We start from the raw sequence: 67,560 nt of genomic DNA on the forward strand, positions 1-67,560 counted from the left end.
CTTCAAATTGAAACATAATTCACCCACCCACCCACCTACCCCAAACATCAGTCATTTTTTATTGCCCATTTTGCTTCCGTCTCTGCGCTGCTGCTTCTTTTCTTCCCCAATCTGCACCACCCATCAAGACATCATTGAAGATCCCAGCCCAACATCTCAAAACATAGCCTGAAGATTAACGCCACTCATGCCCTCTACCTCTTCCAGCGGCTATTTTTGACAAGTTTTCTTTCTTTCTCGTTTTTTTTTCTTCTTTCTCCACCATCTTACTCAGATCTGTAATTGATTTCTCAAAAACCGGTTTCTAGCCGGTTTCCGGGTTAACGGTTCGACCGGCCAAAAAACCGGATTTTATCATTTAACCCGGTTTTTTGCATTTTTCGGTTTTGTAGTGTTAACCGGACCGGACAAGGCAGCGGTTCGCGGTTGAACCGGTCGAACTGGCCGGTCCGGTCCGGGTTTCAAAACAAACCGTTTTATGATAGAAAGAAAAAAATTGTTGATATGTTTGTAATCACGCTTGAGATGAATATAAATTTCTTCTATAGTAATTGATTCTTGATATCTCTTATCAACTGCAAGTGTTTTGTTCACTTTTCAATAACATTTTGAATATCAAATGAATCTATGACTTGTTTTTATTTACTTACCATTTTATATCGTTTCAAATACTACTAACTTTTATAATTATATAATTAATTATTAGAGCATTAAACAATAATTAAGTAATTAAATACCAACAACTATTTACTTAATATGATATTTTTAAAATGGTACTTTTATTTCAACAACAATTGGAGACATATGAAGATGAAACATCATAATAGTAATTAGATAATTAAAACCAAGGCTCAAATTCGCACAATACAAGGCATCATTCCGATTGAGTATCTATCAGACTATCACAGTTCCGGGGAAACCATATCGATCCCTCATCACCAGTACTGCATTCAGATCTTCCTATTTACATGATCTCACCCCTTGTTCTACCGAATACAAAATTATCAAAATGTAAAAAAAAATTCAGAGAAGAAGTCGAAGGAAATAATAGAAGCTACAAAATTTTCAACACCATTGGGGGAAATATATTTTATTCGTCAAGTCAACTGGCGGTAGATGATTCCTTTGACTTATCGGTGACAGTTTCTTTATCTGTATTATCCGTCTCTGTGGTGGTCTGAGTTTGAGTAGGTTGTGTCTGAGTAGGTGCTTGCACATCTGACACGATACCAAGAACCACTAGTGTAGACCTGGAGAAAGAAATTTGAAATCATTTAACTTTTTAAACACGAAAATAATATCTGCCTAACGACCGGTAATAATTTTTTATACCTTGGAAGCGAAGATCTTATGTGTGGTTGGCTTGCGTGGGCAACTAAAGGAGCCCTCAGAGCTTGTGTTCTATTTAATGCATTTTCAAGCTGTGTTGTAGGTAACTGAAACATTACAACAGAAGTTTCAATTACAATAAACTCTAAAAGTAGAATGTTGAAAAGATCCTACGATAAGATATTTACTAGCGAGATTAAAAGAACATTGGGATTCATAAAATAACATTTAAAAATTGACTGCAATGCGAGAAACGCACCTGAAGCAGAACACCAAAAGACTGTGGCTTTGTCAAAAGAGCACACTTCATGAATCCCACCCACAGCTTCGGATTTTTCCATATCTGCATTTCATACATATCACATAAAGTATTATTTTAACCAGCAGAAGCAAGCATTAGCAAGCTATGGTGATGAAGGAATACCTGCTTGCTTACGAGGCGATTAAGAATCTCCATTATGAATTCCACCTGAAAAAAGATCATCTAGAAATTCAGAAGTTCGTGTAGATAAACCTCCTCCCTAGAGAGGAGATCAAAACAAATAATCATCCAACACAAATAAAACTCTACTACATATATCCATGCCGAGAAAATAATCATCTAAAAATTGAAGGCACTATATCATTCAGTTTTGGGATAGGTCACATATGACTTACCAAGGAAGGAAAAGCACCAATGGCTTGCAATACTGTGCGCATAAAAAGCAAGGGAAGAGGAATTTGCTCAACCTGCACAACTATTCAGTTTTAGTGTAAATGAAGACATTAAACTCGGGATTGGGGTATTACAGGTCAATAAAGGTTTTGTCCTACCAATTGATTCAAGACCTTGGCCAGAACTTGCTGAGTAAATATATGTTGCTGTTCAAAACAAGCATTACAAGCATCTGTCACCTGCTCAAAGATGATTTTTTCAGTGAAAAAGTAAATCCAAAATAATTAAGTAATATAGGAATTATAATTATACCTTTTTCAAGGGAATTCCGTCTCTGTCAGGATCAATCCCATGGATAGCAATTAATGCTTCGGCTGGAGTGAGCACTGGAGTAGAATGGTTCAATCCCTGTGTAATAAGATTGTGAAAAAATGTTGGGTGGCAAAATATGAAATATGAGCATTATGATCAACTTAGTGAATTTTTTTCAGTTTTTCTCTTCTTTTTTTTCCAGTGACTCGTTTATATACATGCCTGACTTCTGCCTGAGATATACATACCCATTCAAGAATAACATACCTGAAGGACACGCGAAAGCACAACTTGAAACTTATCCGATGGTGCATTCACAAGATGTGGGAAAACAAGTAAAACCTGGCAAGCAGAAGAAAGTAGGTTTTAGTGAGGAAGGGTAAATAAAGAGGATCAATGCATATATCGAAAGCAAAAACTAAGAGGTCAAAAACCCCTAGAAGTACCACGTCACTTATAATTTTATGTTATTACTACACAAACAATTTATTGATGGTTTTTAGGTGCTTTTAAAATATATGCACAAAGATGAAAAAAAAGAAGATATTATCCACTGAATCATGTGAGGAAGCGTAGCTCTCTTGAAAGTGTTGTTCTTAAATGAGGTACAGTTAGTCACTCGCAACAACATTCTGATTTGACATGGAGACATCGTTGATTAATACTGCAAAATGAATTCCGGAAACCCAAAGAACTTTTTATTGCAAAAAAAAGAAAGGGAACACTGCATGCCATGGCACAACTCAATCATATAGAAGATTATCAGTAACAGACGATTCATAATCAAAATATAAGAAAAAAAGTGTACCAGTAGCAGTCACATTAAAAATGTCAAATGGGAAAGATAAACAAGAAAAAAATTGATAAGAATGTTTTTTACCTCGTCTTTTGGCAGGAATGGTAAAATTGGAATCAGAATATCTACATCCTGTAAAAAGAGAGGTATAGAAAATTAGAGTTCAGAAAAATTTAGAAAGGGAATAGTTACACCCAAAATGAAAAGAGGATCGCCCATGTATGCAGAGACAGTGAACAGAGAAAAGAAAGGATCCACAGTTACCTTTAGCTTTATATTGTATAACCTCTTAATGGTAGATACCAACTCTGGAGAAGGAACTGTTCCATCTGTCAGTGTTTGCACAACCTATAGTTCATAAGCAACCATGAGTAAGCGGTACGGACAAATACTTCGCCACATACCAAACTTCAGACGAAAATATAGAAAGCAAAACCTGAATTATAAGCTCTTCACTTCCAGCAGGTGGATTGGATACAACATCAAGGAGATCACGGGATGAGCCAATAGTTCGAACAAGTAGTGGGATTTGACGATGAACTGTCTGCACCATGATTAAGTGTGTCAAGAACAGTCTAATAATAGCAAGACTCAAAACATATATACGGATCTTCATTGGCAGTAAGGTTTGATTGAATTAAACCTGCTTTGCCATCTTGGATGTATCTTTATAAACATCAAAGATTTGCCGGAGAAGAGAGTGTTTCTGTTAATCAAACTTGATATCATTAGGTCGGAAAGTGTAACATGGCAACACATATTTAAATTTCAATCCCGGAAAGCAACAGAAATATCACTGACGCTTTATCATACCTTTGTACACAATGCAAAATACAGAGACATGCAACGTTGCACCTCAGCTACCGTAGAAGATGGAATACTTTCAGATGCTGAAAGCTGATGAGTATCAACTGAGATCTCTTTAATTGCAGAACTCGCTGGTTGATTTTCACTTGAAGGATTCTCATCCTAAATAAATGAATTTTGAAAAACAATTAAGAGGTGGTGATTCACAAACCGGAGTATTAAAAAGCATAACGCAGTGAAAATCTAAAATACATTGAATAATAACAACTCAGTATAGAGTACAACACCAAACGTGACTTTCTAAAACCCCATGTGATTGATATAAGCTTCTCCCTTCCCCTTCTGTTTTTCTGTTCTCCTGGGGAAGGAGAGAATTACTTTCAATAGTTAAGAACTAATAATGCTCTTTTTTTTACTTTATTACGCTTTATAATGGTAAAGTAACTTAACTTAAGATATATCCACCTGAAACCACAGATCAGAGATAATTAATGTGACCAGTGGCCGGGCGAGCCACCCTTTAACCGGGGTGGACTCCAGCCTACTCTCGATATGATTTTTAAACTATATTATATCATATTTATTAATTTAGTCCACCCAATTTATATTATTAAGCACACCCCATCATAATTTTTTTGACAAAATAAAATTTTAAAAGAGACAATTGTACTTTGTAAGTAGTTACATGGTTAATTGTACGAAATTGTAGAACTTTAAAGAGTTTAATGTATGCTAGTTTATTAAATGATCTAGCTATCTACTTATTTAGGATCTTTTTTGTTAATATTTTTTTTATTCGGGCCCACCCTGATATGATATCCTGTATCCGTTACTGAATGTGACAGTTGTCCTTTTATTCTTCTTCCGCTATTTGTTTGACACCTATAATTTCAAGTTGGAATACAAGTAGTTTAATTTTTCCCAGATGTAGATTCTTATCCCACATTGCATATTTGGACACTTGAACCAGGTAACCTTGTAAGAGAATTTGATATTGATATGAGATTCACTTTTGGGTCTGTTACCTTCTGTACCTCAGCAAGGGTTCCATCACCCTCCTTTGTCAGTGTAATTTGATCATCACCTACAACTGATAGCAACATTTCTTTGGCAAAGTCTTCAATTTTTTCTGATATGAATGATAAAGGATAAAGCTTATTCGCCACCTAGAATTTCAAAAAAAATATAAGTATGAATTAAAATGTTTTCTTGTGGATAAATGTAATAATGAAATGAAAGTTGTGCATGAATACCAAACGTATTGCCTTCATCCGCACTTCTTCCGAGTGATGAACTGCACTCTATTGAGAAATCAAATACATAGAAGTCAGATAAACCTAAATGGAAGGAAAACTAAACACAACAGAAGACAGAGCGATACGATTAGACTTCAGAATCACAGTCAGTAGATCAATACAAATATTTTAGTTAAAATCAATGAAAAAAGTGGAGGTGAAATTACAATTCACCGACTATGAATCTGAACAGGACAAAATTATTACTATGTCAATTACCATACTCTCACTTATAATGTACACATCAAAAAATAATTAAAAAATCAACCTATAAGACTTTGCAAGCATACAAAACAAGAATAACGTTAACATTTTTCATTCATACATAGTCCCTAAAACTGCAAACTCACATGCCATAAATTTGAAATTTGTTCTAAGGAAGGGTCCCATTCTCGAAGTTTCAAACTCCATTGTTGATATTTAGAAGTTGAAATATCTGTGTGATTATAAAGAGGCAATAGGTAATGATATCCATCTTTTTCTCGTCACATGGTCGACAGCATGAATGTAGAAGGTATACATATATATATATATATAAAGATGTAAAATAGAGACAAGAATACACTAAAAAAATTCAGTATACGGATTGAAACCTTTAGAGCGATTTTGAGACAAGCATCTCGAATTGGAGGTCTTAGCAACATTAGGCTCCACACAGTACTCAGCCCCTGGGTTACTCGATCTCCACCATGCAATTCCTTATCATCATTATCACTGCTACCAGGACAACATAAGGATTCTAACATTGCAAATAAAGATTTTGGCAGATACGGAACTTCACCGAGCAATCTACTCAAAGATTTGTCCGAGGCTGGAAAAGAATCTCTCAGTGTTTCTGCCTGTATTGCCAAAAGAATAAATGGAAAAATGAAAATATATAACAATATATTCAAGAGGAACAAATTGAAGACTAGGAACATGTATGCGCACCACTTGGAGAAGAAAAGTTTCATATACAGATGTAGCAGTTGTTGAGATGAAAAAGTCACGGTCCTCTTCCGCCTCCCCAAATAGCCGGTATAAGACACGCAAGGTTAACTCATGCCCCTGAAGACATACATTAATCAGCCACATTATAAGAAATCGTGAGTATTTAAAAGTTCATCTCACTCAGACATGGATTTGAGGAACAGAACACGCAGAAAGTAAAATGAAGAGGAAGGTTGTACAAAAAGACATGATCAAGAAAATAAATTCTGAAAGGAATACCATTAAGTGCATAAGCCCAGATTATTAACATCTCATTTGACATATATCCAAAACATTGTTTATTTATTTATTTTTAGATAATAAAATAATTCGCTGCAAGGACTTAATTTAGTCGACAAGTCGACCAAATCAAATTAACTAAATTTTCAGTTAGTCCCAGTGATTTTTTTAATTTAGTTTACCAAGTTTTTTGAATAGTAGGCTAAACAAAAATATTAGTCGACTAAACATTTAAGAGAGAAAATATGATTAACAAATAAACTTGGTAGCCTATATCTAATTGCCCCTTAAAAATTAGTCGTACATAAGCTGCAACCGACTCATTCATGTATTTTAAGATCGCTGGAATGTTCAACTCACCTAGAGGCAGTCATATTCATATTTATAATAAAATATTATCCTAAGATACAGTAATAGAAGCATATCTAGCTTATTATTTATGGGTTGATAGTGCCAGATGTTAAGTCAACAAGTTTACCACAAATGATGACAGTTCAACTCAAAAATATAAATTAACAGGAACTGAAACTTCCACCTAGTACACCCAAAAAAGAGAAGAAGAAAAAAAGGTATAACTATTTACCTCATGATTAACATAGTCCGACAATATATGTGCTTTCAGTAACTTCCATGGATCAAGCTCCGACGGAAACTGCATCAGATAAACCCATCATAACAGATTTAGTCTAACATCACTAAAAAAATACTGGCTCACATACGTCAGTGTGTTACCTCCATTCCTGAATGGGCAAGAATAGAAAAGCGGGTTTGAGACCCTCCAGCGACAGTGACATGCTTATATGCCTCAACAATGCGTACGAAAGCTAGTTCTTGTAACTGATCCTTTTGATCATCAGCAAGGTGGATAACTGGGGCAGATATCTTCGGCAGAACCAACTGTGGTAACAACCGAACAGACGTTGCAGTTGAGGAATTCATGTTTGTGTCTGTGCTTGCTGCTTTTGGGCTAAGTTCCTCAGATCTATCTGTAGACAATGATTGAGCTAGTTCTATAGGTGTCCTATCTAATTCTAGGGATGTACTATCTAATTCTAGGGGTGTACTATCTACTTCTAGGGGTGTATTATCTAATTCTAGGGGTGTCCTATCCGGATTAATAAAATCTTCTTCATTGGCATCATCTAAATCAGTCAAACCCTTGGAAGAAACAGCTAGATTTTCAGGCAATCCATCATCCTGAGTGGACAAAGCAAGTCCAGGTATTTCATCTTCCACACTCTTCATATCATTGACTTCAGATGTAATTGCTGTAAAATCAGTCTCCATTGCAGAAGGTATATCATCGGGAGTAACAGACTCACTAATAGACAATGTTGCTTGTTGACTTGCATAATTCAAATCATCATATGCAACATTACTATCAGCCAAAGTTACACGTGGTTCCTCTTCTTCAGTTTGCTGCAATTCGAATAAAATTGCATCAATTAAACCAATGGAAGTGTCAAATTAAAGGTAAAATAAAAGTTGCTATAGTAACAAATAAATTAACAAGTGGATGTTCATGTTTAAATATATTATTAAAATAATAATAAAATACATGCCTCAGGCTCAGTGGATACTGAATGATGAGGGTCTTCTGTTCCAACTGGAGAAGAGTTAGGTTGTGCGAGAATGTCTGTCAGCAGCAAAGACAAATGGTTGATGTGACTTTCACTTGCAACAGTATCAGGATGAGGAACACCTGTATTGCCCAGTGGCTCTTCATTCATTTCAGATTTAGGGATTTTTGGAGGAAGATTCCGTAAATTAGCCATAACTACTTCAGCTAACAAATCAGCTGATATGCTTGAGACGAGAATCTCCAAAGAAGCAGCAGCTTTCTCCCCCTGAGCAGCCAATGCACCAAACATAGCAACAAGCTGCTGCACAGGTCCACTATCTGCATCTGGTCTAGACGGTGTTTGTGCCTCTGTAATTTCTTTTTTTGTTCCCTCTGAGTTGTCAGGAGTTGATCTAGCACGTTTTCCTGACATGTCATCTTCAGTAAACTCTGATGCGTCTAGCTCTACACCTCTTTTCCTACCAACATTATTATGTTCGTTCACAAATGCTATAGAAGGTTTTTCATCCTGTAAGAAGTTTGTGGAGTCATTTGCAAACGTTTATTTTGTTAAATGGATGTCACTGAAAATAATCATCTGAAAGATAGTAGTACCTCATGAACTTGAGCCACGTGCGAATCACCTGTCCACTCTGCTCTCCCATTGTTATCAGATATTTCTAAGGCAGCATGTTCCGTTGGTTTTCCAACTTTAATTTCTTTCAGTGCACCAACTAGACGATCCCGCCACTGGAAAGTAACAAATCCAGATAAACTATAGTGCCAAAATCATTGTGTAAATTCAAATATCTAAGCGATTAAAGGATCAAAAATCATACTGATTATCAGAATAACAAGGAATAAAGATATTTTTCCATCTGAGCGACATGTCTTTACTTTTTGCACTCCAAACTAAGCGAATTTAAGGAATGTATACCCAATTTTAAAGGAAAATTATCAGATCATGTTAAGGTCATGAAACTTCACCCTCCCAACTCACTCAGTTTTCCACTACAACTTCAAAATATTCCGCAAAGGCAATGCCTGAATGGTATTGGATGGGGAGAGCAGTAATAGGTCGAGGGTTCAATTCCCTTTGGGTTTGGTATTGTAAGCCATTTATAAGGCCAATTTTTTTTCTTAAAAAAAACCTTCAAAATGTTGAAAACACAATGAGATCCTGAATCACGCCATATAAATTTTATAATCAGATTATCAAAAAAAAATTAAGTTTGAATAGAGGACTGATGACTACAATTAGCAGGAATGAAAACGCAAAACAGTAATCATGAGGCTGTGATATCATATCATAGAAGCCAAAATGGTTGCGGAGAAAGCACATGGTCTGACCGGAAAAAAGTGAAGGTTGTAAATGATAGAAAACAATATACCGGTGCAGCACCAGGGTGCGTACAATTCAAACAAGACTCAAAAGCATTCTTCAGAGCATGATTCACCCCAGCAAGATGCATGCCTTTGCTAGCAGAGCTTGAAGGATCCAAGCCAAGTAAAACAGGCAGTATACGACCATAAAAGGCTGGCCTCTTCCTTGCTACTTCCGAAAGACTAAAGAAATAGGAAAGCAAACTTATTAGAGAGTGAGGGAGAGGGACTTGGTGCTTTTGTGAGTGTTGATTGAGAAAATATATACCATTTAATTAGTACAATGATCACCAAGTAACTATGTGATTTCAAAGATGGGAATCTCAGCTGATCTAGCAGTAGACCCAAATTTTGGCTTGCTTCAGCAGACAAATCTCTGACATTGAGTATGGGATGCCCACCACGAAGCCATGAGATATTGAATTCCTCAAACTCCCCTGCGGGAATTTAAATAGCTCAAACTTATATATACGCTTACCGAAAGTACCGAATGACGTAAATATCATGTATGTGTGGTTATGCATGTAAGCTTAATCCACGTTATACTCAGGGCCTGCTTTTCAAAGATATAGAATCCCACGGATAATAATGAAACAAATTTACCTTCAGAAATTTGATCAGCAGGTGGTTCCTGAGAGGCATTAGGATCAGGAGTATAAAGTAGCAGAACAGATTCCACGAATTTCAATGCAGGCAACCTTCTCCCTTCACTTCCCACCTTAATGCGTGTTTATTAGTCAAAAAAATGTTCCTCAACAATGCATATTTCATGTTCAAGTGACACTTACTTTAAATGCCATCGAATATATTTCATCTCTAAACTTTAGCACTGATAGCCACGATGATCTCTGTGATTCGTTGAATCCGCTCGAGTACAACCCCTGGTAAGAATTTAAACATTATATAGCCGAATAGAGACCTCCTTGCAGTGACATACAGAAAATTTGGTAAATATTAAATTAAAGAAGGGGGTCAATAAGAAATAGCCAATCCAACTATGGATGAGAAAACAAATTCTTCAATTAACATCACAATGGCTTTCCTCTTTGTGATTTAAAAGAGGGTCGCCACATTCTCAATAACATTTTAACAAATTGGACCCGATTCCTTGATATTCAGTAGAATGCAAGTAAACATATGCAAATAAGAAATTTCCCTAATCAATAAGTGATATAAAAGGTGCAGTAAGAAAAGAGGGAAAATAACAAAGAAAGACATTTCCCGAATCAACAATTAGAAACCTGATTAAAACCATACCGTCAAGAGTTCATTAATAAGCAAGAACCTAAATGAACAAGACGACCTTATCCAGAAGAATTCAAAAATCATATGATTTAATAGGTACTAAGTCTCCATACTATCATACTCCAACAATGTTGATGTCACACCAAAATAAAATTACACAAAATTTTGTTTTAGTTATTTAAAAACCTTAACCAACCTGGATGGTGACTTTAACTAGAGAACTGCGAAATATATCAATCCCGCATGTGATAGCCTGTCGAGCAACAGCTGGGGTATCGTCTTTCAAAACATCAACCAGTGCCGGTATTATTTCAGGTAACAACTCCAAGTGCTTTAAACCAATTTCACCAATCATCCTATATCAATGGAGACCATAATCAAGTTTAAATTAATACCTTTACTACACTTCATCGTTAAAAAAAAAATCACTTCAGTGCGTAAAGAAAGCATCTGAGAACTTGGACATTATTACATAAACCCCCAAAATTAGGTAATATAGATGTAACCGAATAAAATTTCTAACTATGGCCCGCCAAACTGACGCAAATACACACAGAAATTTTGCTACATAATCATCCCTACTCACTCAGCTCATTCAGCATAGTTGCGTAAAGAATTCCCAACTCTATATTTTAATGTCGAACAAGGAAGAAAATGAAGCATTCTTCGTTGTAGTGTTGCCACATCTTACCACACAGTATTCACGCACAGACAATTGACATATTAAACGCGCATTTACATGATCCTTGGGTTGTCAGAAAAAGCTTACCGAGTAACAGATTTTCGGACGGGGCTTAAACGGTCAGATAGGAGGTCAATAATAGGGGAGAGGAACTCCACCAGCAACACAGAATCCACGGCGGCGAGATCATCACCAAGCCGCCGCAACTGGTCGAGCTTCTGACCAATGTCGGTACCTCCGTACTTTATTGAGTTGATTCTGCTCGCGATTTTCTCTCGAGATATCCCCGCCATCATTCCCACCATCGTCTCGGTTGGTTAAAATACACAATAAATCAAAGAAACCCTAAGTTTTCTAGAATGACACTATAGCATCAGAATTGAACAGTAACTAAATAAATAAATTGAAGGGTTTTTTCGAGTTGATAAGTCATAAGAGTGTGGAAATGAAATTCGCTTCGCCGGATTCTCCTCTCCGGCAAGGCGGGATTGTAAATTGAAGTACATTGCGCTCCGATTTTCAGGATTTTACCCCAAAACGATTTCTTCATGAACGGGCCGAATATCCCCGTAGGCTCAATACTTTTTAAATTGGATATAGTTTTGTTTTCAAGATTTATGGGCTCTGGCCCAACGGGTGGGTAATTGTGTAGCAATTAGGGGTGGAAATTGATGAAAATTCCCGATTTTGTCGATTTTTTTCCCCCAATTTTTTCAAACGGAATTGGAATACAAATTGGATTCCAATTTTCTATCAGATTTTAATTTCGAAAAAAATTGTCAAAGATTTTCGACAGTTTTTATTTTCTTTTGTATTATGCTCTTGAAGACCTTTTTTCTTTTTTCTTTTTTTTTTTTTTTTATCTTTTATCTTTTAAGCCTTGAAAAGCTTTCAGTGATATATATTTACAGTTAATTTTGACCAAGTATTTGAAATTTAGTTGTTGCAACTGGTAAATGACATTACATTATTTTAAAAAATTATATATTTATTAATATTGATCTGAAATAAACTTCCTAAAAGTTAGTTAAATAACAATAATCAACTTCACAAAGTTTCCCAAGAGATAAAAGAATTAAAGTAAAACCAAATTTAATTTTCAATTATTTCAAAAATGATATTCCAACTGATGCTTTCCCTTTCACATACGTGGAAAACACCAAAGGCCCATTTCCAGCAGTGAAGAGGGAGCCAAAGATAAGGAGAGAGTGTTGGTTTGAAGGGACAAGGAAAAAAAAGACCATGGCAATTCAACTGAAACACCACCACACATCAACCTTAAACAAACACCTCCAGCCACCATTCTCTGCCGCCCCTCAGCCGCGCTCAGCCTCTCTGAGAGTGCATGCAGTCTTAGGCGGCAGAGCTCAGGAGCTAATAAAATCCGGTGCTGTCACCCCCATACCACCGAAATATGCAGCCTCACAAATCCAGTCACAGGGGTACACATTGCTTGACATCAGGCCAGAGTGGGAGAGAGAGAAGGCACGTGTCTCGGGTTCACTTCACGTGCCACTTTTCATCGAGGATAAGGATATGAGCCCCATCACATTGTTGAAAAAATGGGTTCATTTCGGGTACATTGGTTTGTGGACCGGACAGTATTTCACTATGATAAATCCTGATTTTCTTGAACAAGTGGGGAATGTGGTTCCTGGTAAAGATTCTAAGCTGCTCGTGGCTTGCGGAGAGGGACTAAGGTAATAAAATGCGATTAATTTAAATATGAACAGTTTCTTTTCTGGCAGAAGATAATTGAGATAATTGTTTTACGGTCAAATGTAAATGAAGGTCTTCGATGGCTGTTGCGAAGTTATACAAAGGGGGGTATAAGAAGTTGGGGTGGTTAGCCGGAGGGTTTAATCGATCCACGGAAGATGATTTCGAAAGAGTTGAAGGACCTGAGAAATTGCAGTATGCTGCAATTGGAGGTGCATCGTACTACTTCCTTAAGTTGCTTCTTATATTACAAGCTGTGGGAAAGAAAACTTGATCCCGTGAAAGCAACAAACATTTGTATTTTGGTGTGAAGTTATTCGATACATTGCACATATGACAATGCTTTCAGAATGAATATGTCAATTTTTATTCACATTTTCTTTTTCGTAGAAGTTCGAATTCTACATTATCCAGGTAATAGAGCAACACGTATTTTCAAGTAAATTGAATACCTGGCTGAAATGTTTACCTAAGCATTGGGCTTCTGTGCTGCTCAAACTGTGTATATCCTTTTCACCTTTCTCGTCCTTTGACGGCAAATAGGGCAAACTGCGGAACTCTTCCGTATCCTGCAAAAGCTCGAGTCAGATTATTACACATGATTTAAGTTTTGAACTATTGTTGACTCCCAGACAACTAGTTTTCCATTTGTGAAGGTAAACAGAATTTATCGATCATCGTAGTTTTTTTTCATAACGTATAGACAGCAAATGAAACATAAAATTGCCTGAACAAGATAGTTGACAAGATCAATATCATAGTTTTGTTTACCCACCATATATAAGCTTCGAGAGATTCCAAAAGGTTATTGTAGTTAGTCTACAATCATGCAAAGGGCAAATTTGTATGAACTTACTATCATGAAAAATGCTTGTTCAATGTTAGATGTCTATTTACACGTCACTCGAATCCTAATGAGAGTAGGTTTGTCGAATAGACAATGCAGGTGATATCGAGCAAAATTTGATTTACGATAAACACTCACCCAAATTAGAAGCTACTTCGAACCATTTCCTTTTATTCTATGAAGTTCACGAAGTGAAACTTTTTCCAGACTTCCAGTACCACAATTTATGAGCTAAGGTATCACTTAAATTTTTCATAGCCATTTCTGGTGTGGTATATAGATTTTACAGTATATATAATATATATGCATAAATGGAGCAAGATATACATTTCAAATTCTTTAAACTGACTCTCCAGTCATTTAATACTTAAGAAATTTCAATTGCAACTGTAACAGACGATGTTTGCTAAAACTGGGAGAGATAGAGTTTTTACCTTGTCGCACATTGAAAGCAAGCCACACTGTGTCCGCATGGAAGGAAAAAACAGTCCTTGGGAGCAGTAAAGCAAATTGCACAATGACGATGCCTATGTTCGTCATCATCTGAGATAGAGGCAGAGGAATCCCCATCTTCGTGTGAAAGCAAAGTGTTTCTCTCGGGTTCAATTTCTCCAAGCGGATCTCTTCGTCGAAGATGATTTGAAAAGTAATTCATGAGTAGCAGAAGAGAAGTTATTCCACCTGTAGATAAAACAATTTAATAAAATTACAGATATCTGATATAGTACATGATCTTATTTCTAGTGAGTTCCACAGATAATGTACCTGTGCCAATCAAATATGTAACCCATCGACGTCCATACCAAAGTTCAAAATACCAATCACCGCTGACCATACCCTACAGAATTTAGAGAACGATGAAACAGAATGCTGACTGTTTATCAATACATCTCACCCCAATACCATCTTGGAAATCATAAATGAATGATATGTTTCTGATAAAAGCTTTGGCATGGAATTCTTTCTATTCCACATCTTCACTACCCTCATTAAGTACTTAAGTATTAACTCGATCAAACTGTGAAACACACTACCCAAAGAACTAGTAGTACCTTTCCGGAGCATTGTTAATGAAACAGAAGCTTCACCGTAGGCTAGGACTTGAGCTGCTTTTAATGGTTCATTGGTTATACTTTTGTTTGATGTTTGAAGGGGATCATAGGAATAATTCTCGCTTCCAGTCCCTTATTTTTTGCCTTAACACTTATGGATTATGCTTTTATTGAAGTATTGCAATTTGCACTCATAGCCTCTCAAGTAGACTTTTCGTGGAAAAATAGTACCTCACCAAATAAAGAACTTACAGGCGAGCGGGCAGGAGAAGTAAGAACAGCTGCATTTCCACCCTTAAGAAACAGTTGGAAAGTACAATTGCCTTCTGCAGGGGCACATTTGTAATATGATTCTGTTGTATTGTGAAGGAAGGCCTTTATCGTGGTATTCAAATTCACCTGTTTCACAAATCAAATATGAGAAAATAATGCATACACTATTGAGCCATCAACAATTGTAAAATGATTAGTGATGCACTAAGTCTAGAAGGGATGAGTTGATTTCCAATAGATGGTTAAGCAAAGAAGCTTGCCCCAGCAAATTCAGCATTCAAGTTACCAACTGCAATGTAGTAGGTAGAAGATTCAGACACATCCTTCTGTATTGAGCCATTTCCTGCAAACAACAAACTAAGTGAGCTACAGTAAAGGAAGTAGAAAATAACATTTTCCCGATTTTTCATCTAACCATGAATTAGATTCCATGACATTGAGAAGTGTATACTTGGCTGTGATGGATCCTTAAGCCACTCAGCAAGACCTGCACTCCCTGCAAGCATTTAGACGTCTCAGGTGGCAAACATTGGCCCATGACGAAATCAATTTTAATCTAGCATATGAAATGACAATGATGAGAAAAGATCTCCAATAGTTGGAGTTATCTTGCTTATTCATAGCAATACGAAGCTGGAGCTAAATCATCTTGAATAACGCAAGGAATCTAGCAAGCTCAATTTTACTTCAGAACATATGGCAGTAGCTACTAGCTAGACAGATGCTGCCCTAAATTTCAACAGAAGGCAAGAAACAAGCAGCATGTGACACTGTGAGGACAATTATGTTTCGAGAATCATTACGATGGTTAGAGTAAAACTATATTACATTATCAGAGCAGTTACATAATTTTATGCAGTTATGAATATTATAGATGTAGGCAGCATATAATGTTCAAATCTTGCACGTGTTCATAACTATATAGCGCCACCTATCGATAATCTATCCACAGCCATGGGAATTTTGTCTGCGCCTCCTTAGGACATGCATCCCTTCATTTTCTCTCACAATGCCAAAAAATGTATATACGAAGTGGCGGCGAATTCAAAATGAACTCGAGCATGAGAAACTAAAATTTACCTTTCACAATTACAAGAACAAGAGATAATGAACTTAGGGATCCCACGCTGTAAGATATGTTTATTTCAGATCCTTTGTTCAAATAGTAAAGCCATTCCTGTAATAAGGAAGTCAAAATGGTGAATTACACTAGCATTTACTGCGTCGAAATCAAAACATATAACTACCTATCAAGAAACATAACATGATATTTAAGATCAAGTACTTCAGTGCAAAATCACTGTGATGATTTATGAAACTCGCCTTGTGAGTACCGGCAGGGAGAGTGATCTTATGAGTCTCGGACCATGTCATAGTAACATCGAGAGGTGGACTTTTATGAAATCCATACAGCATTGAGCCTTTGGCGGCATTGAGTGCTACCACCTGGTATAAGCTATGATTAACTTAGAACACAATTTTCAACATTGTTAATGGAAGTGCAGAAGGCACAGAGACCTACAGAAACGACTGGTAGAATTTAAGTAAACTAAGCTTGGTAGCAATGTCACAATACCTTTACAGATTCTACGAGTAAATGGCTGGGATTTATCAAAACTGAGGCACTAGGTCCGAGCCGCAGAGCCTCAGGTGCAAAAATCGAAAATGCCACAACCATAGCTACTGAAATCAGAAATGGCCAAATAGAGCACTAGTTATGCAAAACCATATACACCCCCAATTATGCCATAGTCATGGACAGTATAATTGTGAGGCGTAGAGAGATATAGAAGTTTTATAGTCTCTTTTAGCATCATCCATGAATATTATGGCTGAACCAGTTCTTCTATCTCGATTCAATTTATTTTATATTTTGAAATTTTAGAATTACATCAAAGAGTTTTAACCAAGCTCTGCCTTCTTCTGCTTCTGCATATTCAAATTGCATAAAACTCAGTTCATATGAATACTATTATTTCCCAAACTTTGACATCGATCAAAGTTCACAAAACGATTCAATCTCTACGGTTTCATTTCCTGCTACTACATGGAGGAGTAAACTGGCAATGCTCCAGTTTCCATTGCTCGACTCAAATATCTTAGAATAAAATATTTTAGCATTCAACTTGCAGATGAGTGTTAGAATCACAACCAAATCATAACGGAATTGACTATAGGGATAGCAGAACATTAAATTCGTTCTCACGTGTCTCAAGTATAGTACGACTGTAAAATCAGGAAGAAATTAAAGTGCATTTCACCCCCAAATGGCCGAATGTTGTTCATCTATGTCTTCAATTAACTTCATAATTTAAAAAAATTCCAACAAACCATGAAAAAATGCATAAGAACTTCAACACACATACCGAAAATCGAGAACGCGGTTGAAGATACGAGGCAGGACTTAGCATCGTTTCCGATCACCGACGAGCCCTCGTTATTCACCACGTAACCTTCATTATCCATCCCCGCGAAACGCTCCCGTTCAGAAGAGCTGTGCGGAGACTCCGGCGACCTCTCCGGAAACGGCAACGGCGGAGACTCTTCAGAATTCTCCCACGCCGCCGACGCAGAAGCAGCACCGGAGCTTTCTCCTCCGGCCGGTAACTGCTCCACCTGATCCATTCTATTAAAGGAAACGATGAAAAGTTTGAGAGGGAAAAAATGATAACAGACGAGAAATACGAAAATCTAAATACAGATTGAAGGAATTCAACGAGTTGGTTATTTATACCTCCGGTGAGAATCTGAATTGAAGTAGCCATAAGAGATTTCAGATTTGAATAATGCGTATTTAAATTTCTTTTAGTCATACTCAAAAAGAAAATTAAAAAATAAAAAAAATGTTATTATTTTAATCGGGTGTAGAAAGCTGTTGAATTTTGGGATATGATTAGGCCCAAACTTAATTAGAACGTTAGATACACATATTTGGGCTGTAACGATCCAAAGTTAAAATAGAAAATTGCTACCCCAATTTAATTTTCTATTTTATAACATCAATTATTCTAAAATAATAAATTAGGATTGATTAACTAAATAATTGATTTTTTTTTAATTAATTTAATAACTTCTCAAATTGGTCCACAATTTCTAATGGAAATTAGTTTCTTATCATGTTTTCCATATTCCCTAATTAAGTTATCAAAAGGAATTGTAAATTAATATTGACAAATAAATATAATCTTAAAAACCAAACAATGCATACATATGATAAAGTACATTATGGACTTTGTTTGAAGTGTTAAACTATAACTTTCAAAAGTAATTTACTTAAATTATTGCAATCTTAATTGCCAAATCAAAGATTAAAAATAGATTCACAGTAAATAATCTACACTAATTAATGGAGGAGTTATGTTCATCTTAGGGTAATTTATTTTCCTTTTACAATTTTGTTTATGGGCCCTTTTTTTTTTACCTCTTTTGCAGCTTCATAAATAACCAGTGGGGCAAAGTTGACACAGTTCTCTCTCTCTCCTCGCCTCTCTCTCTCTCTCTCTCACGTCTGTTCACTGAAAATCAGAACGAGCAACGATGGCCCAATGCTGATGCCCATCCTCACAGCACCGCCGCGTCTCCGCCGTACATCTCCGCTGAAAGCAATTTCCATGACGACGGCTCCGGTGGGGCTGGATTTTCCGTCCTACATCCGCAAAGCGGGGGTTTGGCTGCTCTGCCTGGTGCTGCTCACGGCGGTTGTTTTATCATGCTTTCTCCTCCACGGAGCTGCCGTCTCCGGAATCACACGTGCAACTCACGTGTTTCCCGTCCTCGCTGATATAGGTTCCTTTTCCTCGGTCCGTTGCCATCTCAAATTTAAATGTTTACTTCTCTCTCTAAATTTTGCCCTTCTCATTTATTTAGCCTATTTTTTCTTCATCTCATTTAATTGATTTTGAACGGAGAAGTTACTAGAAGCTTTTGTGCAATGAACGATTTTGATTTATAAAAAAAAATTGCTGTGCTTCTTCACGTTTTACATGATGTAAAGAGATAAGTACAACAAGTTCACATTCATTTAATTTTCGTAAAGGTATTATAAGGATTATAATTTGTAAACATGAAGTGGGGAAATGAGTAGAGACAACATTATAGGCAAAATTTGTATTTCGTAAAAGTAATGTTGTTTTACGAATTCGAAATATTTTCACGAATTTATTTGCTTGATGTGGATTTTGTAATTCTACAATTCAGGGTTCAATATTATGGCTATTGCTGTTATTTTATTGAAAATGAGTCGAGAAACTAAAATATCTCCGCAAAGTGCGAACTCATGGTCATTCCTTTCCTATTGATTTTCTAGACTATATTAGAGTGGGATTACTAATTTGTGCTATATATATATTGGTCGGTTTTGCTTGTAACCTAAGACTCGATTTCTTTCAAGTTTTTTTCATCTTTGATGCAGCAGATGTCCAATTAAGTTAGAGGGATTTGCGCTTGTTGTGCCAAGAAATGATTGATCGCGATCAACTAATTCAGTAGTCTCGTATCTTATTACAGTTTTGCAGTTTTACTGACTCTTGGTTGTTTTAATTTAATATGGCTTGTGATATTGTCCACATGAGATTCTTTGACGTAGTTTACTTTAGATCATGAAATTACCCTAATGATCGTAAAATTACTGCACTTCTTAATTGTATCATAGTTGCTGTAGGATAACGAGGAGTACAGTCTTGAAAGAGTTCTGAAGGATGCTTCTATGCAAGATAATTCAGTGATCTTAACAACCCTAAATGAAGCTTGGGCAGCTCCGAATTCAGTATTTGATCTCTTTCTTGAGAGTTTCAGAATTGGAGAGCGGACCCGCCATTTGCTGAACCATCTGGTGGTTGTTGCTTTAGATCGAAAGGCGTTTTCTCGTTGTTTGGCTGCACATTCCCATTGTTTTGCACTTGTCACTGAAGGAGTTGATTTTTCAAGCGAGGCTTATTTTATGACCCCCGACTACTTAAAGATGATGTGGAGAAGAATTGATTTCCTACGCTCTGTTCTTGAAATGGGGTACAACTTCGTTTTCACGGTACTCTCTTCATCTCTTTATCTCTCGGCACTCACAAGTATTTATCATATATATTTTGTATCTAAAGCAACAACCACCAGATAGTTCAGCAGATGATTTAGTATTTAACATTTCGGGAATCTCGCGTTACATTTATCCTTCACTTTCTGATTTTTAGGATGCGGATATTATGTGGTTCAGAGATCCTTTTCCTCACTTCCATCCAGATGCCGACTTCCAGATAGCGTGTGATCATTTCTCTGGTATATCTGATGATATAGAAAATAAACCTAATGGAGGATTCAATTTTGTAAGATCAAATAATCGTTCTATAGAGTTTTACAAGTTCTGGTATTCCTCACATGAGACATACCCCGGTTTACATGATCAAGATGTTCTCAATAGAATTAAGAACGATTCCTTCATCACAGAAGTGGGGCTCAAACTTAGATTCTTGGATACTAATTACTTCGGTGGATTTTGTGAACCTAGTGAAGATCTTAACCGAGTTTGTACAATGCATGCAAACTGTTGCTTCGGCTTGCAAAGTAAGCTTCATGACCTCAGAATCTTGCTTGAAGATTGGAAGAAGTTTCTGTCCTCGCCACCAAATTCAATAGCCTCTGGTTGGAGAGTTCCGCAAAATTGCAGGTAAAAAAATATGCCTCTGTAAGCTGTTCCTATCTGATTACATGTGATTTGTGTATACCTGACTATTGGTCTGATTACTTCATATATCATATTTTCTCTCAATTTTTTTGTTTGCAGTCTTGACTCTCTTCAAATGGATTTGCAACTACCGGAGCCTACAACGACAGATAAATTATGAATGGAGAAATATCGAAAAATTGACGACCACCTCCTCTCCACCAAATAACAGTTAGGTAAATTCTGACAATTTGGGCTATATGTGTAAATCAATTTATGGTATATTTTAGGGAAAACTGAGCTTTATGTGGCATTCGTAGAAAGGATGCTATATATGAAACTGATTAGAAAAGGGTGTTTGTATTTTTTTTCCTGAGCACATCTGTAGTTCATATATCAGTTTTTGGAAGTGGGAAAAGGTGATGCAATACTCTGTTTGGGGTGAGATATCATTTTGAAGGATTTGTTGCTGTGGTTTTGTGACTTGTGAGTGGTGATGCAGTGGCTTTTAAGCTGCACATGGTCTGGTACTGAATATTTGCCAGACGAAAATCGAAAGGGCTGTGCAATAATTTTCTTGAATGCCGAGCTCTCTATTTTCTCTTCGAGATGTTGCAGGGAACTACTTAAGGTAATTTGGCTGAACTTGTAAGTTTCGAAAAGCAGCTTATAAGTTACCCATAAAAAAAACATCTTATAAGTTGTTTAATAGCTTATAATCTCTTAAATATTTGCCAAACGAAAATCGAAAAGCTTTGGAATAAGTTTCTTGAAGCTAGAGTTCTATGTTTCCCTTTCTAATGCATGCAAAGAAAATGTGCAAACTCCATAAGCTTGAATTGAAATGTTGCACTGCAGACATTACTTATTAGAGGGTGGGTGGCTAAGCTTATAGCTTCTTTAGAAGCTCTTATAAGTTGTTTAATAGCTTATTAGCTCTTAATTTTGTTTGGTAAACTTTTCTAAAAAAATCTTAATCTTAATTATAAAAAAAACATCAATGTTGAAGAGCTCTCTATTTTTTAAGAAATGGAGGATAAATTATTTTCAGACTAACTTTTTTGAAAAAATGGAAGAATAATTAGTGTGAAGTAAATTTGGGTCATATATGATTTAACTTCAAATTTCTTAAACAAATAAATATTTAATGCATCATTTAAATCGATTATTATTTAAATAATTTGTATACATCGAGTTCCTCATGGCAAATAATACTAAACAAACATATGCACAATTATGATATAACGTGCAAGTTCAATGGTGTAGTAATTAACATGGGTAGATAAAAATTCAAGGTGAATTTACCACAACTTTAAAATGTAATTTATTTTTTATTCAAAAATTTTACTTCATCTGAAATTTTCAGATTTAAATTATCCAACCCCTGAGGTATGGTTAAATTAGAAAAAAAAAACCCCTCATGTTTGGTTAATTACAAATACCCTTTTAACTATAAACCTTGTCCACCCTTGCGGTGTCAAATTTAGTGAAATTTTCTAGATTATATGAAATATTCTCAATTTTGTATCCCTTTTATCTCAAACTCCACATTTTGAAGCAAGATAATCATAAGATGCGGTGCATAAGAAACTGCATTATTTGCACATAATGAGAACTAGAGAATATTCCACGGAATTTAAAAGATTATGTTGAATTTGACACCATAAGGTGGACGTAATCATAGTTGATGGGTAACTGTAATTATTCAAACATGAGGGTTTTTTCGTAATTTGACTATACCTCAGGGGTTGGTTGTAATTTATTATAAATAATAAGTAAAATCCATAATGGGCCATTCAACATGGGCTAAGTCTTTTCATATACGGAAAGACAAACCAGATGGGCCACGGCCCATGCCAGATACGTTGCTCCGGACCAACTCTAGAGATGGTGGCTCAGCCTCAGACAACATCGGACTTTTTTTTGTATGGTAATACTCTAGATCTGGAGATCTCATCGGCCGTAAAGATCACCTCATTCAAATATATATTTCCCCCCTCAGTTGTATGTGTAGCAATTGGTGAGGTTTTTGTGCAAAGATTCAACCTTTATGGGTGGGAAACGACTTAGAATTGATACCAATTTTCAACTCAAGAAGGTAAGCTTTCGACGAAGCTTCTGTCCTTTTCCTTTTCCTTTTCTTTTTTCTTTTTTTTTTTTTTTTTTTCTCTCAACCTGTGAAGGATAATATATTTAAAGACCAATTTTTTTTTTTGCTGTTTTATGGCGTTAAAATCCCTATTTGATAGGGTTCATCAGAGTGTTTGATGTTAGGTGTTTTTTTCCCTTTAGTTTCCGACTAGAGAAAAAAAAAAGTCGGTAGCATTGAGAAGTAGGGTTAGTAAGGGTATGTAAATCCAGAAACTTTTAGTACAAGAGTTAGTCAAGGAATATTTAGAAGGGTAGGGAGGGTGAATTGGAGCTCCTTTTTATCTGCGTTATCGATTATTTGTAAATCGAGTATTATCTTATTTGATAGTTTTGCTAAGATATACTTTGGCTATTATCTTGTTTGATTGACAGTGTGCTAAGAAACGTGTGGTGGGCAATTATGATCGTATAAGTCAGTTGCCTGACGACATTCTCATTGATATACTCTCTTTCCTATCGATCAATGAAGCAGCACGCACTAGTGTTCTTTCGTCTCGTTGGATCAACTTGTGGAAGCACACCCCCTCCCTCAATTTCGATGCTCTTAGTGCATTGAGAAATAAAATACAAGAGTCCTCGGATTGGCGCAAGTTACTCAAAACTGAGAGACGCAACTATAGGAGATGGGTGAACTCTGTTCTGCGATCACACAAATCTACCACCTTAAAAGAATTCATAATCCGTTTCGATTTGAACAATTCCTACAAGAGCTCAATCGCTCGATGGCTTGATTTCGCGTTTGCCAGACAAGTTCAGACGTTAGAGTTGGACCTTGGTATTTATAGCAATTGTCTTTTCTCAGGAGAGTTTCTTTACGACCGAAGAAGTGTCGGAGCACCTAAAAGCATGGTTGTTGGATTTAAGTCCCTCAAATCATTAACTCTCAGATATATTGATATGACTGGTGGAGATATCGAGTGCATTTTACATAATTGCCCCTTACTCGAACAATTGGTTGTCCATGGAGCCCAAAGAATGTCAAATCTCGAAGTTTGTGGCTCATCGCTCGTGTTGAAACACTTGAAGATTGTCAATTGCTACGATTTTATATCCCTTAAAGTTTCGGCGCCGAGGCTTACTTCACTTACGGTTAAGATGTTTGAGGAACTCTTGCTCGAGCATGTTCCAATGCTAACTGAGGTGTCTCTTCGTTGCGACTCATGCAGTATTTCTATCAAACGTGTGTTCTCCCAACTGTCTTGCTGCATTTCGCAACTGAAGGTTCTTTGCTTGGAGCTGATATGCTTACAGGTTATACAACACAACTATAGCTGCTATTCACATTTCTCTCTCGTTTGATTTTGTACGTATTCTTAATTGTTCTCCTTATTTGTTGTGGTTGATGTTTAACAGTATAGTATTGAACAACCAATCGAGCTTTGCGAGTTCCCTGAAATGCCTAAATTGAATAAGTTAGTCATCAAATGTTGTGCAACAGGTGATGAAAGTCTTGTTAGATTGACTGCGTTCATGAGGGCATTTCCTTACTTGGAGGAATTTGTTTTAAAGGTAGGATCTTTTCTTTTACTTCATATATATATATATATATATATATATATATATATATATATATATATATATATATATATATATATATATATATATATATATATATATATTTTTCCTATCCATTAGCGGCAATGGATTCTTACGTTTTTCTCCCCATGTGCAGTACGAATGGTATAGATTTCCGAGGGAAGATAAAGTAATGAAGGATGCTATAGTACGGTCTCCCCACAATCACCTTAAAGTATTCAAGTTTCGTGGCTATTATGGCCGAACTATTGATGCTGAATTAATTAGCTACATTTTGGAGAACTGCGTTGTGCTTGGAAAAATAATAATTGATCCATCCGGGGCAATATCCCCTGAAACTGACGAATTAGATGTGGAATATACTGCGAGGAAGAACGCAAAGGAACATATTGAACCACATGTACCTCACCACGTTCAATTGGTTGTTCTTTAAACCTTAACTCTTTAGGTTTTTGCATTATCGAATTATGTGTTTTAGACTTTTAGTGTGTATTCATGAGTTTAAACCGGTAAGTTCTTCTCTTATTTGATTTTGAAAGAACTTGTTCTAATCTATCTTTCTCACCAATATTGTAAATATGGTGAACACGTGAGGCAGTCATGCTTTATGATATTTGTGATAAGATTTATTTATTTTTTGTTCTATTTATCTATTAGTAGTGGTGTTTGATGCTCGGATCCGATCCTATAATGATGCTTCAACTTGTGTTGTATTCCGATTCGAATGAGTGCAGAGTTTAATTGCAAATTTGCCTATGATACATATAGGATTGTTGTGAAATAGTTTAATATAATCTTATGGATTATATATTAAAACACTTGGATTGTGCTGAATCCAAAATCAATTTCAGCTTATATTTGCAAGATAATGTTGGATATCTCCCTTATGTTATCAATTTTCCCTCGAAATATACTTGAAAATACATTTTTCTATATGTTCCTTTGTAAGCTATTTTCCACAACCCTTATGGGTTAGAATCTCACTACAAGTTAACGGGTAGATATAGGAGTTCGGCCAGGGGTAGAGGTAGGAGTTCGGCCCGTTACGATAATAATTGGAATGAAAGTCATTCGATGTTATGCTACTATGGATCGAAATTATTTGTGCAAACATCAACTACGAAGAAGAATTATGGGCAACGATTTATTTCATTTAGAAGCGCCGCCGGCAAAGAAAAAAAACCGGGTTTGGGTCGTAAATTTCGAACCGAACCCGGATGACCGAAGAACAAGAAGATATCATCCAAAAGCTTTCGTAATCAATTCCACCACCACTATATTCATAGAAAATATTGCCGCCGACGTGTGGATGACCTTGGTGTTGAAGCTCTCCTCCTCCACCCACGCTGCCGCTGAGGGTGGCCTGCATCTGGCGCGACCTAGAGCTGCGGTTCTGGAACCAGTAGAAAACATTGGCCTCGCCGACAGAGCCGAATTTCTCGAGTAGCTTTCTGATTTTGACGGTCTCGTCCTTTGGTGGATTGACCACAGGGCTGGTCGAACGCATTTCGGGCCCTAACCGAGTTTTGAAAAAAATGTCGATTTTCATTTTAATATTATTGATCCCCGGCAAGACAAGTGTTACGAAACTATCCAAAAAAATAGCATATTAAATTAAACAGTGAAGAGAGTGAGTAATTCCGATAAACGGCAAAATATAAGAATTTATTACCTTTCTTAGAATTTGATGCAAAACAAGAGCAAAAAATCGAAAATTTCATTATATATTATATATCAAACGGTTAATCTAGCTGGCCAGATTCTGGCCGGCCAGAATTGTCAATCCTGTAATTTTGTGAACATGTAGTTAAGGGTAATTACTATCCTACCCTTCAATAAATGTTGATTGATTTCAACTATTTGAATTTGATTTTTCTCTCTACAGTTGTTATTATTAGGATTTCTAAGTTTCAAATTTCAATTCATTTCTCGTGCAAGAGTATGACATATTAACGGACATCAGATATGTATGTAATCCCAAATCCCAATAACGTAAAGATTCATCAACATTCATCTTAATCATTTATATTATAGTATACTAAAATAATAACAAATTATTATTTTATTGATATTATATAAATAACTCTTCAAATTTAAATCAAATAAATAAATTATAACAAATAGTTGATTTTGTTTTGATTCAAACTCTACTGCTTTTAATTTAATTTATTTGATATACTTTAATTTGATATTATTATTATTATTATTATTATTATTATTATTATTATTATTATTATTATTATTATTATTATTATTATTATTATTATTACTATTATTATTATTATTAATTATAATTAGCAAGAGAAATGAAAGGTCAACCCTTCACATTTATTATCCAACCATCCCATTAAGTGCTAAACTTGGAGCATGAAGGATATAAATGGTATAAAGTATAAATAAAAAATAGGGTAAATTCCACTTTACCCCCTCGTACTCTGCCTGAGAAACACTTTACCCCCTCGTACTCTCAATTTCATCGATTTACCCCCTTGTACTTGTACAATTTCCCAATACAGCCCTTTCCTTCAACTTTTGTCAATTTTGACTCTGACGCCGTTTGGTCAACTCTGTAAATTACAAAATTGCCACTGCCTATAACGCGTCGTTTCTCCTCCGTCAATATTGTCATTTCTTCTTCTCACACCACTTCCCCTTCCAAGATATCCCCAAATTGAACCCCTAACTTAGTAAAAATCAAGACCCAAAAATTGATCGATTCCACCCAGTTGAAAGAAAAAAATATATGAAAGTGTGAAACTTTCTCGTTTCTAATCTCGAGAGTCAAAATCAAAAAAATTCAATATTTACGTCAATATTTTGACTCTTGACCAAATGACGTTAGAGTCAAAATCGAAAAAAGTTGACGAAGAGGGTTGTATTGGGAATTTGTACAAGTACAAGGGGGTAAATCGACGAAATTAAGAGTACGAGGGGGTAAAATGGTTCTTAGCCAGAGTACGAGGGGGTAAAGTGGAGTTTACCCTAAAAAATATAACGAATAAAAAAAATTAAATTCTGGGCTGCTCGAATTTCAAGAACAAAAACTTTTATTTGGGATTCGCCAGGATGTGATAACCGGAGAAGCGATTCAGCTAGCATCTTTTACTTCTACTCAAATGTGATATACAATTTTTTTAGGGATTATATAAGATAACCCCTCATACAATTTCCTTGTATCTTTGATTTGGTTCAGCCCAACCCATTTCTGGATTGATCCTGGGCCCGGGCTCCCATCCCTCAATTACCGGTAATCCAATCCTATCTCAGCTTAACCCTCTGAATATTTTACTTAAACGCTCTAACCATTTATTCATATTTACAAATATACCCCATATATATACCGATTATTCAGCCCCAAAAAATCATCGGAGTTTTCATTCACACACACACTACACTTCCCCACTGCGTGTGTTATTCCAATCGATGTCGTCCTTAACCTATCTAATCCGTCGAAAAACCAAATCTCTACGTTAATCAATCCAACAAGTGCGAGAAGTGAGAAGATACTGATCGCGAATAGAGGCGAAATTGCGTGCAGGATCGAACTGGCAAGAGGTTGCAGATGAGAGCAGCTTGCATGTCTAGTCGTCTGATGAATCTGTTCGCATTGGACCCCCGCCGGTTCGGCTCAGCTACTTGAGCGCTCCCTCCATTATCGAAGCCGTTTCCAGGATCGGCGCTCTGGTTTTACTTTAACTATATAACTTATTAACTTTGAATCCCATTGTTTGGAAGAGTATTTATGTCTTAGTAAAGAAAATAAGTGCTGTTAATTTCCATATAAAGGTGAATATATACTTGGCCTGTAAACTGAAAAAGTAGCTTAGAGTAGACGCTAGAGAAGTCTGGGAGGGATGGGCCTCATTTGTGTTCAATTTGTATGTTAGAAAAATGATTTGAAAATTAATGTTAGAGTTAGAGAAACCATGTTTGAACACATTGTATGAGTCTATATCCGAAGTTGTCTTTATTCGGTAACTTAATCGAAACTGGAGCTATAAATTTCTTCTTTTTTTTTTTCTTTTTTTTTTTCCTGTATGTACGTATTTGTATGGTTTAGGTGAACTAATTGAGATTTTACTTTGTTCTTTGAGCGGAGATGAGTGATTGTGCTTTTTCGCGTGTATTTGTTAGTTCAGTTGTTTTATGAAGAAAAATCATTTATTTTATGTTGTTAACTCAGCTTGTTTTGTTGTACTTTCTTTGTAGAACTTTCAATTTGTTGTTGTTGATGGAGTTAATGTTAACAAACTGTGCTAAAAAATCGTTCTTTAAAGCTATAGATGAATGTGCGCACACAAATAGCTTTTGAAAATTCGCAGTATTTGAAGCTCAATAAACTAATGGATATGCCTTCACTTTGGCTTTTACGGTGTGGGGTGCATTGGATTATATGTTTGTAAGTTTACTTGTGTTGAGTGTTCTGGTGGTTTGTGGACTGGTTTCTGAGTGTTCTCGTCTGTATATTTATATATTTATTCTTTTCAATATGTTACCGATGATGGGTCTTTCGTTCGCTAACTAATTCGCTTTTTTGCTTAATATTTTTCTTGAAAACATTAGATATTTTGAGTATGGGGTCGACTATATTTCCTATCGCGTTGCTGATGTTATAGACGTTCATGACATTAAGGAGTATTAACATGTGTTAATCTATATCTATTACATTACCTGATATGACTATGACATTAAGGGGTAATTTGCTTGCATCTAAGTATCAATAAAAAATTTCCCCCCAAAAAAAAGGTTGTGCCCTGAATTTTTGAACTCATGTTACGTTCCGTAATGGATTGGTTATCGGCTATTTAATTGTCTTTGTTCACGGTTTGCTATGTTTTGTGTACTCTAGTATTGAGATATATAGTGATGTGTTGTGGTACAATTTATGCATGTTTATAATGTTTTGTGATTGGAATCTTGCTTACGGTAAGTGTCACTACAATTTTCTGTAATTTAGTACTAAATCTTTTAGTAGTGTGGTGTGGTACAATTTGTGACATTTTTTTAATGTTTTTTTGTTTGGTATTTTGCTTACAGTTAAGTGCATCACTACAATTTTTAATGGCGCACAACCCTGAACAACAAATTGTTGTGTTAGCGGTGTACGAAGTTCGTTGGCCTTAGGGGTGGCAATTTGGATCCGGTTCTATGGATCCGATTAGATCCGGTTCGGTCCATAAGGATCCGGTTTAGAGTAAGTCTAATTAAAACAAATCGGATCGGATCCAGTTGATATTATTTTAAAACTGGATCCATGTGGATCCACTTTAAATCCATTAAAAATTTAACCACAAAATAAAGTGGGTTATATTGGATCCAACCAAAATCCAATTAAATACCAAAATAATTTTCTCAAAACAAAAAGTCAAAATATTATTATGATTAAAACTTAAAAGTTTAATCGATAAAAAAATCTCTCTCAGATTTCAGCCCAAAATTTTCTCAATCCATCGCCATCCGCCACCTTCACCGCCGCTCCTCGCCGCCGTATACCGCTCCTCGCCGACCGCCGCCGTTAACAACCTCCACTCCGCTCGCCGCCGTCAACAACCTGCACTCCGCTCGCCGCCGTGAACAACCTCCATTCCATTCGCCGCCGTCAACAGCCTCCCACTCCGCTCGCCGCCTCGAGATATGCAGTCCTGCCTCTCCAAGAACAATTTTCTTCACCAAAAGTAAATTTTCTTTTTTCCTTTTTTCTTAATTTCTTTATATATATATATATATATATATATATATGATGATGCTAAAATATTTAGATCACTTGGGTAGTATAGAAAACGAACTGGGAGAGCAAAGCAGATCAGTAGCTTGACAACTTGATGATCCTGAGGTACCTGCGAAATGAACACACGTGAACTACGCCGGGGGTTGATCCGGCGGAAACCCCTCCGACGCTCAAGTCAGACGTGCTGATCATAGAAATAGTCCAGAGAATACGTATTGTAGTATTGCTCAGTTAATAGGACGTACCTTAATAAAATGAGGAAAACCTCTATTTATATGTCGTTTATTGGGTTGGGTTTGCTTTGTTGGGCCCAAGCCTTACTTGAAGGTGTTTGGGCCTCGGTGATATTAGTCTTCGATATTGGACTCGTAGCCCAGTAGGTAAAGAAATTGTAGGCCCATTGGGTTGGCCCAATTAGGCATATCATTAAGCCCCCCACTCTCGAGTCGATGTGGGGGCCATGTTGTGATGGGTCTCAAATCGTGTCGAGAGTAAAAATTGGAGAAGTCGATCATTGGCGTATGGCCTAATGGTATGCGAAAACGCGTTGGAGCGTGTGTCGGAGGGGTGTGAATGCGCGTTGGCGCATAGCGCGACAAAGTTGCCGCAATATAAATTAATCGAGTCGTCGGTTTTGTCCCGCGACGATGTAGTAGCGATTTATCTCCTCGTGGGAGCTATCTTGTCGCGGGGTAATAGTGTTGATCGAGTTATCTCCTCGTGGGAGTTGTCTCGCGATAATGTAGTAGCACGGATCAAGTAATCTCCTCGTGGGAGTTGTCTCTGGGGTAATCGAGTTGATCGAGTTACGTCTTCGTGGAAGTTGTCTCACGATAATGTAGTAGCACGGAGCTAGTATTCTCCTCGTGGGAGTTGTTATTTTTCGACATTTTCAATGTTTTGACGCGTTGCTTGTATGTGTTTACATATAGCTTTCTGCGTGATGTACTTGATGAGGGGATCAGGCTCTCAAGATTTTTTTTTATATGGGGGTCGTGCCCCTTGTTAGACCTCGTGGGTCTTAAGTATGTTTGGACCGTGGCCACGTTTTAATGAATGACCCATCGAAAACAAGTAGATAAATTTGAGTAATCAAGCTGGCCAGGCTATATAGATTCTCATAATATCTCTAAGTGCTTCTAGGATTGTAATCGTGCTAACTTGAGCTTGCGATTATATGGTGAATTTCGGGCGAGTTGTCTCCTCATGGGAGTTGTCTTGAGCGAAGTTGTAGGAGCATTGGATGATGCGCGATTTAGGTGCGTGTGGATTGAGGTTGCTCTGAGCGAGTTGTCTCCTCGTGGGAGTTGTTTCGCAGCGAGTCTTATTATCGAGCGAGGTGGTTGCACGTGGGAGTTGCCTTGCAACGGATTTGTAATATCGAGCGAGTTAGCTCCTCGTGGGAGTTGTCCCGCTGCGGGTTGGGATACCGAGCGAGTTGTCTCCTCGTGGGAGTTATCTCGCTGTAGGTTGTAGTACTGAGCGAGTTGGCTCCTCGTGGGAGTAATCTCGCTGCGGATCATAGGATGGAGCGAGTGGTCTCCTCGTAGGAGTTATCTCGCTGTGGGTTCGTAGGACCGAGCGAGTTGGCTCCTCGTGGGAGTTTCCTCGCTGCGGATCGTAGGATGGAGCGAGTGGTCTCCTCGTAGGAGTTGTCTCGCTGTAGTTTTGAGACTAGAGGGGGTTAGCTCCTCGTGGGAGTTGTCCCACAACGGGCTATAGGACGGAGCGAATGGTCTCCTCGTGGGAGTTATCTCGCTATGGTTTCGTAGACCCGAGGGAGTTGGCTCCTCGTGGGAGTTGTCTCGCTGCGGGTTGTAGGACGGAGCGAGTTATCTCCTCGTGGGAGTTGTCTCGCTACGGGTTGTAGTTCCGAGCGAGTTGGCTCCTCGTGGGAGTTGTCTCGCAACGAGTGTGAAGGGCCGAGCGAGTTTGCTCCTCGTGGGAGTTATCTCGCTCTGGCGTTGAGACCCGAGGGAGTTGGCTCCTCGTGGGAGTTGCCTCGCAACGGGTTATAGGACAGAGCGAATGGTCTCCTCGTGGGAGTTATCTCGCTATGGTTTCGTAGACCCGAGGGAGTTGGCTCCTCGTGGGAGTTGTCTCGCTGCGGGTTGTAGGACGGAGCGAGTTATCTCCTCGTGGGAGTTGTCTCGCTTTGGTGTTGAGACCCGAGGAAGTTGGCTCCTCGTGGGAGTTACCTCGCAACGGGTGGTAGTACTGAGCGAGTTGGCTCCTCGTGGGAGTTGTCTCGCAAGCCCCCCACTCTCGAGACGATGTGGGAGCCAAGTCGAAAGGGGTACCGGATCGTATTGAGAGTAGATCGGTGATGTAGTCTTGCGTTAATCGTTGGCATGGCGTGGAGAAATAATATTTTTTTTTATTTTCCATTTGATAGCGAACGCAATTTGGTAGGTGCGTTAAAGAGCTCGCGCAATTTGGTGGAACGCGTTGAAATTCTCGTGCGATTTGATAAAGCGAGTCAAAATCTACGCGCAATTTGGTGGAGGGCGGTGAAAGTTGTGCCCAATTATATGGGAGCGCGCGCTCCAAGGAAGCCTAGGGAGGCGCGCGCGCGTGCATGGGAAGGCGCGCGCGCGTGCGAGGTACCTTTCTCTTTTTTTTTTTTTTTTTTTTCTCTTCTGACGCGCGCGTGCAGTGCACGCGCGCGCGTCAGGCGCGTGTATGCCACGCGCGCGTGCTGTGCACGCGCGCTTCCTTTTTTTTTTTTTTTTTTTTTTTTTTTTTTTTTTTTTTTTTTTTTTTTTTGGCTGGCGCGCGTGCTGTGCACGCGCGCGCGTCTTGCGCGTGTATGCCACGCGCGCGTGCTGTGCACGCGCGCCTCTTTTCTTTTTTTTTTTTTTTTTTTTTTTTTTTTTACCGCGCGTTCGCGCGGACCGATGCACCCTTGGGCGGAGCGCGCTGACGCGCGCGTTTTTCTTATCTTTTTGTCCTTTTCTTTCTTTTGTCTTTTTTTGCTTCTTTTTCTTTCTTCTTTTGTCTTCTACTCTTTTTTGTTGTTTTTTTCTCTTTTCTTCTAATTCTCATCTTCTTTTTCTCTCTTTTTCCTATTTTCTTCTTCCTTCTTCTTTTTTCTTTCTTTCTTCTTCTAATTCTTCTTCTTTTACTCTCTTTTTTCTTCTTCTTGTTCTTGTATTTTTTTATCTTCTTCTGCGGTCTCGCATGCGCGATTTTACCCCCCCTTTTTTTTTATTTGGCTATATTCACCCCCTTGGGGATGTTCTATTTTTTGAGTAGGGAGATTATCCTCGTTCCTTGATATGGGATATGCACCCCCTTGGGGATGTTCTATTTTTTGAGTAGGGAGATTATCCTCGTTCCTTGAGATGGGATGTGCACCCCCTTGGGGATGTTCTATTTTTTGAGTAGGGAGATTATCCTCGTTCCTTGAGATGGGATGTGCACCCCCTTGGGGATGTTCTATTTTTTGAGTAGGGAGATTATCCTCGTTCCTTGAGATGAGATGTGCACCCCCTTGGGGATGAAAGGTAAGGGTCATGCCCAACCTTAGGATGGAGATAACTGCCCACTGTAGGATAAGGCGCTCGAGACCTATGGTCTGAGGTGGATGCGCACGGTTGTGCCATTGGTTCGCGCGTGCGCGTCAGCCCTTTTTTTTTTCTGTTTTTGAAGTAGGGATGTGAAACACTTGATGGGATGTGAAACCCCTTGGGGTTGAAAGGTAAGTGGATGTACCACCCTTGAGATGAGATGCCCAACTTTAGGATGAGATAGCCCCCCATTTAGGATGAGGCGATCACGAACCATTGGGGTGAGAAGCCCAACCTTGGCGATATATGGTGCCACTGATTCAGTGGCAGCACGAGTTGAATCTTCCGTGATCATACGCTGAAGGTCTTCTTCGGTTATCTGAACCGTTCGAGAAGTAAGTAGAAATTGATCATGTTGAGGACCCAGTGGGGCCTCACGAGGAGGAGCGTTGGCTCCTGCTATGACGATGTATGGTGCCACTGCTTCAGTGGTAGCACAAGTTGAAGCTTCCGCGATTATACGCAGAAGGTCCTTATCGGTTATCTGAACCGTTAGAGGAGCAAGTAGAAGTTGATCTTGTTGAAGGTTCGGCGATCATATGCTGAAGGTCCTCTTCGGTTATCTGAACCGTTCGAGGGGGGCGGGAGTAGACCCCCAGAGAGTCGATGACCCATGGCGAATGAAATGTTTTGGGGGCACTGTGAACCCCAGGGAGTCGATAACCCTTGGCGAACAAAATATTTTGGGGGCAGATGTAAGCCCCCAGGGAGTCGATAACCCTTGGCGAGCGAAATATTTTGGGGGCAGATGTAAGCCCCCAGGGAGTCGATAACCCTTGGCGAGCGAAATGTTTTGGGGGCAGATGCGAGCCCCCAGGGAGTCGATAACCCTTGGCGAGCGAAATGTTTTGGGGGCAGATGTGAGCCCCCAGGGAGTCGATAACCCTTTCTAGTGTTGAAGGGCCTCCTCGGTTATTTGAACCATTCGAGGAGCAGGGAGTGGTGGATCGGCGAGTGGTGGGTCCCGAGGGGGGATCACCTGAACCTCGCGAGGCGGATCCATGGGATGGGGAGGAGGTGGCAAGCCAGAGCTTCCACGAGGTGGGAGGTCGTTAGCTGTGTCATTTTCTCTCCGAGCAGACGCCTCAGGAGGATCTTGTTGGCTACGTGATCTGGTTTGCATCGTTCCCACAGACGGCGCCAAAATGATGATGCTAAAATATTTAGATCACTTGGGTAGTATAGAAAACGAACTGGGAGAGCAAAGCAGATCAGTAGCTTGACAACTTGATGATCCTGAGGTACCTGCGAAATGAACACACGTGAACTACGAGTTGTCTCCTCGTGGGAGTTATCTCGCTGTAGGTTGTAGTACTGAGCGAGTTGGCTCCTCGTGGGAGTAATCTCGCTGCGGATCATAGGATGGAGCGAGTGGTCTCCTCGTAGGAGTTATCTCGCTGTGGGTTCGTAGGACCGAGCGAGTTGGCTCCTCGTGGGAGTTTCCTCGCTGCGGATCGTAGGATGGAGCGAGTGGTCTCCTCGTAGGAGTTGTCTCGCTGTAGTTTTGAGACTAGAGGGGGTTAGCTCCTCGTGGGAGTTTTGAGACTAGAGGGGGTTAATTCCGTTGTGGGACAACTCCCACGAGGAGCTAACCCCCTCTAGTCTCAAAACTACAGCGAGACAACTCCTACGAGGAGACCACTCGCTCCATCCTACGATCCGCAGCGAGGAAACTCCCACGAGGAGCCAACTCGCTCGGTCCTACGAACCCACAGCGAGATAACTCCTACGAGGAGACCACTCGCTCCATCCTATGATCCGCAGCGAGATTACTCCCACGAGGAGCCAACTCGCTCAGTACTACAACCTACAGCGAGATAACTTCCTCGAGAGTGGGGGGCTTAATGATATGCCTAATTGGGCCAACCCAATGGGCCTACAATTTCTTTACCTACTGGGCTACGAGTCCAATATCGAAGACTAATATCACCGAGGCCCAAACACCTTCAAGTAAGGCTTGGGCCCAACAAAGCAAACCCAACCCAATAAACGACATATAAATAGAGGTTTTCCTCATTTTATTAAGGTACGTCCTATTAACTGAGCAATACTACAATACGTATTCTCTGGACTATTTCTATGATCAGCACGTCTGACTTGAGCGTCGGAGGGGTTTCCGCCGGATCAACCCCCGGCGTAGTTCACGTGTGTTCATTTCGCAGGTACCTCAGGATCATCAAGTTGTCAAGCTACTGATCTGCTTTGCTCTCCCAGTTCGTTTTCTATACTACCCAAGTGATCTAAATATTTTAGCATCATCAATATATATATATATTATATATTAAGTTTGTATTTTTATTTACTCAATAAGTCAGTATCTTCACATGTAGTAAATATTGAAATTTAGTGTGTGTGCGTGTGTGTGTGTAAAATAGTGTGTGTGTGTAAAACAGAGTGTGTGTAAAACAGAGATTGTGTGTGTATTGTAGAAGCTGTGTGTGCATGTGAGTGTGTGTGTGTGTGTGTGAAACAAAGTGTATGTGTGTGTGTGTGTAGAAGCTGTGTGTGAGTGTGAGTGTGTGTGTGTGTGTAAAACAGTGTGTGTGTGTGTTTAGAAACTGTGTGTGTATGTGAGTGTGTGTGTGTGTGTTAAACAGTGTGTGTGTATGTGAGTGTGTGCGTGTGTGTGAGAGTGTGTGTGAAAAGTGTGTGTGAATATGTGTAAGTTTGAAAGTTTAGATATTAAACCACATAAATTATTAAATTGAGATATTAAATCTTAAAAGTTGAGATATTAAAGCACATAAATTGAGATATTAAATCCTAAAAGTTGAGATATTCAACCTCATAAGTTGAATTAAAAATGGAATGAATCCGTGTGGATCCAATCCGGATCGGTCTAAATTCGATCCACGTTAAATATATTCATATAGGTTGGTTTTGGATCCGGTTCCATTTGTATCCGATCCACATGGATCCGGATCGGATCCGGTCCAAGTTGCAAAATTGCCACCCCTAGTGGCCTTCTTCGCCGCAAAACAAATTGCACATAAACAGAAGTTTGTCGGGCCCCTCTACGACAAGTCAGTCAAAGGAATATAAGTGGTTATCGACCGATTATACTACCTTCACTATTCAAAATTTCGGCACTCAAAATTGTAACACGTATACAGAACGTCGTCGGGCTCCTCGAGGAGTCCTTTAGTCAAGGGATTAGTTTTATTTATTCAGCCGATTATATTAACTTCATTCTTCTACTGTAAGTTAAGTTCAAAGAGAACTTTCATTCAATTAAGTTATCTTAATAAAATGTTTTTCACAATGTAACAATAGAATGGTATATATTAGGACATAACTATTACAATAATTATAAGTTTACATCGAACTGCTATTGCTCATATTGTTGGACTTGAGTTTTTTATTTTTTTCGGCCAATTTGTTTTTTTCGCAACAACAAGAGGCAACAATAGGCGATTAAGTTGTTTCAACTGTGAGGTTGGCAACTTTTTTGGAAGACGCAGTGAAGAGCTGCAAAAGGGATTCAATGTGGGGAAGACAAGTGTTTTTAATATATTTAAATAAGGGCTTTAGAGTCTTTTACCACAAATATATAACAAATCCGTCAAACCTCATAAGAGATTGATACAACCGGATTGAATCCGGATGTGCCCAATCAAGTGAACCAAATCCAAGTTCCAGGGCCATAAGAACCAATCCAAACAGTGATTTTCGAAATACAAGTTTGAATCCCATCCATTCCCATCCCTCCAACCAAAATAGCCCTTAGAGGTTTAAATCCATTTTTATATTCACTATTAGGGATAACCCCTCACCTAACATAATACCTCATTTACTCCCATTATATTTATTAAAATATTAAAAATCAATCATCAATTATATTAATACGGAAAATAAATTAAAACATCTGTAAGTATGCAAACGCCAACATTCTGTTTTTTTTTTCCTTTAAAAGAAATTGTTTTTTTATTTATACTTCAAAAAAATTGTTATTTATTTATTATTTTTAGTTTTTTCAAATTTTTTATTTGTTTATTATTTACAATTTTTCCCTTTTTTGAAATATTAATTTTTTTCCGGTTTATTCTTTTATTTAATATTTTTTATGGATTTTTTTTTTCACTTTACCAAATCGAATTTCACTATAAATATTTCGAAATTTAGTGAAAATCATTTTTTATCCAGCAGATTTACCAAAAAATGAAATCCGCTACACGTCAAAATTTATGAACATTCACTATCTAAAACAATTAACGTAAAATCTAATGAAAGATTATCGTAATCCACTATAAAATAACATAATCCAGTACTGCTTGAATTTGAAATCCACTATTCACTGTTTGAAATCCAATATTTACTGTCTGAATTTGAAATCCACTGTTTGAAATCCTCTATTCACTGTCTGAATCTGAAATCCACTATTCACTGTCTGAATTTGAAATCCACTATTCACTGTTTGAAATCCACTATTTACTATAAAACGTAATCCACTATTTAAAGTCTGCGTCAGAATTCAAAAACCACTATTTAATCCACTATTTAAAGTCTGCGTCAGAATTCAAAAACCACTATTTACCGCAAGCGCATCGACACCCCTCCTCGCGCCTGCATCAGGTATTGTCTGAAATCCACTATAAGTTCATCAAAAACCACTACAAAAATATAGAAATTCACTACAAAAGATCCCCTTTATAAAGAGAGAAACCACTAAAAACTTGCCTAAATCCACTACAAACCCCTTTAATAAACATTGTCATCGCAGACAATAATAGAGTCACCCGTGCATCACCCAACCTCGTCCCACTTGTTGCCATCACTTCTTGTGCAAGAAGTGATGAACCAAAGAAAAAGAAAATAACAACGTGTAAATTTAATCATTCAAATTTAATCATTCAAAATCAGTTTACAAAGCAAGAATTTTAAATCTACTACAATCTCATCCAAACCCACTACAAAAAATATTGAAATCCACCAAAAAATTAACATAATCCACTATGAAATTAACCTAATCCACTACAAAATAATTACAAAAATATTAACGTAATCCACTATGAAATTAAACTAATCCACTACAAAATTAAACTAATTCGCTACGAAATTAAACTAATTCGCTACGAAATTAAACTCATTCACTACGAAATTAAACTAATTCACTACGACAAATCTTCTTTTCAAAGAGAAAATTGAGTTCAATTATATCAAAATTCACTAAAATAGGAACGTAATCCACTACGGAATTAACCTAATCCACCACAACAAATCACATTTTCAAAGAGAAAATCCAATTCAAAATAAGAATTACAATATAATTACAATCAAATTATTATTTTGAGTTGAAAACCATGATTATCCAGATTACCGGATCGCTGGCAACAGTAGCACAAACTCCAGAAGTTGCATGCGCCGCGTGATTGTCCAAATTGCCCCCGGATAATCTCTTCTTACAGAACTCGTAAACATAGAACTAGACGGCGCGTGCGGCCCCCGCGCCGAGGGTCATGGCTCTGATCCCGAGGTAGAATCCCTTCGGGCCGTCGGATTTCAGAATAGAACGGACGACTTGGTTGACACTGTCGGATTTAATCGGGTAGGAACCTAGGGCTTGCATTTGGGTTTTGATTGTGTCAACGGGGAACATGGACATGTGTTCCATCATGCCAGCAGTCGAGCCGAAGACCATGAACCGGCATAAGTTAAGTCCGTCGTGCTCCACCGCGGCGGCGGCGATGGCAGGTGCGGCATGGAGAGGAGGTCCGGCTTCTGGAATTTCGGCGAAGCGTCGGTGGCCATGGGAGATTGGAGAAAACGATCTTGGGTTGAACAATTCTTTATCAGTGAAAGGGCTTATCGCCATAAAAAAGAATTCATATATATATATATTTGCAAATGGCCAAGAAGGAGAAAGATGGTGGAAGATTCCAATGGCAAAACTAGGGTTCCAGAAATTTGGGGGGGTTTTGTAATTTGCGGTAATCGAATGTAAGAGAGAAACAAATAGAGGAGCAGCCGGTGGGAGATCTCGCCGAGGAGGAGGAGGAGGAGGAGGGTGGAGATCGTGTAGTGTCTGGTGGTGCGGCGAGGTGTGAGGGCGGATTGTATAGAGAAGGGGCATAGAAGAGAAACGATGAGACACGGTTATATTATACGAGAAACGTGCTACGTTAAAAAAAATTGAGAAAGGGTAAAATAACTTATTAATAATATAATTTACTTAATAAAATATAATTGGATTTATCTAGAAAAGGAGTAAAAGAAAAGGATCTAGTCTAATGATAAAATGCATATGAAAGGGTTTTCTAAAATAATCCTACTTTTTTTTTAATTGTTATTTGGATTTTTGGTATTTGGGCCCACAAAAAATAAAGAGGGAAATAACCATTTATTAGAAAAAAATTGAATTGAAAGCATTATTGACTACAATGATTCTAATATTTTTGTTTTTGATATATATATATATATATATATATATATATATATATATATATATATATATATATATATATATATATATATATATATATATATATATATATATATATATATATACTATTTTGTTTTCTTGGCCCCGTAGGAAGCTGGGTGTCACGGTCCGTCAGTTTTGGCACAACCCTTTGCTAATTTCACTTGGATTGGGAGGTTAAGAAGCCCAAAATTTAGTCCAAATAGGATTAGACCCAAAGGTATAGACAAGTAGAGATTTTTTGAGGATTCTAGAAAATATTCTAGAACCCTCCCTTTAGATATTTTGTAGGAATTCTTTGGAGTGTTCTAGTGAACAACTCCCAATCGTTAGATCAAATAGATCTCCACCGTCCATTAAGGAGATGGTCTAGTATAAATAGAGGTAGGGTCTAACAAAAAATCCAATAAACCCAAGATGTATTTTCCTATCCTACAAAATTTAATATTTTATTGAAGCAAATATAATAATTCGATGAATAACAGATTACGGAATGGTTAAACATTTTACTAAAATAGAGATACTCCACTAAAACTATAACAGATTACGGAATGGTTAAACAACATTTTACTAAAATAGGGATACTCCACTAAAACTAAAGTTGACTCGTTATGAGAAGAAGACTCCAACAACACGACTAAAACAGAGTAATCAATCATACCGACGGCGTCGGATTGTTCTCGGCATCACCAAGTCCAGCCGACGCCAGATCCACTTGGCCACCCCGAAGTATTCATGAACTATGGGGTTAAGTTTTGGGAATTTATGGAGCATTTATAGAGTTAAAATAGGGGGAAATGAAAATTATGGGCGGGATAATACATGAATTGAAATTTTCACTCTGACTTTTCAATTTCTTAATTTATTATATTAATTTAATTTAATTATCCAATTTTCACCATGGCCTTCACGCGCAAGAAGCGCGTTAGAACGGGACTACGTGGTAACTAACTGTGAACTGCATGGGTAATTTAATAAAGTTTTAAGGAGTTGTCTAGGGTCCAAGAAGGTTGTACTTCTCGGATAGTAAAATATTCAATCTGGTTCATACAAATAATTAAAATTTAATCCCATCCATCAATTTTATGTACGATCTAGTACGACACTAGAGATTTGTACAAACCCAGTAAAAAGTAAAAACACATCGTACACACTCATACACACATCGTACTTTATGTAAATTACGTAATTAACCTTTATATGTTTAAATTGAAAATAAAATATCCATTAAATTTGTATCATCCAAACATAAATAAATAATAAAATAATCATAATCATAATCAAAGAACAACAAATTACACGTCAATTCCTAATTTCCCTTCATTAAGAAAAGAAATTCTAATCTTCCAAACCATTTTCCCCCAAAATCAAAATTTCTAACTCTATTCTTCCCCAAACTGTAAGTTCTGTGCAGGTTTTTTCTCAAATTTGGTGCATCAAACACGAATTTTTTGTTAAAATTGGCATTCGGGGAAGAAAAGTAGGAAACACGAGACGACGAATTCCAGGTGTCGGAGTCCTGAAATTCGAAGGTCTGGATCTGACTTTAGGGAGAACTCAGCCGTGTCAAATACGAATGTGAATGTGAATCATAATTTATCGAGCAAATGGCACGTGTGAAATAACAAAATTCATTTACATATCTTCAGAATTCAAAAAATATTTGTCAGTAGAGTTCTAATTATTGATCGCTATAAACCAAAATAAAAGAGTTAATGGAAATCTATTACTCTTGGTCCACGTGGTTCGCAATTTTCTTCCTCATGTCTTGTCCCTTCCGAGACATCCTTCCATTTTCAAGCTTCCGAGATAGTAGGGGAAATTGTAACTAAGAAAGATGATCGGTCTCTAGAGGAACTCAGCCGAACATGTAGCAGCTCGCTCAGTCACTAATCTGCCTCAGTCTAAAGAAGGGTTGTCTCCTTCGGTCAGAAGATACTCGAGAGTCGAGAAAGTATGATTGGTCTTTAAATGTATGATAGATGTTCTTGAGCTTGTTTGTCATTGTCGAAGATTGATTTATTAATGTCAATATCTTTTGTTTTCTTATAGGTAACAATCCTCGTAGGATTCGAAACGCAGGAATTCGCGTTCACCTCACATATAAGAGTGTTTTGAAGACGTGGGTGCAGCAAAATCAATATTTCAAGCAAAGATATGTCATTCGCGATGGCGACAAACTCCCGATGATGTTTAGATGGGAACAAATTTATTGCTTCGATATTTCCTTATAAACCAATTTAATTTATGGAGACTACCCAAGGGATGCACTCACATGTATATGATCGACTACCTGGAAATGTTTGACCTTCAAGACACCATTTTGATTTTCACGAGTTGTATACAAAAAATTGAAGTGTTGTTTAGGTCTATAGGCTTCTATTATATAATATAATTTTAGGGATTAATAATGGGTTTTTTGCAAGAACCACCCTTGTGTAATCTCTAATTGCTGAAAAACCCCTCGTGTTAAAAAAATTAGCAAGGAGCCCCCTATGAAAATTAGTCAAAGCCAATAAAGCCCCTAACATCTGATCGTGCTCTGCACGCGCACATTGTGCGGCTGGAATGCATATTTTGACCCGGAAAGATATAAATACCCTTTAAATAAAAATTCAAAAATTACATATTTGCCCCAAAATTTTCATAACCCCAAATTGAAACTTTAAGAATATTCAATTCAGCCCTTGACAATTTCTAAAACGCCCTCTCTCCAAATCATCTCCTCCCCAATCAAACTCTCCACAATTTTCACGCAAACACACACACACACAATGCTTCCTGATGGTGCCCCCTTGCAAATATATTTTTTTTCCGGCAAAATGTTTGGAAGTTACCTCACCAAAACTCTCCACTTCCAAATCTGACAAATGCCAAAGGGAAAGGTAAGCAGTCTCCTTTCCTCTGTTCCATTTCTCCCGAGAAACTCCGACCACTTCAACCGGCGACATATTCCACAGCTCCGTCGACGAAGAAGGGGCACGAGCATGTTAAGTATGAGGCGGCGGTGGCAGGTGGGTATGGTAGTGACGGGGCAGCATATGGGGCAAAAAAAGCGGGGGCAGCGGCGGATGGAGGTAATGGCGGTTGGGTATGGTGGTGACGGGTAACGCTGGGAGAGTATGGGGCGGCGGCGGGTGGAGGTGATGGATGGTGGTGGAAGATTGAAGGAAGATAAGGAACAATAAAAATGGCTTATTTGATAGTTGTTGAAGAAGAACTATTTTGGGGGTGGGGTGGGTCAACGGGAAGACAAGAAGACTCCTCTATTTTTTTATTTTTTTTTTCACGAATTTTTCAATTGGATTTTCAGTAAATTGCATTTTTAAATCGAGGTTAATTTTGTCATTTCATTTAAGTCAACAATTAAATTTGATAAAAGGGGTGGTGTGCTATATGAAACCAAACGTAAGGGAGTCTTTGCTAATTATTTTATCATGAGGGCTTTTATGGCAATTAGAACTAACACAGGGGGCTCTGTGCTATTAGCTCGATTAATAATACATAATGCAATTAAGCTCATCATCTACTTATTCTTCAGGTTTTGTAAGTTGAAACTTGGTAGCCTTGCTCATCATCCCTTGTCCTACTTACTGTTCCATAATGCAGTTAAGCTCATCATGACATCAGCAAATAGCACATGAGATATGAAGTGATAGAGGAATTAGATTTACGAAATAATAAGCAGCCAAAAGTTACATAAGCAAGAAATTAAAATGAAACCTTATGGATTGTTAGTATAATAATGGAATATCTCAGTTCGCCAGTGTCTTGAAAGGTGTCTATCTAGATGTCAAGAATTGCAAAACAATGTAAAAAATGAAGAAAATAATATTAAAAGGAAACGAAAATGGTCACATCTTATAAGAAAATATAGAACAAAAACAGATGAGATTATGAGTCAAAACTCGCGAGTCTAGTTAATAACTCAACTATTGCCAAAACTTTTGAGGCATGATACACCATGTGATCTTAACTACAGACTGCATAGAACAAGGTAACTGCGTGCTTTTACATAATCTTCATCTCCCTTTGGAGCTTTGATCACCACCACCACCTGGCTATGTAGTACCATACCAGCCTACCACCGAGGCACCGAAGCAATTCTTACGGGCATAGCTGTATGATTAATAAGAAAAAAACCGTGGAGCAATATTTGCATTAGTATCCACGAATAATGCGACTTACATTACTACAAAACTTGTTGGTTGTCATCATGTATTCAGGTTTAAATTCGATTTTGATAAACTAAATTTCAGAAATACCAAAACAATCATTGATAGTATTTGATTAATTAACTTACACTCTATCATGATTAAGAACCAGGTGAACCAAGGAGCAAAGTAAATGAAACATTTCCAAAAAATGCAGCCAAAATCAAGAGAAACCATTATGTGCAGAAAAGAACTTAATTCCAATATAATATTTCCAGATGAAGATAAGAAGAACAATTTTCCTACGGAATCCAATAGTCCCAAGGAAGATAAGTGCCAAAAGTCTGATTCATGATGCTCCTGTTAATTCCAGGATTGTACATTGACTCTGATTCAGAAAGATAGTAGTACCGTATGTGATTGTACCATGAGAACTTTATCCATGAATTATCAATGCTTTATTTTGATAATCCATGAAGAACGGTGAATAATGATGATAATTTTTTTTAGACGATCGATGATGGATAGAAAAGAACGATTACAGACGATTACGGTTTAAACTCTGGGAATAATTAGACGTATTATAATTTTAAACTTGTTAATTTGTATTTAACTTTTAAATTATTGATTTTCTAATTGAGTTTTTAAGTTTTAATGAAAGGGTTTTTATGTAATTTTACTTGTACCATAGGGGTCGTACATACGTACTAATCCTATATGGCACAATTTTATTGGTTGATTACGGTCCGAGAAGTACAACCCTCTCGGACCGTAGACAACCCCAAGTTTTAAACGCAGGCTTTGGAATTGGAGAGGAATTAGTTGCATAAGCCTGTCCTGGACAAAGCAGTTTTTGATTTCTTTTTTTTTTTTATTATTATTATTATTTTTATTATTATTATTATTATTATTATTATTATTATTATTATTATTATTATTATTATTATTATTATTATTATTATTATTATTATTATTATTATTATTATTATTATTATTATTATTATTATTATTATTATTATTATTATTATTATTATTATTATTATTATTATTATTATTATTATTATTATTATTATTATTATTATTATTATTATTATTATTATTATTATTATTATTATTATTATTTAATAATTTTAATTTTAAAAATTTCCAACCCATATATTTTTCCTATTGATTTACATTTTTATTTGTTTTGACTTATTTTTGTAATAAAACAAAAAAAAAGGAGGTGGTGTGTAAAATCTTTAAAAACATCTTTTTGACATTATAGCATTTACATCTATACTTATTAATCCGAAATTAAATAGAACTATTATTGTTTTAGTATATCATTTAAAATAAATATTATATAAGTTATATTGACTTCATCTTTGTTGACATGTCCATCTCGATTAAAAAAAATAAAAATCGAATTTGACCAACTCCGATAAATTACAATCACTACGTTAATAATTTAATATCAACTATTAGCACGAACATCGAAACGACCATACAGGAAACGGCATGTCGGAAAAATTAAGATACGAAAACTTGGACGAAACATATAAATATTAAAAGTATAAGGTATATTTATAAATATGCTATATAAACACATACAAGTTTTTATGTATATTTCCATACAATTATATTCAAAATTGATATTATTATCAAAAATCTATATGTAGTCTATCAATAAATCATGTAATTAATTAGGAAAATAACAAAAAAATACGAAAGTTTGTTTTCCAAATATATTTCTAATTTTTCAGAAATTGCATCATGGTCCATAAAGTGTTCGATATGTGTCATTAGTATCAGGACATGAAACATGTCCGAAACACGTAATAATAATTATTAGAAAAAAACAATTGTTATTTCTAGCACATATCCTCAATTAGAAAAAAAAAATAACTGTTATTTACAGCACAACTCCTATTTGCTGTTTAAGTACAAGGCTAGTATGGTAATTTTGCATAGTCCGTCAAACCCCAGCCCCCTCTCCACCGAATCTGTCACCGGCGCAAACGCGCCTTCTCTCTCTCTCTCTCCTGTTCAAAACAAATAAGGAAGAAAGAGAAATCCTAAAAAAGAAGGGGGAAATGAGTAGGGACAACATTATAGGCAAATTTTTTTATTTCGTAAAAGTAAATTTGTTTTACGTGTTCGAAATATTTTCACGATTTTGTTATATAGTTCTAGGATTAGCTGTTGCTTGATGTGGAGTACGAAAATCTACAATTCAGGGTGCAGTATTATTTTATTGAAAACGAGTCGAGAAACTAAAATATCTCCGCAAAGTGCGAACTCATGGTCATTCCTTTCCTATTGATTTTCTTGACTATATTAGAGTGGGATTACTAATTTGTGCTATATATATATATATATATTGGTCGGTTTTGCTTGTAACCTAAGACTCGATTTCTTTCAAGTTTTTTTCATCTTTGATGCAGCAGATGTCCAATTAAGTTAGAGGAATTTACGCTCATTGTGCCAAGAAATGATTGATCGCGATCGACTAATTCAGTAGTCTCGTATCTTATTACATTTTGCAGTTTTGCTGGCTCTTGGCTGTTGTAGTTTCATATGGGATTCTTCGACATAGTTTACTTTAAATCATGAAATTACCCTAATGATCGTAAAATTACCGCACTTCCTAATTGTATCATAGTTGTTGTAGGATAACGAGGAGTACAGTCTTGAAAGAGTTCTGAAGGCTGCTTCTATGCAAGATAATTCAGTGATCTTAACAACCCTAAATGAAGCTTGGGCAGCTCCAAATTCAGTATTTGATCTCTTTCTTGAGAGTTTCAGAATTGGAGAGCGGACCCGCCATTTGCTGAACCATCTGGTGGTTGTTGCTTTAGATCGAAAGGCGTTTTCTCGTTGTTTGGCTGCACATTCCCATTGTTTTGCACTTGTCACTGAAGGAGTTGATTTTTCAAGTGAGGCTTATTTTATGACCCCCGACTACTTAAAGATGATGTGGAGAAGAATTGATTTCCTACTCTATGTTCTTGAAATGGGGTACAACTTCGTTTTCACGGTACTCTCTTCATCTCTTTATCTCTCGGCACTCACAAGTATTTATCATATATATTTTGTATCTAAAGCAACAACCACCAGATGGTTCAGCAGATGATTTAGTATTTAACATTTCGGGAATCTCGCGCTACATTTATCCTTCACTTTCTGATTGTTAGGATGCGGATATTATGTGGTTCAGAGATCCATTTCCTCACTTCCATCCAGATGCCGACTTCCAGATAGCGTGTGATCACTTCTCTGGTATATCTGATGATACAGAAAATAAACCTAATGGAGGATTCAATTTCGTAAGATCAAATAATCGTTCTATAGAGTTTTACAAGTTCTGGTATTCCTCACATGAGTCATACCCCGGTTTACATGATCAAGATGTTCTCAATAGAATTAAGAACGATTCCTTAATCACAGAAGTGGGGCTCAAACTTAGATTCTTGGATACTAATTACTTTGGTGGATTTTGTGATCCTAGTGAAGATCTTAAACGAGTTTGCACAATGCATGCAAACTGTTGCTTCGGCTTGCAAAGTAAGCTTCATGACCTCAGAATCTTGCTTGAAGATTGGAAGAAGTTTCTGTCCTCGCCACCAAATTCAATAGCCTCTGGTTGGAGAGTTCCGCAAAATTGCAGGTAAAAAAAATATGCCTCTGTAAGCTGTTCCTATCTGGTTACATGTGATTTATTTTTACCTGACTATTGGTCTGATTACTCCATATATTATATTTTCTATCATTTTTTTTTGTTTGCAGTCTTGACTCTCTTCAAATGGATTTGCAACTACCGGAGCCCACAACGACAGATAAATTATGAATGGAGAAATATCGAAAAATTGACGACCACCTCCTCTCCACCAAATAACAGTTAGGTAAATTCTGACAATCTGGGCTATATGTGTAAATTAATTTATGGTATATTTTAGGGGAAAATGAGCTTTATGTGGCATTCGTAGAAAGGATGCTATATATGAAACTGATTAGAAAAGGGTGTTTGTATTTTTTTTCTTGAGCAAATCTGTAGTTCATATATCAGTTTTTGGAAGTGGGAAAAGGTGATGCAATACTCTGTTTGGGGTGAGATATCATTTTGAAGGATTTGTTGTTGTGGTTTTGTGACTTGTGAGTGGTGATGCAGTGGCTTTTAAGCTGCAAATGGTCTGGTACTGAATATTTGCCAGACGAAAATCGAAAGGGCTGTGCAATAATTTTCTTGAATGTCGAGCTCTCTATTTTCTCTTTGAGATGTTGCATGGAACTACTTAAGGTAATTTGGCTAAACTTGTAAGTTTTGAAAAGCATCTTATAAGTTAACCATAAAAAAAATATCTTATAAGTTGTTTAATAGCTTATAATCTCTTAAATATTTGCGAGACGAAAACGAAAATTGAAAAGTTTTGCAATAAGTTTCCCTTTCTAATGCATGCAAAGAAAATGTGCAGACTCCATAAGCTTGAATTGAGATGTTGCACTGCGGACATTACTTATTAGAGGGTGGGTGGCTAAGCTTATAGCTTCTTTAGAAGCTCTTATAAGTTGTTTAATAGCTTATAAGCTCTTAAATTTGTTTGGTAAACTTTTCTAAAAAAATCTTAATTATAAAAAAAACATCAATGTTGAAGAGCTCTCTATTTATAAAGAAATGGAGAATAAATTATTTTCAGATTAACTTTTAAAAAAAAATGGAGAATAATTAGTGTGAAGTAAATTTGGGTCATATATGATTAACTTGAAAATTCTTAAACAAATAAATATTTAATGCATCATTTCAATCGATTATTATTTAAATATTTTTTATACATTGAGTTCCTCATGGCAAATAATACTAAACAAACAAATGCACAATTACGATGTAACGTGTCAAGTTCAATGGTGTGGTAATTAACATGGGTAGATAAAAATTCAAGTAGATAAATTGTAAATTGAATTTACCACAACTTTAAAATGTAATATTTTTTTTATTCAAAAAATTTACTTCATTTGAAATTTTCAGAGATTTAAATTATCCAACCCCTGAGGTATGGTCAAATTAAAAAAAAAAATCCTCATGTTTGGTTAATTACAAATACCCCTTAACTATAAATCTTGTTACACGTTCACCATTGCGGTGCCAAATTTAGTGGAATATTCTCAATTTTGTATCCTTTTTATCCCATTCAAGCTCCACATTTTGAAGCAAGATGATCATAAGATGTGGTGCATAAGAAATTGCATTTTTCGCACAAAATGAGTACAAACTAGAGAACATTGTACGGAATTTAGAAGATTATGTTGAATTTGACACCATAAGGTGGACGTGTAAGAAGATCATAATTGATGGGTAACTGTAATTATTCAAACATGAGGGTTTTTTGTAATTTGACCATGATGGGTAACTGTAATTATTCAAACATGAGGGTTTTTTGTAATTTGACCATACCTCAGGGAGTTGGTTGTAATTTATCATAAATAATAAGTAAAATCCATAATGGGCCCATTCAACCTGGGCTAAGCTAAGTCTTTTCATATACGGATTTGGGAAGGACAAACCAGATGGGCCACGGCCCATGCCAGATGCGTTGCTCCGGACAACTCTAGAGATGGTAAGTGGTAACTCAGCCTCAGACAACATCGGACTTTTTTGTATGGTAATACTCTAGATCTGGAGATCTCATCGGCCGAAAAGATCACCTCATTCAAATATATATTTATATATATTCCCCCCTCAGTTTTCTTTGTAGCAATTGCTGAGGTTTTTGTGCAAAGATTCAATCTTTATGGGTGGGAAACGACTTAGAATTGATACCAATTTTCAACTCAAGAAGGTAAGCTTTCGACGAAGCTTCTGTCCTTTTCTTTTTCTTTTTTCTTTTTTTCTCTCAAACCTGTGAAGGATAATATATTTAAAGACCAATTTTTTTTTTGCTGTTTTATGGCGTTAAAATCCCTATTTGATATGGTTGATCAGAGTGTTTCGACGAAGCTTCTGTCCTTTTCTTTTTCTTTTTTCTTTTTTTCTCTCAAACCTGTGAAGGATAATATATTTAAAGACCAATTTTTTTTTTGCTGTTTTATGGCGTTAAAATCCCTATTTGATATGGTTGATCAGAGTGTTTGATGTTAGGTGTTTTTTTCCCTTTAGTTTCCGACTAGAGAAAAAAAAAGTCGGTAGCATTGAGAAGTAGGGTTAGTAAGGGTATGTAAATCCAGAGTCTTTTATTACAAGAATTAGTCAAGGGACATTTAGAAGAGTAGGGAGGGTGAATTGGAGCTCCTTTGTAACTGCATTATCGATTATTTGTAAATCGAGTATTATCTTATTTGATAGCTTTGCTAAGATATACTTTGGCTATTATCTTGTTTGATTGACAGTGTGCTAAGAAACGTGTGGTGGGCAATTATGATCGGATAAGTCAGTTGCCTGACGACATTCTCATTGATATACTCTCTTTCCTATCGATCAATGAAGCAGCACGCACTAGTGTTCTTTCGTCTCGTTGGATCAACTTGTGGAAGCACACCCCCTCCCTCAATTTCGATGCTCTTAATGCATTGACAAATAAAATACAAGAGTCCTCGGATTGGCGCAAGTTACTCAAAACTGAGAGACGCAACTATAGGAGATGGGTGAACTCTGTTCTCCGATCACACAAATCTACCACCTTAAAAGAATTCATAATCTGTTTCGATTTGAACAATTCGTACAAGAGCTCAATCGCTCGGTGGCTTGATTTCGCGTTTGCCAGACAAGTTCAGACGTTAGAGTTGGACCTTAATACTTATAGCAATTGTCTTTTCTCAGGAGAGTTTCTTTACGACCGAAGAAGTGTCGGAGCACCTAAAAGCATGGTTGTCGGATTTAAGTCCCTCAAATCATTAACTCTCAGATACATTGATATGACTGGTGGAGATATCGAGTGCATTTTACAGAACTGCCCTTTACTCGAACAATTGGTTGTCCATGGAGCCCAAAGAATGTCAAATCTCGTAGTTTGTGGCTCATCGCTCGTGCTGAAACACTTGGAGATTGTCAATTGCGAAGATTTTATATCCCTTAAAGTTTCGGCGCCGAGGCTTACTTCACTTACGGTTAAGATGTTTGAGGAACTCTTGCTCGAGCATGTTCCAATGCTAACTGAGGTGTCTCTTCGTTGCGACTCATGCAGTATTTCTATCAAACGTGTGTTCTCCCAACTGTCTTGCTGCATTTCGCAACTGAAGGTTCTTTGCTTGGAGCTGATATGCTTACAGGTTATACAACACAACTATAGCTGCTATTCACATTTCTCTCTCGTTTGATTTTGTACGTATTCTTAATTGTTCTCCTTATTTGTTGTGGTTGATGTTTAACAGTATAGTATTGAACTACCAATCGAGCTTTGCGAGTTCCCTGAAATGCCTAAATTGAATAAGTTAGTCATCAAATGTTGTGCAACAGGTGATGAAAGTCTTGTTAGATTGACTGCGTTCATGAGGGCATTTCCTTACTTGGAGGAATTTGTCTTAAAGGTAGGATCTTTTCTTTTTATTATAAGCAACATAAATGCCACCTCCTACAGTTTTTATTATTTATGCTACATGTTCTTGTTATATGCTTTGTTCTTGTTATATGCTTCTGGGAAAAATAATCAGAGAATAGAATGACTACATACGCTTCACTTCTGGCTTTAAAGGAAAAATCTTCCATCTCGTTTAAAATTAACGGCAATGGATCCTTTGGTTTTTCTCCCCATGTGCAGTATGAATGGGATAGTCTCCCGAGGGAAGATAAAGTAATGAAGAATGCTATAATAAGGTCTCCCCACAATCACCTTAAAGTCTTCAAGTTTTGTGGCTATTATGGTCGAACCATTGATGCTGAATTACTTAGCTACATTTTGGGGAATTGCGTTGTGCTTGAGAAAATAATAATCGATTCCTCCGGTGCAATATCCCCTGACACTGACGGATTAGATGTGGAACAGACTGCGAGGAAAAACGCAAACGAACATCTTGAACCACATGTACCTCACCACATTCAATTGGTTATTCTTTAACCAATTGTGTGTTATAGTGTTGTTTGGTGTGTTTGTTATGAGTGTAAAACTAAGTGATCTATTAAGTTCTGTTGTTTGATTCTGAAAGCATTTTGTCACTTTATAATGTATTATATAGTTTGTTTTATGTGTTACACATGTTATTTGGGGGTGACCGAGAGAGATGAAAGAAATAAAAGTGAAACGAAACTATTACTAATATGGCCTTTACGGTGAATTGTAAGACCTGATCTAACGGTATCAAGTCCAGTTAGTGGCGGAGCTGGTATTGTGCAACTGCACACCTTGTTTAAAAAAAAAAACATCTATATAGTTTATACTACATATTTTTAAATGTGACATATATCGTGAACTGTTTTATTGCTTCGGTGGTAGGACACTCTTAAGTGCTTGTGGTTGTTACAGGGTTCAACACCCTGCCTAGTTAATTTTTATCTTAAATTTTGTACACCCTCAAAAAATTTCTTCGATTCGCCACTAAAAATTAACGGCAAAGGTAGTATTGGGATAAAATTTCAAGTTTGTGGGGTAGAGGGATAGAGTGATTTTGTGCAAATGGTAAATTGGGATAAAATTTCAAGTTTGTGGGGTAAAGTCGAGAGGGATAGAGTGATTTTGTGCAAATGGTAAATTGAATTTACCATAACTTAAAAACTTCAGAGATTTAGAATACATATATATACCCCGGTCAATTTATTCGAAAAAAGCTTAAAGAGGAAAAAATGGCGGCGGGTAAAGGTAAAGGAGATTCTTTTAATTTAACTCCTACATGTATTGCGCTACTTTTCAGCACATGATCTAGAGACTATGTAAGCAAACATAATAATGTCATTAGTATTCGTTTTGTGATGTAATAACGAGAGAAATTCTAACGAAAATACAGAACTTAATTATTAAAAAACTGTGTCATATAAGCAAATATTTTCATAAATCGACATTATAAGGGGTATTTGTCCTCGTATTTGTTTGCAGTATAATGAATGAATAAAAAGCTATCCTCTTGATACTCAATCATCCAACAAAAATCATCATATTGGTTAAATTAACCAATTAATATATATGTTTTCTCATCTGCCAAAAGGAAAAAAATGAAAGATAAAAAACAATGACCTATAATTAACATATAAAAAATATATTAAGATATGGAAATTATTTTTTTAACATCACATGGAAATACCATTGCCGAACAATGAAGCAAAACTTGAAATTGAGCGCATAGCATGAGAAGCCATTTTTGCAACAAAAGTTAAAATATATCCGTGCTAGAAAGCTTTGATTCTATCTAATAAAACTACTGTTTTTGAACTTGAAAATTTCATCAAGCAAATTCAGAAAAATGCTCTCATTTTTTTTGTGTGCAGGTCCTAAACTTTTGTGATTCATAATAGACGGCACTGAAAATGGACTTTGAATCAGTGTCGGAAAGACTGGAAAAAAGAACTACTGTAACTGTTAAGTTTAAAAATTATACATTTGCCTATTTTATGGAAGGAACTCTTTCTAGAAGATTGGCTATTTAATGAGCAATTTTTTTAAAACAATTTTTAACTTATTAAACCTTTTCCAATTGTTAACCACATTACATAATAAAAAAGTGATGTGCAATATTTGCAACCTCACTCGGTTCTCTTATTTATTAAACGTAAAAATATGATATTACCAATTGCCACTCTGGGAAAACAATCGTTTTCACGAGCTATCCCATATAGTTGGGAAGCTAAACCCATCTTTGATATGACTCAGTAATGTCAGCCATAGCAATTTTAGCATGTCGGGTCCCAACACCTGATTATTAGTTATTTAAGTCGTCGTCAGAGAGAGAGAGAGAGAGAGAGAGAGAGAGAGAGAGAGAGAGAGAGAGAGAGAGAGAGAGAGAGAGAGAGAGAGAGAGAGAACACCTTCGTCATATAATTTTAGAAAAATAAAAATAAGAAAAACTCGGATAACTAAAATGTGAACTAATGTAAGTTGATACACATCTAAACAAATGGCTAATAATGATTTAATACTAACTCACGTGAAAGGCCTTGAGGCTACGATTTGAGCTGGAATCTTAATCTTTGTTTAGTGTGCTGCCAATTATAACAATCTGAGAATTGGACAAAGATAAAAACATAACCAGATAAATATTTAAAAAAATGATAGTAAATAGAAATACACAAATTGAATGTTTACCGCTGTTAGGTACAAGTTCTTTCCAAAACAGCCATGGATCCGTAAGAAAAACACAAGAACAACTGGAAATGAGAATTAAAATGTATATTGATATATGAACGGCTCAGTTCCCTTTTCCAGTGTTCATCCAATTTATCCAAGGTCTGGTGGTAACACCAACTGAAAACAAGCACCAAAGTACAGCCACTGATCGGAACCCTAGATCTGACCCCAAAACCTCACTCCGAGTTGACTCACCAATACATGCACAGTCAACTCGGTGATAACTCACCCTCTCCACTCAGCCCAAACCCAGTATTCTGCAAACTCAACACCAAAACCCTCACAGCAGAGGATTAAGGTCAGAAATGGACAGGTTTGAATAAAAGGTGAATCATACCTATCTCTCTCTCTCACCACAGTATAAATACACACAGTTTCAACGGTCCTCAGCATTAATTGTGCTGTGACGGCAAGGACACCCATTGTCCGGCAAGACCTGCGACGGTGTTGCCGGAAAACGACAAGGGGTGACGAAGTACTGTAGAGAGAGAGGGGGACAGGAGAGGAGAGAGGGAACGGCGCAGCAGTGGAAATGCTGCTAGGGTTGAGTTGGTAAGAGGAAAGGGGAAAAATGGAGGGCTCAGATTGAAGCCCTAGATTAAACGGTTCAGATCAAAGTTGACTGGATCAGTGGGCTTAAGTACTGTTGGGCCCAATTTCACAAGTTGGGCTGTGAATAAATAAGTCATTGGCCCAGATCACAACAGATCATATTATTGGGCTCAATACTTAACAATTCTCCACCTGAGACCAATAAAAGGATTAGTATGAAACACACTTAATGGAATGGGATCATCATTGCCGTAACTGTGAATCTTGAACACTAATCACATAGATTGTAGTAGAAGATTCACACAGTATTTTTTCCACACAGGAGGTAATCACCAAGATAAAACCAACAATTAACATCACAAAGAAGTTAAGACAAAACGAATAAAACAAGCAATCACACAGAAAGCATCAACAGACTTGCACAAAGCAAGCAGACAAACACATGTCTGATTTCAATCAGTTTTTGAGACAATGTTCAAGATTCTCAAACATGATCTCAATTTTTCCACAGGCAGGCACTTAGTGCCCATGTCAGCAGGGTTGAATTCAGAAGGAATTTTCTCCAGGTCTATCACACCTTTTTTCACCACTTTCCGGATGAAGTGGTATTTGATCTCAATGTGTTTTGTTCTGTCATGAAAGACAGGGTTCTTGCACAATTGTATACCTGATTGGCTGTCAGAAAAAACAACAACTTTACCTTTCAAGAACCCAATTTCTGAGAGCAGCCCTTTCAACCAGAGAGATTCTTTTATAGCCTCTGTGGCTGCAATGTATTCAGCCTCTGTGGTAGAAAGGGCTACAATGTTCTGAAGTTGAGATTTCCAGCAAATACAAGAACCACACAAAGTAAACACATAAGATGTGGTGGACTTCCTATTATCTCTGTTATTAGCATAATTAGAATCCACATAACCACATAATTCAATTCCTTTTTCACACCTAGAAAATTCAATCCCTGTTCTAGCAGATCCTCTTAGATATCTCATTAGCCATTTCACAGCCTCCCAATGAGGCATGCCAGGATTGGCCATATATCTACTCAAACAGCTAACAGCATATGCAATGTCAGGCCTAGTACTTACCATTAAATACATTATAGAGCCAATTGCATTTGCATAAGGAACAGATTTCATATCACAGATTTCAGGTTCAGTCTTTGGGGACTGTTCCTTACTTAGCAAGAAATGAGCAGCAAGAGGCACAGACACAGACTTGGCATTTTTCATGGCAAATTTATCTAAAATCTTTTCAACATAGGCAGATTGGTTCAGAAACAAAGAACAATCTTTCCTATTCCTGATTATGTCCATTCCCAGAATTCTCTTAGAGTCACCAAGAAATTTCATGTCAAAGTTTTCACTTAAGCATTTATTAACATGATCAATAGCCTTTAAACAGGGACTAGCAATAAGCATATCATCAACATAGATCAATAGGAACACAGGTGATTGACAGTCATCTTTGAAATACAAGCAAGGATCAAATTCACTCCTTTTAAATTTCAAAGAGAGCATGCATGAGTCAAATTTTTTGTTCCACTGCCTAGGAGACTGTTTAAGGCCATACAGAGATTTCTTCAACAAACAAACATAATCAGGTTTATCAGGATCAACAAATCCTTCGGGTTGAGACATGAAAATTTGCTTATCAAGATCACCATGTAAGAAAGCAGTTTTAACATCCATTTGCTTAAGTTCCCAATCAAAATGAGCAACTAAGGCAAGCAAAATTCTGACAGTGGTGAATTTAACAACAGGAGCAAAGATTTCAGTATAGTCTATACCCTCTCTTTGAGTAAAACCTTTAGCTACAAGCCTAGCTTTATATCTAACAGAATCAGATTCATGCTTAATTCTAAACAGCCATTTACATTCAATCAAAGAGCACTTAGCAGGTTTTGGGACAAGAGTCCAAGTATGATTGACATGCAGAGAGTTAATTTCCTCTTTCATAGCAGATAACCACATAGCAGATTCAGGAGATTTTAAAGCATCTTTGTAGCACTTAGGTTCATTTCCATCTAAAGAATCAAACACATTGAAAACAAAAGATGCAAGCTGAAAATTATCAAGATGATGAGGTTTCCTAATTTCTCTTCTAGGTCTGTCCCTAGCAAGCTGATAATCATGCAAATCATCAATTTCAGGCAAATCAGACTCAACATTTTGATCAAACACATTTTCAGGCACAGAAGATGAATCATCATCATCAACAATATCAATTTCCTCACTCTCAAGAGGAGATTTCTCCACCTCAATAGGAGCAGAGGGGGGAACAATAAATGAAGGCACAGGCAAACAAGGATATTCATTTTCATTGAAAACAACATTTCTACTAATGATTGTTTTAAAACCATGTTCATTCTTTAGCCAACATCTATATCCCTTTACCCCTTCAGGATATCCAATAAAAACACATTTTAAGGATCTAGGTTCTAATTTATCAGATTTATGGTGAACAAAAGCAGTACAACCAAAAACTCTCAAATTAGACAAATCAGCTGGTTTCCCAGTCCACATAGTTTCAGGCAAATTTCCAGACAAAGGCACAGAAGGAGATCTGTTAATCACATAAGCAGCTGTTAAGACAGCTTCACCCCAAAACACTTTAGGCAAACCAGATGCATGCAACATGGATCTAACCCTATCCAATAAGGTTCTATTCATTCTTTCAGCTATGCCATTCTGTTGAGGGGTATATGCAACAGTCCTATGTCTTCTAATGCCAAATTCAGCACACAAAGAATCAAATTCATGATTACAAAATTCAGTGCCATTATCAGTTCTAAGAGTCCTAAGTTTCTTGTTTGTTTGATTTTCAATAAAGGTTTTCCAGGATTTGAACTTATCAAAAACATCAGACTTTTGCACAAGTAAGAAAACAAACACTTTTCTTGAAAAATCATCAACAACAGACAAGAAATACTTGTTTCCACCAGGTGTGGAGACAGGTGCAGGACCCCAAACATCTGCATGAACATATTCAAGGATCTCTGTGCACTTAGATGTATTAGGGACAGAGGATTTAGGGAATTTCACTTTAGACTGTTTACCCATAACACAAGAATCACACAAGGGCATATCAACAACAATGTCATCACTCAGATAGTTGTTTTTATGCAAAATTCCTAGTCCTTTACTACTGATGTGGCCTAATCTTCTATGCCAAAGATCAGTCATGTCATGCTGGACAGAATTAACATGTGAAACAGATAATGCAGATGCAACATACATATTATGCATTCTAACAGCCTTAAAAGAAAGCAAACCATCATGCATAATGTTCATGACCCCATCACCCCAAGTGCCCTTATACCCAGAATCCTCCAAGACAGCACAAGACATCAGATTGCTACTCAGTTTAGGAACATGTCTCACATTTTTCAATTTAAGCACATAACCAGATTGAAATTTCAGACAAACAGTTCCTATACCTAGCACATGTCTTTTACTACTATCAGCCATAGACACAGAGCCATTTTTTAATTCAACATAGGAGGTGAACATGCTTCTATGGGGTGTCATATGATTAGAGCAGGCAGAATCCATTAACCAGTCATTATCAGTCAAAGATGCAGACACAGAGTTCACAAAGTCAAGATACTCATCAGTAATCATAAACACATCACCCATGTTCTCAGCAACTTGATTAGCCTGTTCATTATTAGACTTAGAGTCTTTCTTAGGTTCAGAACACCTATTTGCATAGTGACCAGACTTACCACAGTTGTAACACTTCCTATGTTTGAGCTTATTCTTACTCCCTACTTTACCCTTATCAGATTTTTGAAAATTTTGGTTACTGGAGGAAGAAGCCTTATTTGAAAACTTGTTTTTAGGCTTGTTTTTCACAAAGTTAACATCACCCAAAGACTTGCTGTTTTTGGTGGTTTTCAAATCAAGTTCCTTACTCTTTAAACCATTTATCACAGTGTCTAGAGTCACTTTGTCTCTGCCATACTTGATGGCAGATTTGACATCACTGTAAGAGTCTGGAATAGCATTTAGAAGAACAATGGGGGTATATTCATCAATATTTTTGTCCCCAGTCAATTTAATATCTTGCACAAGTTTTGTAAAAACATCAAGATTTTCATCTATATCTTTGTGCAAGTCAAGTTTAAATCTAAAAAATTTTTCCAGTAAAAACATTTTTGAGGGTAAAGAGGTTTCAGTATAGAGCTCTTCTAACTTATCCCACAGTTCCTTAGCAGTATCAAGTTTACCTATCTTTCTAATCACAGAGTCAGATAGGTTCAGAATAATCAGGGAGTAAGCAAGTTCATCAAGATCATCTTTCATTTCCTTAGTGGTTTTATCATCATATGTTTGAGTGATGGCCTTAAAACATTTCTGTTGAACTAAAACACCTTTCATTTTCTGTTTCCATATAGCAAAATCACCCTTGCCATCAAAGGAAGCAACAGGATAGGAATTCATTTTCACACAGAGAGAAAAAGAACAATATAAACTAAAGAGGCACACAAGCACACAAGCTGCACACAGACAGCAACAGAAAATAAAGCACGCAAGCTGCACACAGACAGCAACAGAAAAGAAAGCACACAAGCTGCACACAGACAGCAACAGAAATGAAAACACACAAGCTGCACACAGACAGCAACAGAAATGAAAACACACAAGCTGCACACAGACAGCAACAGAAATGAAAACACACAAGAGATGATCCCAGGTGGCCCAACAGGGAGCCAAGTGTTGCAGAAGGCAACTAAGTAACCAGTCACAGACTGAGCTTTCTCAGGCTACTCCCCTTCCCCAGATTCCTGCGACACTAAGCGGTCCGGACAAGGGAAGTTTGGAGTGGCGAATAGCCTGAGTTGGCCCAGAAATCACACAGAGAACCGGTTGTAAGCTGAGCTATCTCAGACTGCCCCCCTTCCCCAGATTCCTGCGACACTAAGCGGTCCGGACAAGGGAAGTTTGGTGTGGCAGGCAACCTGAGTTGGCCCAGATCACAGAGAACAGCGGAAGCAAGTTCTGACCACACAAGGTCAACCACAGGTTTTCCAGGATTTTACCCAGAAGCAGAGTGAGTGAGTCACAGTAGTGTAATCCGTAGCACGAGTCTGCAAAGAACAAGTGTCCAACTGATGCTCTGGTACCACTGTTAGGTACAAGTTCTTTCCAAAACAGCCATGGATCCGTAAGAAAAACACAAGAACAACTGGAAATGAGAATTAAAATGTATATTGATATATGAACGGCTCAGTTCCCTTTTCCAGTGTTCATCCAATTTATCCAAGGTCTGGTGGTAACACCAACTGAAAACAAGCACCAAAGTACAGCCACTGATCGGAACCCTAGATCTGACCCCAAAACCTCACTCCGAGTTGACTCACCAACACATGCACAGTCAACTCGGTGATAACTCACCCTCTCCACTCAGCCCAAACCCAGTATTCTGCAAACTCAACACCAAAACCCTCACAGCAGAGGATTAAGGTCAGAAATGGACAGGTTTGAATAAAAGGTGAATCATACCTATCTCTCTCTCTCACCACAGTATAAATACACACAGTTTCAACGGTCCTCAGCATTAATTGTGCTGTGACGGCAAGGACACCCATTGTCCGGCAAGACCTGCGACGGTGTTGCCGGAAAACGACAAGGGGTGACGAAGTACTGTAGAGAGAGAGGGGGACAGGAGAGGAGAGAGGGAACGGCGCAGCAGTGGAAATGCTGCTAGGGTTGAGTTGGTAAGAGGAAAGGGGAAAAATGGAGGGCTCAGATTGAAGCCCTAGATTAAACGGTTCAGATCAAAGTTGACTGGATCAGTGGGCTTAAGTACTGTTGGGCCCAATTTCACAAGTTGGGCTGTGAATAAATAAGTCATTGGCCCAGATCACAACAGATCATATTATTGGGCTCAATACTTAACAACCGCAGAGTAAGTGCTTGCAACAAATGCATAGAACACCCCCATAATGAACATCGAATTTACCTGCGAGGGATGTACTTGAGGCAGGTCCAGACAATCTGTCCACCAAACGAAAATCCGACAACATAAAATCTATGTCCTAATCCGAACTGATCAGCTAGCTCCTCTATATCATAAGCAATGCTTTTATTTTTTAACTGTTTGTTTCGAGTTAGGATCACTCTCTCCATAACCAGGTATGCCGAATGGAACAACATACACTCCTTCGCTTTCAACAATTTCCTGAAAATCAAACGAGTTCAATATTAATTTATCACTAACAAGCACAGAAAAAGCCATTAGGCAATGTAATGGGAAGAAAAAAATCCGGAGAGAGATGTGCGATTATAGCAGAGGCATCGTGCCTGCAAGAATCGAATCCATGGACAAATACGATTTTGTGCTTTGCGTGATCTTTTGGGACACCATATTCATTGTATGCTAAGTGTCTTCCATCTTTGAGTTGTATTCTTGATGTTGTAACTGTTGGCCCGTTTTTGGAGCCGCATGTGTTTGGTAGAGGAAGCTGTATTGCGAAAAAGCCCACAAAGCAAACGAATAGAATTTTCTTGAATATCCCTGAAACAATTTTTATTTTAAATCTGATGAATCCAATAAAATACAATGCTTCTCCCAATACTACAAATGCAGAATTCAACACTTCATTTTCAATGAAAAAAATACTACATAAATCGCTTCATAAAATTGAAGTCAACTCATCAGCCTTAGTTAAAGGAATTTAATCATTCACTCTTCAAGAGAAAAATAGATCATGCGAATGGAAATGAATAGGGTAATCGATGTCAGTCAAATACAGAGGAAATTAAAAAGACACAACAGCACTATTACTTTGGCACGAATTAGCCAAAACCTCGAATCGAATCCTAACAGCATCGAAGCCTATATAAGTTAATTCTGTCTGAAACTATTTAATCAGACGAAATATGTACTAAAAATTTACGTCAGCACCAGATTCCGAACTTTTCTTTTGTTCCTCTCGGAACGATTCATCGTCCTCCTCGCCGCTGCTATTGTTGACTTTCTCTTTTATTCCCCTCAGAACGATTCAGCCTATATAAGGAATACCACAGATAGTTCACTGAACAGCAAGGGAGTACATACCTCTTCACGTGACAGCCCTGGGACTAAGGCATAAACCTCGAAACAATCTTTCTGCAAATTAGAAACGGTCAATTTTCTTAGTGCATGTGAGTTTTAATGAAGAGAGACGATTGAATATTTGATGCACACATACAGTCTGGCGTGCGTTATTCTTCACCCAATCAGCCGGAGGTCCAACATCAACAAATGATGCTACAAATCTACAAAAAAAAAAAAAAAGAGCATTTCATAAAATTTCAATTGCTAATAAAAATTGAAATATGAATGGAAAATCGTGCACCAGATAGGACTTAAAAGGAATAGCCGAAGCAAACATATAGCATGTTTTCTATGTACAAAGTTTTAACCGTATTATAACCAGACTTAACTACTTAAATATTTCGGTTCGAGCTGCTTTATTTGAATGCTCCACATTGTTTGGTTTCTTTGTTTGAGGGAGCCTGACCAACATGTCAGATACAGAATGAGCCAAGAAAATAAAGTCAATTCATGTTCTAAAGGCTAAAATGAAACATAAAATAAATTCATCGCCCGAAGAAATTTAGGGAAACATGAGATAAAAACACCCTTGTGTTATATATATATATATATATATATATATATATATATATATATATATATATATATATATATATCCCTTTCTAATGCATGCAGAGAAAATCTTATGTTTTTTTCAAGGGCGAGTGTCTAAGCTTACAGCTTCTTTAGAACATCTTATAAACTCTTAAATTTGTTTGATAATTTTTTCTAAAAAAATCTATATATATATATATATATATATATATATATCCCTTTCTAATGCATGCAGAGAAAATCCCTTTCTAAGAAGCTGTAAGCTTAGACACTGTAATTATTCAAACACGAGGGTTTTTTTCGTAATTTGATCATACCTCAGGGGTTGGTTGTAATTTATCCTAAATAATAAGTAAAACACATAATGGGCCCATTTAACCTGGGCCAAGTCTTTTCATATACGGATATGGGAAGGACAAACCAGATGGGCCACGGCCCATGCCAGATGCGTTGCTCCGGACAACTCTAGAGATGGTAACTCAGACAACATCGGACTTTTTTGTATGGTAATACTCTAGATCTGGAGATCTCATCGGCCGAAAAGATCACCTCATTCAAATATATATTTATATATATTCCCCCCTCAGTTTTCTTTGTAGCAATTGCTGAGGTTTTTGTGCAAAGATTCAATCTTTATGGGTGGGAAACGACTTAGAATTGATACCAATTTTCAACTCAAGAAGGTAAGCTTTCGACGAAGCTTCTGTCCTTTTCTTTTTCTTTTTTCTTTTTTTCTCTCAAACCTGTGAAGGATAATATATTTAAAGACCAATTTTTTTTTTGCTGTTTTATGGCGTTAAAATCCCTATTTGATATGGTTGATCAGAGTGTTTCGACGAAGCTTCTGTCCTTTTCTTTTTCTTTTTTCTTTTTTTCTCTCAAACCTGTGAAGGATAATATATTTAAAGACCAATTTTTTTTTTGCTGTTTTATGGCGTTAAAATCCCTATTTGATATGGTTGATCAGAGTGTTTGATGTTAGGTGTTTTTTTCCCTTTAGTTTCCGACTAGAGAAAAAAAAAGTCGGTAGCATTGAGAAGTAGGGTTAGTAAGGGTATGTAAATCCAGAGTCTTTTATTACAAGAATTAGTCAAGGGACATTTAGAAGAGTAGGGAGGGTGAATTGGAGCTCCTTTGTAACTGCATTATCGATTATTTGTAAATCGAGTATTATCTTATTTGATAGCTTTGCTAAGATATACTTTGGCTATTATCTTGTTTGATTGACAGTGTGCTAAGAAACGTGTGGTGGGCAATTATGATCGGATAAGTCAGTTGCCTGACGACATTCTCATTGATATACTCTCTTTCCTATCGATCAATGAAGCAGCACGCACTAGTGTTCTTTCGTCTCGTTGGATCAACTTGTGGAAGCACACCCCCTCCCTCAATTTCGATGCTCTTAATGCATTGACAAATAAAATACAAGAGTCCTCGGATTGGCGCAAGTTACTCAAAACTGAGAGACGCAACTATAGGAGATGGGTGAACTCTGTTCTCCGATCACACAAATCTACCACCTTAAAAGAATTCATAATCCGTTTCGATTTGAACAATTCGTACAAGAGCTCAATCGCTCGGTGGCTTGATTTCGCGTTTGCCAGACAAGTTCAGACGTTAGAGTTGGACCTTAATACTTATAGCAATTGTCTTTTCTCAGGAGAGTTTCTTTACGACCGAAGAAGTGTCGGAGCACCTAAAAGCATGGTTGTCGGATTTAAGTCCCTCAAATCATTAACTCTCAGATATATTGATATGACTGGTGGAGATATCGAGTGCATTTTACAGAACTGCCCTTTACTCGAACAATTGGTTGTCCATGGAGCCCAAAGAATGTCAAATCTCGAAGTTTGTGGCTCATCGCTCGTGCTGAAACACTTGGAGATTGTCAATTGCGAAGATTTTATATCCCTTAAAGTTTCGGCGCCGAGGCTTACTTCACTTACGGTTAAGATGTTTGAGGAACTCTTGCTCGAGCATGTTCCAATGCTAACTGAGGTGTCTCTTCGTTGCGACTCATGCAGTATTTCTATCAAACGTGTGTTCTCCCAACTGTCTTGCTGCATTTCGCAACTGAAGGTTCTTTGCTTGGAGCTGATATGCTTACAGGTTATACAACACAACTATAGCTGCTATTCACATTTCTCTCTCGTTTGATTTTGTACGTATTCTTAATTGTTCTCCTTATTTGTTGTGGTTGATGTTTGACAGTATAGTATTGAACAACCAATCGAGCTTTGCGAGTTCCCCGAAATGCCTACATTGAATAAGTTAGTCATGAAATGTCATGGAACAGGTGATGAAAGCCTTGTTAGATTGACTGCGTTCATGAGGGCATTTCCTTACTTGGAGGAATTTGTCTTAAAGGTAGGATCTTTTCTTTTTATTATAAGCAACATAAATGCCACCTCCTACAATTTTTATTATTTATGCTACATGTTCTTGTTATATGCTTTGTTCTTGTTATATGCTTCTGAGCAAAAATAATCAGAGAATAGAATAACTACATACGCTTCACTTCTGGCTTTAAAGGAAAAATCTTCCATCTCGTTTAAAATTAACGGCAATGGATCCTTAGGTTTTTCTCCCCATGTGCAGTATGAATGGCATAGACTCCCGAGGGAAGATAAAGTAATGAAGGATGATATAGTACGGTCTCCCCACAATCACCTTAAAGTATTCAAGTTTCGTGGCTATTATGGCCGAACTATTGATGCTGAATTAATTAGCTACATTTTGGAGAACTGCGTTGTGCTTGAAAAAATAATAATTGATCCATCCGGGGCAATATCCCCTGAAACTGACGAATTAGATGTGGAATATACTGCGAGGAAGAACGCAAAGGAACATATTGAACCACATGTACCTCACCACGTTCAATTGGTTGTTCTTTAAACCTTAACTCTTTAGGTTTTTGCATTATCGAATTATGTGTTTTAGACTTGTAGTGTGTATTCATGAGTTTAAACCGGTAAGTTCTTCTCTTATTTGATTTTGAAAGAACTTGTTCTAATCTATCTTTCTCACCAATATTGTAAATATGGTGAACATGTGAGGCAGTCATGCTTTATGATATTTGTGATAATATTTATTTATTTTTTGTTCTATTTATCTATTAGTAGTGGTGTTTGATGCTCGGATCCGATCCTATAATGATGCTTCAAGTTGTGTTGTATTCCGATTCGAATGAGTTCAGAGTTTAATTGCAAATTTGCCTATGATACATATAGGATTGTTGTGAAATAGTTTAATATCATCTTATGGATTATATATTAAAACACTTGGATTGTGCTGAATCCAAAATCAATTTCAGCTTAGATTTGCAAGATAATGTTAGATATCTCCCTTATGTTATCAATTTTCCCTCAGAAATATACTTGAAAATACATTTTTCTATCCGTTCCTTTGTAAGCTACTTTTCCACAACCCCAATTCTTTGGGTTAGAATCTCACTACAAGTTAACGGGTAGATATAGGAGTTCGGCCAGGGGTAGAGGTAGGAGTTCGGCCCGATAATAATTGCTACTATGGATCGATATTATTTGTGCAAACATCAACTACGAAGAAGAATTATGGGCAACGATTTATTTCATGTCCTTGGGTTTTTGTGATTTTTCTTAAATGAAGTGAAACGATTACCGGGTTGATAGTTAAAACTAGAAGCGCCGCCGGCAAAGAAAAAGACCGGGTTTGGGTCGTAAATTTCGAACCGGACCCGGATGACCGAAGAACAAGAAGATATCACCCAAAAGTTTGCGTAATCAATTCCACCACCACTATATTCATAGAAAACATTGCCGCCGACGGGTGGATGACCCTGCTGTTGAAGCTCTCCTCCTCCGCTTTTAATTTAATTTTATTTGATATACCTTAATAATAATAATAATAATAATAATAATAATAATAATGAAAGGTCAACCCTTCACATTTATTATCCAACGATCCCACTCTCCATTCTGGTTTATACTATGCTACACCGGGTGGAATACACCGGGTAGATCTTTACCATTCATATACACACAAACACACACACACCCACATTGGTGTGTGTAGATCAACGGTAAAAAATCACCCGGTGTAACCTTCACCGGGTGTAGCATACTCCAACCGTTCCCACTTCCTTAATGACAAATTAGCAGGGAAATTAAGTGCTAAACTTGGAGCATGAAGGATATAAATGGTATAAAGTATAAATAAAAAAAATATGAAAAATTAAATTATGGCCCGCTCAAATTTCAAGAACAAAAATGGAAAAGTTTGCCCACGATGATGGAAATTTGGGGCCGTTAAAATAGAGATTATACTGATATTAATCTAGGGTTTTCTCTCAAGATGAGAGGTGTTTTTCTCTCAATGTGAGAGGCGTTGCTTGCTTGTACAAGAAAGTGGCAGAAATCGATGATCTGCCTAGCCTGGAACTGTCGGGGACTGGGGGGTCGTCGTACAGTTCGCTCACTCGAAGAAATTATTCGAGTTAATAACCCCCATCTCATTTTCTTATCAGAAACGAAACTATCTTCTAAGAAATTTGAGTTTATCAAAATGAAACTGAATTTATATGGTGTAGCAGTGGAAGCACGAGGAAGATCAGGCGGATTAGCGATGTTATGGCTCAAAGAAATAAATATAGCCTTGCAAAGCTTTTCAAAAAACCATATTAATGTGCATATTTCGGATGATCGAGGAATCTCTCAGTGGCGGTTTACAGGTTTTTACGCAGATCCAATTGAGCATGAGCGACATAATTCTTGGACC

General features: G+C 37.2%; 8 protein-coding genes, 1 long non-coding RNA gene and 1 pseudogene across 12 annotated transcripts; 7 read left to right on the forward strand and 3 right to left on the reverse strand.

Moving 5' to 3' along the window:
• Positions 1-807: 807 nt before the first annotated feature.
• ESP4 (HEAT repeat-containing protein) lies at positions 808-12,124 on the reverse strand. 2 transcript variants are annotated; one of them, XM_012976718.2, is made up of 27 exons: positions 11,362-12,124; positions 10,789-10,948; positions 10,136-10,228; positions 9,951-10,065; positions 9,616-9,784; positions 9,356-9,530; positions 8,580-8,714; positions 7,966-8,493; positions 7,136-7,822; positions 6,987-7,055; positions 6,125-6,241; positions 5,788-6,033; positions 5,153-5,200; positions 4,925-5,065; positions 3,906-4,061; positions 3,736-3,798; positions 3,529-3,636; positions 3,357-3,440; positions 3,177-3,224; positions 2,564-2,638; positions 2,297-2,392; positions 2,143-2,223; positions 1,987-2,058; positions 1,754-1,798; positions 1,589-1,672; positions 1,333-1,436; positions 808-1,250 (listed from the first exon to the last, which is right to left on the reverse strand). In XM_012976718.2, exons 1-27 carry the CDS (start codon positions 11,577-11,579, stop codon positions 1,103-1,105), a joined length of 4,065 nt encoding a protein of 1,354 aa, XP_012832172.2. In that variant the 5' UTR covers positions 11,580-12,124; the 3' UTR covers positions 808-1,102. The 2 variants fall into 2 exon arrangements, with proteins under 2 accessions (XP_012832172.2, XP_012832173.2); XM_012976719.2 differs by having other exon boundaries at positions 4,934-5,065; positions 11,362-12,092.
• LOC105953090 (Rhodanese/Cell cycle control phosphatase superfamily protein) lies at positions 12,077-13,366 on the forward strand. Its single transcript, XM_012976717.2, has 2 exons — positions 12,077-12,974; positions 13,066-13,366. Exons 1-2 carry the CDS (start codon positions 12,517-12,519, stop codon positions 13,265-13,267), a joined length of 660 nt encoding a protein of 219 aa, XP_012832171.1. The 5' UTR covers positions 12,077-12,516; the 3' UTR covers positions 13,268-13,366.
• On the reverse strand, positions 13,337-17,968 carry APD2 (RING/U-box superfamily protein). Its single transcript, XM_012976716.2, has 11 exons — positions 17,900-17,968; positions 17,532-17,791; positions 16,742-16,848; positions 16,489-16,611; positions 16,246-16,342; positions 15,581-15,661; positions 15,426-15,508; positions 15,145-15,291; positions 14,606-14,678; positions 14,275-14,521; positions 13,337-13,562 (listed from the first exon to the last, which is right to left on the reverse strand). Exons 2-11 carry the CDS (start codon positions 17,788-17,790, stop codon positions 13,487-13,489), a joined length of 1,293 nt encoding a protein of 430 aa, XP_012832170.1. The 5' UTR covers position 17,791; positions 17,900-17,968; the 3' UTR covers positions 13,337-13,486.
• Positions 17,969-18,593: 625 nt separating this feature from the next.
• LOC105953088 (uncharacterized protein At4g15970) lies at positions 18,594-21,400 on the forward strand. 2 transcript variants are annotated; one of them, XR_016033932.1, is made up of 5 exons: positions 18,612-18,965; positions 19,826-20,191; positions 20,349-20,821; positions 20,939-21,054; positions 21,207-21,400. XR_016033932.1 is itself a non-coding variant. In XM_012976714.2 (4 exons), the coding sequence occupies exons 1-4, from the start codon at positions 18,711-18,713 to the stop codon at positions 20,997-20,999; spliced, it is 1,155 nt and encodes a 384-aa protein (XP_012832168.2). In that variant the 5' UTR covers positions 18,594-18,710; the 3' UTR covers positions 21,000-21,400. The 2 variants fall into 2 exon arrangements, 1 of the variants encoding a protein (XP_012832168.2); XM_012976714.2 differs by having other exon boundaries at positions 18,594-18,965; positions 20,939-21,400.
• Positions 21,401-22,727: 1,327 nt separating this feature from the next.
• Positions 22,728-25,173, forward strand: LOC148767223 (F-box/LRR-repeat protein At3g26922-like). Its single transcript, XM_088824275.1, has 4 exons — positions 22,728-22,916; positions 23,342-24,220; positions 24,323-24,478; positions 24,642-25,173. The coding sequence occupies exons 1-4, from the start codon at positions 22,869-22,871 to the stop codon at positions 24,936-24,938; spliced, it is 1,380 nt and encodes a 459-aa protein (XP_088680401.1). The 5' UTR covers positions 22,728-22,868; the 3' UTR covers positions 24,939-25,173.
• A 2,345-nt stretch (positions 25,174-27,518) lies between these two features.
• Positions 27,519-30,167, forward strand: LOC148767224 (uncharacterized). Its single transcript, XR_016034083.1, has 3 exons — positions 27,519-28,189; positions 29,543-29,699; positions 29,929-30,167. It is a non-coding gene; the product is annotated as an uncharacterized LOC148767224 (long non-coding RNA).
• Positions 30,168-46,336: 16,169 nt separating this feature from the next.
• LOC148767225 (uncharacterized protein At4g15970-like) lies at positions 46,337-48,450 on the forward strand. Its single transcript, XM_088824277.1, has 4 exons — positions 46,337-46,453; positions 47,028-47,393; positions 47,551-48,023; positions 48,143-48,450. Exons 2-4 carry the CDS (start codon positions 47,073-47,075, stop codon positions 48,201-48,203), a joined length of 855 nt encoding a protein of 284 aa, XP_088680403.1. The 5' UTR covers positions 46,337-46,453; positions 47,028-47,072; the 3' UTR covers positions 48,204-48,450.
• Positions 48,451-49,920: 1,470 nt separating this feature from the next.
• LOC148767226 (F-box/LRR-repeat protein At3g26922-like) lies at positions 49,921-52,535 on the forward strand. The gene is made up of 4 exons (XM_088824263.1): positions 49,921-50,190; positions 50,738-51,616; positions 51,719-51,874; positions 52,105-52,535. The coding sequence occupies exons 1-4, from the start codon at positions 50,143-50,145 to the stop codon at positions 52,399-52,401; spliced, it is 1,380 nt and encodes a 459-aa protein (XP_088680389.1). The 5' UTR covers positions 49,921-50,142; the 3' UTR covers positions 52,402-52,535.
• A 1,740-nt stretch (positions 52,536-54,275) lies between these two features.
• Positions 54,276-63,245, reverse strand: LOC148767227 (uncharacterized; annotated as a pseudogene). The gene is made up of 7 exons (XR_016033798.1): positions 63,208-63,245; positions 62,366-62,432; positions 62,233-62,283; positions 61,960-62,035; positions 61,438-61,770; positions 61,135-61,355; positions 54,276-54,490 (listed from the first exon to the last, which is right to left on the reverse strand). The product of XR_016033798.1 is annotated as an uncharacterized LOC148767227 (transcript).
• On the forward strand, positions 63,228-65,923 carry LOC105953087 (F-box/LRR-repeat protein At3g26922). Its single transcript, XM_088824376.1, has 4 exons — positions 63,228-63,488; positions 64,036-64,914; positions 65,017-65,172; positions 65,404-65,923. Exons 1-4 carry the CDS (start codon positions 63,441-63,443, stop codon positions 65,698-65,700), a joined length of 1,380 nt encoding a protein of 459 aa, XP_088680502.1. The 5' UTR covers positions 63,228-63,440; the 3' UTR covers positions 65,701-65,923.
• The last annotated feature ends 1,637 nt before the right edge of the window (positions 65,924-67,560 follow it).

This window comes from Erythranthe guttata, chromosome 10, assembly GCF_056151865.1.
Source record: "Erythranthe guttata isolate IM_541 chromosome 10, IM_541, whole genome shotgun sequence".
In the NCBI taxonomy this organism is placed as follows: domain Eukaryota; kingdom Viridiplantae; phylum Streptophyta; class Magnoliopsida; order Lamiales; family Phrymaceae; genus Erythranthe; species Erythranthe guttata.

Excerpts from the sequence above, each read along its gene's own strand:
- ESP4 (XM_012976718.2), bottom strand. The coding sequence starts at position 11,579 with ATGGTGGGAATGATGGCGGGGATATCTCGAGAGAAAATCGCGAGCAGA. Across the intron at positions 6,242-6,986 it reads CGGACTATGTTAATCATGAG|GGGCATGAGTTAACCTTGCG; the intron begins GTAAATAGTTAT and ends GTATGTCTTCAG. Across the intron at positions 5,066-5,152 it reads GGATGAAGGCAATACGTTTG|GTGGCGAATAAGCTTTATCC; the intron begins GTATTCATGCAC and ends TTGAAATTCTAG.
- LOC148767223 (XM_088824275.1), top strand. The coding sequence starts at position 22,869 with ATGGGTGGGAAACGACTTAGAATTGATACCAATTTTCAACTCAAGAAG. Across the intron at positions 22,917-23,341 it reads CCAATTTTCAACTCAAGAAG|TGTGCTAAGAAACGTGTGGT; the intron begins GTAAGCTTTCGA and ends TTTGATTGACAG. Across the intron at positions 24,479-24,641 it reads TGGAGGAATTTGTTTTAAAG|TACGAATGGTATAGATTTCC; the intron begins GTAGGATCTTTT and ends CCCCATGTGCAG.
- APD2 (XM_012976716.2), bottom strand. The coding sequence starts at position 17,790 with ATGGATCAGGTGGAGCAGTTACCGGCCGGAGGAGAAAGCTCCGGTGCT. Across the intron at positions 16,612-16,741 it reads TACTCGTAGAATCTGTAAAG|GTGGTAGCACTCAATGCCGC; the intron begins GTATTGTGACAT and ends AGCTTATACCAG. Across the intron at positions 14,679-15,144 it reads CTTCTCCTGCCCGCTCGCCT|GGTATGGTCAGCGGTGATTG; the intron begins GTAAGTTCTTTA and ends TAAATTCTGTAG.
- LOC148767226 (XM_088824263.1), top strand. The coding sequence starts at position 50,143 with ATGGGTGGGAAACGACTTAGAATTGATACCAATTTTCAACTCAAGAAG. Across the intron at positions 50,191-50,737 it reads CCAATTTTCAACTCAAGAAG|TGTGCTAAGAAACGTGTGGT; the intron begins GTAAGCTTTCGA and ends TTTGATTGACAG. Across the intron at positions 51,617-51,718 it reads TGGAGCTGATATGCTTACAG|TATAGTATTGAACTACCAAT; the intron begins GTTATACAACAC and ends GATGTTTAACAG.
- LOC105953087 (XM_088824376.1), top strand. The coding sequence starts at position 63,441 with ATGGGTGGGAAACGACTTAGAATTGATACCAATTTTCAACTCAAGAAG. Across the intron at positions 63,489-64,035 it reads CCAATTTTCAACTCAAGAAG|TGTGCTAAGAAACGTGTGGT; the intron begins GTAAGCTTTCGA and ends TTTGATTGACAG. Across the intron at positions 64,915-65,016 it reads TGGAGCTGATATGCTTACAG|TATAGTATTGAACAACCAAT; the intron begins GTTATACAACAC and ends GATGTTTGACAG.
- LOC105953090 (XM_012976717.2), top strand. The coding sequence starts at position 12,517 with ATGGCAATTCAACTGAAACACCACCACACATCAACCTTAAACAAACAC. Across the intron at positions 12,975-13,065 it reads GCTTGCGGAGAGGGACTAAG|GTCTTCGATGGCTGTTGCGA; the intron begins GTAATAAAATGC and ends ATGTAAATGAAG.
- LOC105953088 (XM_012976714.2), top strand. The coding sequence starts at position 18,711 with ATGCTGATGCCCATCCTCACAGCACCGCCGCGTCTCCGCCGTACATCT. Across the intron at positions 18,966-19,825 it reads ATATAGGTTCCTTTTCCTCG|GATAACGAGGAGTACAGTCT; the intron begins GTCCGTTGCCAT and ends TAGTTGCTGTAG. Across the intron at positions 20,192-20,348 it reads GGTACAACTTCGTTTTCACG|GATGCGGATATTATGTGGTT; the intron begins GTACTCTCTTCA and ends TCTGATTTTTAG.
- LOC148767225 (XM_088824277.1), top strand. The coding sequence starts at position 47,073 with ATGCAAGATAATTCAGTGATCTTAACAACCCTAAATGAAGCTTGGGCA. Across the intron at positions 47,394-47,550 it reads GGTACAACTTCGTTTTCACG|GATGCGGATATTATGTGGTT; the intron begins GTACTCTCTTCA and ends TCTGATTGTTAG. Across the intron at positions 48,024-48,142 it reads AGAGTTCCGCAAAATTGCAG|TCTTGACTCTCTTCAAATGG; the intron begins GTAAAAAAAATA and ends TTTTGTTTGCAG.